General features: G+C 36.4%; 1 protein-coding gene across 2 annotated transcripts; it reads right to left on the bottom strand.

The window, feature by feature from the left end:
* Positions 1 to 16,560: 16,560 nt before the first annotated feature.
* UACA (uveal autoantigen with coiled-coil domains and ankyrin repeats) lies at positions 16,561 to 64,669 on the bottom strand. Of its 2 annotated transcripts, XM_003929679.4 has the most exons (19): positions 56,811 to 64,669; positions 54,502 to 54,635; positions 50,322 to 50,410; positions 47,365 to 47,429; positions 46,511 to 46,568; positions 43,788 to 43,858; positions 43,578 to 43,684; positions 40,915 to 41,096; positions 39,528 to 39,565; positions 36,400 to 36,468; positions 34,924 to 35,031; positions 33,923 to 33,955; positions 33,298 to 33,396; positions 30,360 to 30,396; positions 29,424 to 29,476; positions 24,640 to 27,378; positions 22,475 to 22,627; positions 20,225 to 20,290; positions 16,561 to 16,755 (listed from the first exon to the last, which is right to left on the bottom strand). In XM_003929679.4, the coding sequence occupies exons 1-19, from the start codon at positions 56,847 to 56,849 to the stop codon at positions 16,684 to 16,686; spliced, it is 4,212 nt and encodes a 1,403-aa protein (XP_003929728.1). In that variant the 5' UTR covers positions 56,850 to 64,669; the 3' UTR covers positions 16,561 to 16,683. The 2 variants fall into 2 exon arrangements, with proteins under 2 accessions (XP_003929728.1, XP_074248836.1); XM_074392735.1 differs by lacking the exons at positions 40,915 to 41,096; positions 46,511 to 46,568; positions 47,365 to 47,429; ... (1 more) ...; positions 54,502 to 54,635; positions 56,811 to 64,669.
* Between the last annotated feature and the right edge of the window lie 7,420 nt (positions 64,670 to 72,089).

Here is a 72,089-nt window from a genome sequence, read left to right as displayed (position 1 = left end):
GGGTGGTGAGTGGTTCCTTCTAACGGCAATGACCGGGTGAAAGAAAGGACAAAAGCTCCGATTCCTGAGTTCTTTGTCTAATGGGCTACACTGGCCAATAGCAGTGAGCAACCTGAGACATCACACAGCACCCCGTGGAAAGGGTGGTGTTTGTTAACCCTGAAACACTCCTGGGCTTGCTTTCCATGCCTATAGTGCTGCTGCAGGAAAGCCATCTGTGGACTCACCTCACACAGGGTTGGTATCAAAAACAATATTGCTCCTAAGAAATCTATTTTTCTGCAAAATTAAAAAAAAATTGGGGTCAGGAGCAATGGCTCACGCCTGTAATCACAACACTTTGGGAGGCTGAGGCAGGTAGATCATGAGGTCAGGAGATAGAGATCATCCTGGCCAACATGATGAAATCCCGTCTCTACCAAAAATACAAAAAACAGCCAGGCGTGGTGGCATGCACCTGAAGTCCCAGCTACTCAGGAGGCTAAGGAAGGAGAATCACTTGAACCCAGGAGACGGAGGTTGCAGTGAGCCGGGATCAAACCACTGCACTCCAGCCTGGGCAACAGAGCAAGACTCCATCACAAAAAAAGAAAAAATTGGTTGGTGGTCTTCATTCATTAGTTTTACCACGTAACCAAATCACCCTTAGGCAGCTGGCCTTATAGAAGGATGCATTAACCTATTGCAGACTCAAGTGATAGCACCAATGGAGAGTCAACAGCTTTTCAGGTTAGGGTGCTGATCTCCAGGGTACAATATATGCCTTGAACCAGCAGCCAGTAGTACATGGGGCCTGGAATCAAGCGGTGGATGTGGAAAATGTTGCTTGTCACTGTCACACCTAATGATCTATACACAACGGTTTTGCTTCCTGTCTTTACAACTCAGGGCTGTTTTGGTTTAAAGGTTTTAGTCCTGAGAAAACAATGCTTCCAACAACAGACACAACAATGGTTTCGAAAACATGGCCATTTCAAAAACATGATCATTTTAGCTCCCCATAATACAGTGATTGTAACAAAACTACTATATCATGCAGGCAGAGAGGGGTGAAGATGGAACCTCGGAGTCCCCTGGGACTTCTCCCAGTATCTTGATGTTCAGTGGTAAAAATGAAGGGAAACTCCAGCCTTTGGTACTGAATCGTAGTGTTTGCTAATTTCTTTGACGTAAAAACTCCTGGATGGGCATGGTGGCTCGTGCCTGTAATCCCAGCATTTTGGGAGGCCAAGGCAGGCAGATCACAAGGTCAGGAGTTCAAGACCAGCCTGGCCAACATGGTGAAACCCCATCTCTACTAAAGACACAAAAAATTAGCCAGGCGTGACAGTGCGTGCCTATAATCCCAACTACTTGGAAGGCTGAGGCAGGAGAATCGCTTGCACCCAGGAGACGGAGGTTGCCGTGAGCTGAGATCGCGCCATTGCACTCCAGCCTGGGTGACAGGGCAAGACTCCGTCTCAAAAAGAAAAAAAACCCTCCCACCATAGCCAATTTCAATGTATCAACATGACATTACTGAGCATGCAATTGGGATAAGATGCACTGTGGCACAGCATTGTATATTTCTAGCATACATGTACAGTAAAGACACACATCATCTCAGAAGGAAGGATATATGCTAGTAAAATAATGAGAGTGATGAGTGCAGGAGTATTTATTACATTTGTTTTTAATAAAATATATTTAATTGTAGGCTTTTATTATTTAATTTTTAATAATGGCTGTTTTTAACAAACACTCAGAACATTGTTGAAAATTTACTAATCCACTCTCACAAACCAGTACAAGATAGATCCAGCACACCACTGACAAAGCTATTCTATAGAGAAGTCATTGAGGGCTTAGATCACTTACAAATGAAGGTTAGTGCCACCATTCCTGATTAAATCATTCAGTTGGTTGAGGTTCTAGCTAAAGACAAAATGGACCTTAAATATTGAGGAGGAGAAAAACCACTAACACCAACTCTGGCCTTGGGTTCAGTTGCAAAAACTAAGGCTACCCACATTTTTTTTTCCTTCCATATATCTACTGATTGATAAGTTTTAATTAATTTCCTTTGTCTTCCCTTTCATCTTCCCCCACTCTTGGGGAAGGTAACTTTACAATTTAGTCTGTAAATCAGATCATAGAATTTTGAGAAAGAATGTGACAGAAATCAAGGAGGGCTGGACAGCCCCAGAGACCCTGGATGTGGACTTAGAGCTGGTCACATGGTCACAGTTCTTTTTTTTCTTGGAGATGGAGTTTCACTCATGTTGCCCAGGCTGGAGTGCAATGATGCGATCTCAGCATACTGCAACCTCCATCTCCCAGGTTCAAGTGATTTTCCCACCTCAGCTTCCCAAGTAGCTGCGATTACAAGTGTGCACCACCATGCCCAACAAATTTTTGTATTATTAGTAGAGATGGGGTTTCACCATGTTGGCCAGGCTGCTCTCGAACTCCTGACCTCAGGTGATCCACCTGCCTTGGTCTCCCAAAGTGCTGGGATTACAGGGGTGAGCCACTACGCCCTGCCAGAGCTGGTCAGAGTTCTTATGAGATGTTGGGTTGCCTCCTTTCAGGAGCATGGATGAATTTGGTTTATAAAATATGATGGGTAGAAGTGGGATTTTTGTTTTGTCATATTTTGGTTTTGAAGTATAAATGTAGAAAGAAGAAATATTGTTGATAAGGTAAAATTCCTCAATAATGCACCACCTCATACTGCAAACTTGAATATAACACAGCTAGTGATTGCCTCTGTCCTCTGCCAAACCACTGCTTAAATGCAGGCAGGCTTAATTTCCTATTCTCTGCAGCAGGACTGAGAAATATGGAGGAAGGGTGAAGCCAAGAGGAAATAGCAGACGGCAGGCACCCCTTGTTTGGGAAGGATGAGAGATCGTGGTAGACTCCTACATCTCTGGTATTCTCCCCAGATCAGGGCAATGAAATGGGAACCAATACGAAGCAGGAGCGTTTTCGAAGCACTGCAACTGTTCTGGAATCCATTCTCGCTGCAGAATCCAGAATCATGTTCCTGATATTTAAGCTAGGGGTTGACAGCTGCCCCAAATGGTACCAGATGGCAGCCAGGACCAGGACACAATTGAATCCTACAGTAAGACTCTCAGAACTCTCGTCCAGCTAGCTATGCTGTCTCACTCAGTTATTTCACAATAATACAACCCCTCCTTCTACAAGCTTTGGTATCGTTTTGGAACTTACTGTGGCGTTAAAGGTTTATGGTATTAGCTACCAAAAAGAAGGGCTTTCATAGATATTTGTGTTTTGTTTTCATTTTTTATCTTCCCAGAGGTTGAGCCCATTTCTATAATTAGGAAATTTCCACCTTATGAGTCTTAGTATTCCTACTTTTTGAATCTTACGAGGCTGTGCTGATAAGATGCCCAGCACCTAATTCCCCAGCCTCCTTTGCAATTCGTGTATAAGCCACATGGCCAAAGAAGAGCCCGGGTGGCAAACCCGCCCTGAATCTGGCATTCAGTGGTAACAATGGCATCTCTACCAAGCCCATTCTTACGATTTGGCTGGGAAACCGTCACACAGTCTTTTTATCTTTCCAGTGATTCCTGAGTTACCTAATATTTTTCCAATAATTACTTTTCCTCTTAAATCAGAAAACTGTTCTTGAAATTTAAACCCTTAGTTCATACTATACAAATCTATTCTAAGGGGAAGTAGCAGAACAAATATATTCCAAGGGAAAAGGATTTCAACTTTTGGACTAATGACCCAGGAAGTAAGGCCACTTGGAAAAACTATGGAATTCTTTTTGAATGAGTCTGCTTGGAATGTCATGCTGCTATTTCCTTGGTGAGTTATTTGAACTCTCTGCCTTTAACCTCCCCTTGCTTCATAGGGTTCATTCTGCAGTGACTACTACAGAGGCAGGAAGGGAGCTCTTATATCCATAGCTGTTTGATTCCCCCTGAATTTTGCCTTTCCGTTAATGCTCATAAGCACATCATATGCTATATGCTAACAGCAGCGTGAGGAGTTCAAGACATGCACGTAGACATACATCTCAACCAAACTTAGTGTCAGAAAAAAGCAACTTCGAAATTCATAATTCAGAGAAAACAAGAACATGATTGGTCCAAATGTCAAGACAAGCTGAACAATCACACCAGCAATAGAACCTCATAAAACTGTTGTACTAAGAAGCACTTTTGTAATAATCAAAGCATCTCTCTTTTCACTCAGGTCTAGGTACTGGGGTTAAGTTAGTTATCCAAGGTCACACCTAATTACGAGTATACCTAGGAGCCAAACCCAAGTCTTGTTTACATTTGTACATTTCACAAAACGTTATAAATTCTCCGTCATTAAATATGTCCTAGGTTATCTAATCTACACACACAGTTTCCAGTAAGAGGAAGAAACTTTCTGCAGAAAGACCCAACTTCCAATGAGCCCATTAATCTCTAAAAGACATGTCTTACTTGATTTACGTTAAGTTCTCCCCCCAACACATTTACTTCCTCTTCCACTCAGTTCCGTTTTAGATGGATCCTGACAAGCCTTATACTTAGGAAATTCTTCCAGGCTAGTTTTTCCACTACAGGCACTGGTATTTCCCACTGTCCGTCATCATAGCCAGCATATAATGAGTCTGGGAAGCTCTTGAATATGCCCAGAGCCAAATGTAGAAGAGAAAGGACTGACATGGGCCACCGTTCAGTGTTTTATTGTAACACAAAGCAACAGAAAGTGCTCTTTTATTCACTCAAGTCCTAAAGGTGCTGCCCTCTTGATTAAAGAGGTAGCTTAGGGGCAAACATAAACCCCAAAAGACTCATGTTTTTCTTTGTCCTTAGGAAGCTCAGAGCTGACTTTGTAGGCCAAGTTTGGTTATGGTATGAGAACTTTACACTTAGCTTTAGCTTAACCCTCAATTGCCTAATGTAATTACTTTTATCTTAATCATATGTACTTCTGTAAGTCATTGCTTATTTTTCTGAAGAACAAGGTAAATTACTTTCACCAATTTTTTTATTTTGAAATAGTCACCAAAAGTTTTCAAGATATTACAGAGAAGTTCAGTGTGCCCTTTACCCAGTTTCACTAAATGGTAACATTTTACATAAATAAAGTATCAAAACCAAGAAACTGACACTGGTACAATATGTGTATATGTAGTTCTAGGTCATGTTCTCACATATGTAGATTCCTGTAACCCTGGAACCACCCTGTAATCAAGATACAGAACCATTCCATTGTCACAAAGATCTTTCCTGCTATCTCTTTATATTGTACCCCTCCCTTCACCCCTGTGTATTAGTCCATTCTCACACCACTATAAAGAAGCCTTATGAAGGAAGGGAGGTTAAAGGCAGAGAGTTCAAATAGCTCACCAAGGAAGTAGCAGAGTGAGGTTACAAGCAGCCTCATTCAAAAAGAATTCATGGTTTTTCCAGTGGCCTTACTTCCTGGGTCATTGGTCCCAATGACCAGGACTGGGTAATTTATAAAGGAAAAAGGGCTAATTGACTCACAGTTCTGCATGGTTGGGGAAACCTCAGGAAACTTACAATCGTGGCAGAAAGAGAAGCAGGCATGTCTTACATGGCAGCAGGCAAGAGAGAGAGTGTCCAAGAGCAAGAAAAACTGCCTTATCAAACCATATCTCATGAGAACTCACTTACTATCATGAGAACAGCATGGGGAAAACCGCCCCCATAATCCAATCACTTCCCTCCTCCATGCATGGGGATTATAGTTCGAGAAGAGATTTGGGTGGGGACACACAGCCAAGCCACATCACCCGCACCCACCAATCTGTTATCCATTGCCATAATTTTGTCATTTTGAGAATGCATATAAATAAGTTCATGTAATATGTGGAGGTGAACATATTTTTGAAGTACATTTATTCTTTTCATTCATCTTCTTTTCTCTAGATCATTTTCATTCACTATTTTATTAACATATCCACTTATACAAGCAGAAGAATTGGCTGGGAAAGCCACCACTGGAAGAGATTCAGAGTGTTCTAAGACCACTGTTACTTCACTGTAAATTTGGTTTAGTAACTTGTGTCAAAAACTTTATGGATGATAGGATAGAAAATTATATCTTTATTCTCTATGGCAGATTCCATAATGGCTCCCCAAAGATATTATTCATGCCTTAATCCCTAGAACTTGTAAATGTCATCCTGCTTGGCAAAAAAGGACTTTGTTAAGTGTGATTAAATTAAGGGTTTTGAGATGGAGTGATTATCCTGGATTATCCAGGTGGACCCTCCTAAATGCAACCATGTGCTCATATAAGAGGGAGACAGAGTGGGATGTGACACCAGACAAGAGAGTAGAAGGCAACAAGGCAATGTAGCCACAAAGACAGAGGTTAAAGTAACACATGCACAAGTCAACAAATGTCAGCTACTACCAGAGGTTGAAAGAAGCAAAGAATGGGTCTTCCCCAGAGCCTCTCGAGGAAGTTCGACCCTGCTGACACTTTGATTTTGACCCAGTGAAACTGGTTTCTGACTTTGGGCCTCCAGAACTGTGAGATAATAAATTTCTTTCATTTTAGGCCACTAAATTTATAGTAATTTGTTTAAAGTGCCCATAGGAAATGAATATACTCCTCAACAACTAAGGCAATGACTTTCTGATATATTGGAAGTGTTCAGGAAATGTTTTATGAACTTCATTGAGTTCAGAACGAAAGAAAAAACTTTTTAAAAGGGAATTCTGGACGGTTTAATGGAAGGAGGATTTGGGTTGTCCCTTTAAGAATTAGGTGAATTGTAACAGGAAGAGATGGAGCTAGAGATGTGAGTAAGATGGGCAAAGCAAGGAGGCAGGAGAGCCCAGCACTATGAGGGCAATGATGCTGGGATATTGGCCCAGCTTGGCCAGACAGAAGAGGGTCCTTGCTGGGAATCAGTGAGGGAAGCACCACAGTACAAATGGCTGGCTACCTCATTTATCAGTCCATGCATGGGTTTTCACTGGCTTTCCTCCAATGCAATGAATCCTGCCAATATGGGAGACTCTCAGATGGTTCTTCTAAGACCTAAGCATAAGCAGTGGTGTTCTGTAGAAATCCCACTTCAGTGGGTCCACTTGGCTCCCCTGCCAGGAGGCCATTTGAAGCCCAGTAGGATAGAAAGAATGTGTTTGCCTCTCTGGGAAATGGCTCTGTCAATTACTGACCGACTGTTTATCATTGTCTTAGTTGCCATTCTGTAATAGTTCTAATGCATAAATTTCATTCATCAGCTTGGTGTGGCTGTGGTCATCCATACAGCAAATGGATGGACTTACCGTCTATCTCCAAAAGCTCCAACACTCATTTCACTCCCAGCCTCCAAGAAGAGAAGCATAGTCAACTCTATTTTATACAGTGTCTTGTTCTGGCTCTGTTCATGAGCGCATCAGCATATCCATTGCATAATGATAATCTCAAACTCCTGACGTCAGTGATCCACCCACCTTCGCCTCCCAAAGTGCTTGGATTACAGGCATGAGCCACTGCGCCCAGCCGATGCCCCCATTATTCTTCCTCAGAACGGTCTTCCTTGGAATGGATGCATCCAATGTATTGGAAAAGATACACCAAAGCACTAAGAGTGATTCTCTGTAGGCTTGGAGTGAATTACTTTTGCCTTTTTCCTATCTATATTTTTCTGCTATTTTCTAAATTGACTATGCTTTGGAAGTAAGGAGGAAAATTTATCAGCCCAGGTTCTTCATTGTAAGCAATAGAAATCAATCTGGCTGTGTTAAGCAGACAAGGATTTACTTAAAAAGTACTGGGTATCTATAGAGAAGGTAGAAAACCAGGCTTGGGCCTGAGCAGACAGAAACAAGCTTCCAAATTATACTCCAAAGCCTGTCTGGTGAGAAAACAGCAGTCCCACCAAGCATGAGATGCTCATCTTTTGGCCATCTCCATCTCTGCACCGGGAACCTGATTGTGCAGTAACCCCAACTGTCCTTGCCACCAGAAAGACAAATATCACACATGCCTCTGTTAACTTAGTACCTAGTCAAAGTTGAGGGCACATTTGGCAGAATGTAATGGCCTGGATCATGTACCTACACCCCAATAGCACGTGGGTCAGGGAAAAGCAATTATTTGGCATTTTCAGCCTCTCCAGTGAGCACATGTGTCTACATCTTATCAAGATTCATAAGGCAGAGAATTCCTGATGTAGAAAGGTGACTTGTACGCTGGGTGGGTCAAGAGAACAGTAAATGTCCACCACACAGCACAATTTTTAAAATGTTTTTCCCCTTAAAATTTGAATTGTTACCCTTCATTTTATTCTTTTTCCTAAGATTCTCTGCCAATTAATATATTATCGGGGGTTAAATAATGTTTTTCAAAAATTAGTTTACAATAGTTATCAGTAATTTACAGCTGGGATGAATTAGTTTAGTCACACTGCTTTTTAATTCCTGCCTCAGAAAGCTATACCGATTCCTATCTTTGAAGGAAGCATGAGAGAGGAAAGAAAACAGGAGCGCATGGTACTTAGGGCCTAGGCAAGAGGGTACAAAAATGGGGGATTTAGGGTAACCATACCCCAAGCATGTTAATGAAAAAATTATTCAGTGACGCTTGTGAAAGCACAGTAAGGTTTTATTCAGGACCATCATGCTAGGATAGGGAGCCCTGCCACAGAGTTCACAATGTGGGAGAGACTGGGATTGACTCTGAATACAGCATTAGGCAAGTGGAAATTTACAGCCAAGGAGCAGTGTTGGAGGGGTGGTCACTGAATGGGAAATTTCTACAAGACAACATCAGGAGTAAAGCTAAACCCACCCACAGGATTCTTACTGAAGACAGACCAGGGTGGTTAGACATCACCTGTGGAAGGCGGGGTATGAAGAACCGGGTCAGATGTGAAGAGTGATCAGCTCTCAAGGGTGAGGAGCTCTTGCTAAACTGATATGGTTGGGTTCTTTGCTAAAACTGGGTTGTACAAGGAAGTGCACATATGGGCCTAGGAAAAGGTTGAATATCCTAAAGTTTAGCCAGGCAAAGAATTTTTGTCATGTTCGTCGAAGGCCAGAAGGCAGTGACAGAGGTAATGAAAAATAAATAAAAGGCAGGCAAAAAACCGACCAAACAAACAAAAACAACCAGATACAAGTATCTACTTAAGAAATTTCTTTGGGCCAGGCACGGTAGCTCATGCCTGTAATCATAGCACTTTGGGAGGCCGAGGCCCCGAGGCAGGCCAATCATTTGAGGTCATGAGGTCGAGACCAGCCTGACCAACATGGTGAAACCTCGTCTCTACTGAAATGAAAAAAAATTAGCCGGGTGTAGTAATGCATACCTGTAGTCCCAGCTACTCGGGAGGCTGAGGCAGGAGAATTGCTTGAACCCGTGAAATGGAGGTTGCAGTGAGCTGAGATCGTACCACTGCATTCCAGGCTGGGCCACAGAGTAAGACTCTGTCTCAAAAAGAAAAAAAAGAAATTTGTTTGAAACATCTGTGAAAGAAAGAAATAAATTTGTTTGAAACATCTGTGGACCAAGAATAAGGTAAGGGAAAAAAAACCACGAATTTTTCCTTATGGACTCAAAATGTGGACTATTACCCTGGTTCAGTCATCTCATGGACTACAAATTATTCCAAAATAAAAATATTACAGATACCTTTCTTACCATTAAGTCCAATGGAAGCACTTTAGGAAGATGTGCCATTTTCATAGCACAGCATACGCCGAGGCACAGCATACTCCAGCTTGAGATGTACACCAATTGATGTGCTGGACCCATGGGGAACACCATGCCAATTTCAGAACCAGGAATAACTGTGCTCTGCCTGACACTGTACCTCACATATGTGATGCTTTCATCATTACCTTGGCCACTAGGAAGTTCAGAGTCAAGCTGAGGTCAGCCCCAGAAAAACAGGCTATTATAGTGTCTAATGGCATGTTTCCTGCGTAACAAGCTGCTGCCTGCTTTTCCTATCCTTTTACTATTTATCATCCCCACTCTCTTCTCCCATATTAAGAAAAAAAAAAAGTGAACCATCTTAAAATCCTTTTTATAATGAGGAAGGGCAAAAATAATAAATATGCATATTGACATTTGCTTGGAAACCTAGAATATAAATTCAAGGCACTAGCTCTTTATTCTGGTTAGACATCAAATCACAATTAAATCTTCCTCAAATTCTCTGTTGTCCTGGTAACTGCTCTCTACTTAGAGAACATGAAGGGCGAGATTGCCCAAAAGGGTCTGGAAGGAGAGCAAGAGCTTATTAAGGAATTCTTTCTGATGTTCGTAACCACACAGCAAGCTGTGCCAGAACGACAGCACGGAGCTGGAGAAAAGCCCTCCTTCAGGTTATCCCAATTGCTGTGATATATTTTTGGTTCCGCTGCCGTTAAATGGCTACGTACATTATAATAATAAGATTGGCCATGGCACAGCAAAAACATTGACAATAAATAGTATTTTGGATAATCAGATTGCAAATCCTCTTAAACACATTTGACTCTAACAGATATATTTAGACTTAGATGAACAGTGGCTGGGGATTTTAAGTGTCAATTGGTGTGAATGAATAAAGATGGTTTTAAAGGAGCTATATTGCTTGGGGATCAAGGCCAACTGGAACAATTCACTTAAAAAAAAAAAAGCCTCCACACTCAGGAGAGCAGCTCACATTTATTTGATTGAGGCAGACACACTTTAATCCTTAGGACTTGTATTGGTAGTGCTGGGATGGTTCATCTCTCTCCATTTGTACAAAGCAGAGCGACTTTTAACTGCATAAATGAGATCTTGCAACTCCTGTAAGTGAGACAATGTTTGCAGCAACAACAAAGAGGAAAAAAAAATTTTAAGTAGCAGTCATTTTTATTTTGGCTTAACAGATTTTCAGCAGGAAGACTCTGAATATGAATCGGCTTCATTTTTAAATCCTGAAGAAAATTTCTGAAGCAGCCCATAAGGTGCCACTTTAGTCAGAGGCAATTTAAAAAAGCCTAGAATAGCAAGAAAGAAAATCACCAAATTTGTTTGGACATTGTAGGGGGAAAAAAGTTACGAATTATATTAACTCCATTCTCACATCCTCCCTGAGTCATTTGCTTTTAGACTCCTATCTAAAACTCTTCCCCGGTTTTTGGAAGTAGGAATGGGGCAGGAGGCATGGTGTAAATAGTAAGAAATGCTTACATTGAGGCAGGCATCCCCAAACTACAGCCCGCGGGAGCATGCGGCCCCCTGAGGCCATTTATCCAGCCCCCCGCCGCACTTCAGGAAGGGGCACCTCTTTCATTGGTGGTCAGTGAGAGGAGCACAGTATGTGGCGGCCCTCCAACGGTCTGAGGGACAGTGAACTGGCCCCCTGTGTAAAAAGTTTGGGGACGCCTGCATTAAGGTATTGTTTAATTCCAACAATGGGATTGTGATAAGCACTTAATAAAGAGAATGGTGCAGACTTTCTTCCTATAAGCAAGTGATTCTTCTCAAGGGTCAAATTCCATTCTCTCATTGATAATTTGAACATTGCTAGAAGAAGTAAACACTAGAACTCCTCTCTGGGTCTTTGTTTTCATGGTCCTTAAGGACCACTAGAGAAGGATTTCCAAACTTAAATTCCTGACAATATATAGCAACCTTAAGGATCCTGAAAACTACTAGAAATGCAGTTTTTCAAAGTGAAATATCAACAAAGGACATATAGCTACTTGGATTTCCTGCAGGTACCACTTTTAAAGTGGCCTTCACCATATTCTTCTAGCTGGTAAGAAAGCTACTTAATGATGCATAAAACTAATTATTATAAAATAAGACTGAATCTGTATGGTAGCTGCTCACGATGTGGAAAATCACACTTTTTCATGGCCTATTTTCTTTTAAAATGTGTGCCCCTTTCCCATCCTTAATGGGTTCTGTACGTGTAAAATAAATACTCTTCACAGCAGGACCCTGGCTTGGAGGCCTTAAAACCCAATAAAAGAGTCCTGTAGTTTAATGGTCCTTAAATGCTCAACATCTTTTTCACTTAATGTAAAATCCATCTGATCTAATAGCTGTGACTGAATTATAGATATATAATTTTTTTCTATTAAATGTTAATCTTCTGACTTGGCAGAGCAATAGACGCTCTAAATTATTAAGAAGGCAATAACCTCTCTAAACTCTTTTCAGAATTCAGAATATTCCCAGGACTGCTATCTTGGAAAAAACTGCCAATTTGCTATAAAAATCAGGCCAGGCATGGTGGCTCACGCCTGTCATCCCAGCACTTTGGGAGGCTAAAGTGGGTGGATCACCTGAGGTCAGGAGTTCAAGACCAACCTGACCAACATAGTGAAACCCCATTTCTACTAAAAATACAAAAGTAGCTAGGCATGGTGGTACATGCCTGTAATCCCAGCTACTTGGGAGGCTGAGGCAGGAGAATCACTTGAAGCCAGTAGTGGGAGATTGCAGTGAGCCGAGGTCACATCACTCTAGCCTGGGAAACAAGAGTAAAAGTCCTTCTCAAAAAAAAAAAAAAAAATCAGGTCAATTAAGTACAATTTTATATCAAATATCAATTACAGTGGGCACTGTTTTTACTGATGTCTCTTCTATTATTTTACTGAATGGAATATATTATATATACATATAAATTAGACTCAATTATATATATATATATATGAACTAGAGAAGCAACCCTCACAAGTCTTGCTCTTTTTCATTTACATATGACATTTTTGTAACCTTCTCTTTTTGGTTGAATTCATTCATCATCAATGTTTGTTCATGCAGGCATAAATAATGAAAATGCTTCTAATATATAAGTGATGTCACATGCCCAATTACACTGAACACAAGTACCCTCGCTGCCTAGGGAGCCTTGCTGGAATGCCATCTCCAATACAGCGTGATCTTTAAAAAAAAAAAAAAAAAAAAAAATCTGTACATTCATTACTCACTTGAGCCCAAAGGTCAATATATTCAGTAATAATCAGAAATCATGCTAAGAATCAGGTTAATCTTTACCTGGAGAGGCTGGTCTAAATAGTCCTGCTTCAAATGGATAAGACCAAAACATGGGAAAGAACTGAATTTCCAGCAACAGTCTGAGGTCCAGTTTCCAGTTTAGCTGGGAACAACACTGAATGAAATGACAGTTGAAATGCCTATACAAATATTCATTTTGTGTTTTGTGCACAATCTACTGTATGGTGCAAATCCAGCCTTTATTCATCTAGTGCTTTTTTTCCTCCCTCTGAAATTATCCATAAAACTTAGGGGCCAGGGGTAAGATCTAGGTCAGCCACATCTTCCATGTTCATCACAGGCAATTCTCTTTCAACCCGTATTATGGTGCCAGAGGTGCTACCATTACTTTGGTACACAGAACCAACAAGAAGAAAAAAGATCACAAGGTTGTAGAATCCAGTGATGAGGAAAACAGAGAATAAGAAGTAACTGTCTTCTACCATGGTGAAGCAGATGTCAAAAGAAGCTTGTAACCACTGCTAAGGTCTGGCACTCCTGTAAGCAGGCACTGATGTCTCTAGTCACCATGAGCACCAAAAATTAATTTGAAACTCTTCCCTGTTTTACTTTGAAACAAGTCAAAGACATGAACATTCAGGTAGGTTAATAAGCACATGTGTGAGAATAGTTTTTAGGTCCTTGTCAGAGGAAAGCTGGTAACACTGGAGAAAAAGATGCTCATATTTTAAAGCTACAAGATTTTTAAAGCAGCAATGAGCCAATGCATTTATAAAGAGTAGAAAATTGTAAACTATAAAATTTGGTTAGTGTCAAGAGAAAAGATTCTAAAAAGCCATAAAAAAGACAAAGCTAAATTCATCCGGAATTCTAGAACAATGCCCATATAGTTAAGTGATTATACTCGCCATAATATCAAAATTTAAGATGTTCAATGCATGGATATTTGATTTTCTTTTAATAGACAATTATTTATAACACTGACCCTCAATCAAAAGGAATATGCTTTTCTGAGGGGAAAGTGACATGATAACAACTATGTAGAACAAGAGTAATAAAGCTTTCAACGAAGGATTGCACTCCAATAGGAATTCAGTGATTCTCTCAGGGAGTACTCAGTACATCTTAGACAGCATCACTCTTCCTTCCTCTTGCCATATGTTCAGGTCTCATAGTGTTTCTGAACACAGCATGGCAGTGACCAGCATTGTCCATTATCTATGTTCCATTTGTTTACTCATTAAAAAGCTCTAGCCTTCAGTGTTGTAAATGCAATTTCTGCCTTTGCTATCAAAGGTGAGTGAACAAGACAACAAGAATAATTGAAGGAGGCACTTGATATTTCACTCCAGAGAGCTGAATGAAAATGGGTATTCTCATTTGTATTTTGGTGCCTATCGTGTCCTACTCCCAGTTGTCCCAAAGACAGTAAATAAACCAGTTTAACTTGCAATTCTTTTACAAGGATGTTCAAAACAATATTCTAGAGAAAACTTTATTGATGGTTGAAAACAAAATAAAATACACATAAGGTTCCCTTCCCATCTCTAATGTGGAAAATAAAACACTGAACATGAATATTCAGTTTAAAACTTTGCTCTATTGTAGAGCTTTATTTTTATTTATTTATTTTTATTTTTTATTTTTAGATGGAGTCTCACTTTGTAACCCAAGCCGGGGTACAGTGGTGCAATCTTGGCTCACTACCTCTACCTTCCCAGTTCAAGCGATTCTCCTGTCTCAGCCTCCCAAGTAGCTGGGACTACAGGCAACTGCCACCATGCCTGACTAATTTTTGTAGTTTTAGCAGAGATGGCGTTTCACCATATTGTTGAACTCCTAACCTCAGTTAATCCACCCGACTTGGCCTCCCAAAGTGCTGGGATTACAGGTATGAGCCACCGTGCCCAGGTACTTTTTAAATTTATATTTTATTTTTTTCTTGAAATAGGTGGCCTAAAACTTGTGAAACAGAATCATGCTGAAGGACAACATTAAACATAATAATTAGGCTGAGCATGGTAGCTCACACCTGTAATCCCAGCACTTGGGGAGGCCAGGCGGGTGGGTCACAGGATCAGGCGTTTGGGACCAGCCTCGCCAACACAGTGAAACCCCATCTCTACTAAAAATACAAAAATTAGCTGGGCATGGTGATGGGCACCTGTAATCCCAGCTATACGAGAGGCTGAGGCAGGAGAATTGCTTCAACCCGGGAGGCAGAGGTTACGGTGAGCCAAGATTGTGCCATTGCACTCAAACCTGGACAACACGAACAAAACTCCGTCTCAAAAAAGCAAAAACAAAAACAAAATTAAAGAAACAGATACTGCTTAAGTAAACTGTATGAAGAATTAAAAATAAATCCAATTCTGACTTTCACTGTTGTTTTAACACTGAAAAAATATGATGGCTTAATTCTTTGGTATGAGAAGCCATTTTAATGGTACTTTTGCCCTATTAAACAAAAATGGGAAAAAAATCTGGTTCAGGATGTTCAAAGATTACTGCTAAGGCAAATTTTGCAATTTAAGAAAACCCAACTCCAACGATTCATTTGCTCAGTTATTTGTTAACAGTCAAATTAGTAATTTTCACTCTGAATGGTAAATAAAATGTTAATAAAAAATAACAAGACATATAAACTTTCCCTAATGAGATATAATTAATAAAAATGGTTAGTTACTTCAGAGTATTTACTATAAACATGTCCACTTATGTTATTTTATTGCTATCTATATACTCTTTCAGTTTACTGTATTACTGTACTTTTCTTTAAAACTTTAAAAATCTGTTATCTAAAACCAATTCTCTAATGGTAATTTTGCAGGAAAACTGTATTTCACATTATTAATCTCATTAGTATAACTTTCCTATAAATAAGCATGAAACATTTGGAGGATGCATATATAATGAGTGCTTGGTTACTATAGTAGCAAATGTCAAACTAATTGCTAAAGAAAGTCTAAAGGTTTTGACACTTTGAAAAATCTAGTATATCATTTATCATTATTCACTAATACTGTGGCAAGAATAGTCACCACAAGTAAAAATTAAGATACTGTTGTAGAGATTATGAGGCAATTTTATTATAAATTCCTGATATATTCCACCCCTGCCTGTTCTTCATTTAAATGTAATTTAGCACTGTAAACCATTTATGAAAATCAATTTATTTTAAAAGGCATAAAAGTTACTAGTGCAAAAAGAAAAAATATCTACACCTCCAGAAAAGGCCAAAGACACTAATGAAATTACCTCGATAAAGACATAACTTAGCCAGCCAAGTTATAATGTATTCCTTGCAACTGTAGTATGTCTCAAGTTGTGAGGTTCTAAAAGGTCTTTTGATCCAAAAGTGGCCACCAACCAAATTAATTTCTCTGAAAGAAATCTTTAAGCAATTATTTCAGTCTAACCTCCCTTCCTATGGACTCACTCAGATGGCTCTCATTTTATTAGGGACTCGAAGGTTTAAAAATATGGAGTCAATCCAGGGCAAAGTGCTATGTTGTTTGCCTGTTTGTAAAATTCACACAGAGAAAATAAGATTCGAACTGATACTGAAAAATACTAACATATTCATCTAATTTTTAAAAAACCTACCAATGGAACAAAATATATTTTATTTTAATTACACCAGCACAGTACAGCCCAGAAAGACCATGGAGTTGTACAAAGAATGTTCAGCACCAGCAAGATAAAACAGATACTGGCAGTCAGTGCAAACTGCTAGCACACAAGCCCCTGCCGCATTTGTATGATCTGGAGCAGAGCCTCCTGAACATCTTCATCCATGTGACCCTTCGGAGAAAGAAGAAAGAGAAGCAATATTTTATGACATCTTTGTTTACATAAGAATTCTAAAGACAAAGCTTTTACAGAGCATAACTAGTCATTGGTTCATCCCGTGCTAAATCCTTACCACTGTAGTGATATCTGAAGGAATTACTGGAAAAGGGAGCACAGCTCTATCATGATCAACTAATAAGTGATGCACGGCTGGCCATGGTGACTCATGCCTGCAATCCCAGCACTTTGGGAGACCGAGGCAGGTGGATCAGTTGAGGTCAGGAATTCAAGACCAGAATGGCCAACATGGCAAAACCCCCATCTCTACTAAAAATACAAAAATTAGCCATGTGTGGCGGCACACGCCTGTAATCCCAGCTACTTGGGAGGCTGAGATGGGAGAATCACTTGAACCTGGGAGGCGGATGTTGCAGTGAGCCGAGATTGTGACACTGCACTCCAGCTTGGGTGACAGGACAAGACTCTGTCTTTAAAAAAAAAAAAAAAAAAAACAGTAGTGCCCACCATTTGCTCTAACATCCATTACCAGAAAAAAAATGGACAATCCTCCCTCTTTCTCTTTTTTAATAACAGCCTTGGATGATAGAGGTAGCATAAGTTATAAATGAGCAAAGTAAACTACAAGGAAATTTGTTGTTATTGCTGCTGAGGTTCTTTTTTTTTTTTTTTTTTAAATTAGAAAACTAATTGATGGCCGAGCACAGTGGCTTACACTTGCAATCCCAGCACTTTGGGAGGCCAAGGCGGGAGGATCACTTGAGGCCAGGAGTTTAAGACTAGCTTAGACAATATACTGAGACTCCATCTCAAAAACTTAAAAAAAAAAAAATAGCTGGGTGTGGTGGCATATGCCTGTAGTCCCACCTACTTGGGAGGTTGAGGGAGGACAATCACTTGAACCCAGAAGTTGAGGCTGTGTGAGCTGACTGTGCCCAGGTTTTGAGACTGTGTGAGCTATGATTGTGCCACTGCACTCCAGCCAGGATGACAGAGCAAGACTCTGCCTCTTAAAAAAAACCTTAAAATTTAAGTAATTGATTTTAAAAATCCATATTTGTTTTTACAAAAGTAAGATCTTATTTTCTTACCTAGTGTCACAGAACTACCCAATTATTTTAAATTATTGTATAATATCCACTGTATGGGTGAATTTCATTTCTTTACCCATTCCCTTAATAATGGACATTTAAGGTATTTCCAATCTTAATGGACAGATTACTAGAGATGAAACTACTGGGTCAAAAAGCAGTCTCAATTTTTAATTCTGTTAAGTACTACAAAATTTCCCTCTATGGAGATTATAACTATCTGCACTACCATCAACAGAGTAAAAATGCCCATTTCCCACACACTCTGGCTAACCCAACCGACTATAATCTTGTGTAATACTGCCAGTCCTGCAGGTGAAAAATGGTTATGTTCTTATTCATTTGCATCTCCGCCATTACTGATGAAACCAAGTATCTTTTTACATGCATGTTAGCTATTTATATTTTTAAAAAATACTTTAAACTTAAAATGGTGGCACCAGTTGATTAAATGCAAGCCAATGTGGTGGGCTTATTATAATACTGCACCGCCCCCAACACACACACACACACACACACGCACACACACACGCACATGCACACACGCTTTTTCTTTCCTGGAATACTTGAAGAGGTTTCAGCACAATGCTTCCCATTAATATAAAAAGTTTTGCTTCCAAAATCTGTTTCTATAACAGCAGGATGTTTAAATTTCAAACATTAGCCATAGTTGACTAAACTTAGTATCTTAGTTAACTTTATGATGCCAGAAGGCAAGACTATTTCTGATGCCAACTGCTTTTGTTATGTTTCATTAGGACGCAGTAGAAAATAATTTCAAATTCCAGAAGTACATATTATGCAAAGTGGAAAGGCTTGTTAGTTTGCTATGTTTTTCATTAAGAGCAAGCTCTTCCTCTCATGGCCAATACCAGTGAGTTTCTCAGCCTGTCTAATATAGATTTTCTGTGATTTTCTACTGTTACCCCACTTAAACTTCCTATTCACTGTCCCTCAATAGTCTTCTCTTAATAATTGCAATCAACTTTAAAATTCTAGTTTATCTTTTATTTGTTCAAAAGAGAGTAGCTAAGATACCTTATTCTATCATATCATTCATTCTTTTTCATTAGTTAGTTTCCCCTCCATCTCCTATAGAAAAGCCAGGTCTACTGATTTTAAGAATTTGATTCATCGGCCGGGCGCGGTGGCTCAAGCCTGTAATCCCAGCACTTTGGGAGGCCGAGGTGAGCGGATCACCAGGTCAAGAGATCGAGACCATCCTGGTCAACATGGTGAAACCCTGTCTCTACTAAAAATACAAAAAATTAGCTAGGCATGGTGGCGCACGCCTGTAATCCTAGCTACTCAGGAGGCTGAGGCAGAAGAATTGCCTGAACCCAGGAGGCGGAGGTTGCGGTGAGCCGAGATCGCGCCATTGCACTCCAGCCTGGGTAACAAGAGCGAAACTCCGTCTCAAAAAAAAAAAAAAAAAAAAAAAAAAAAAGAATTTGATTGATCAAGTATCTTTCTTTTTGTTATTTTATCTAGTTCTCTTTTTAAAATTGATCTTTTTTTGAAGCTTTCGCTCAACATCCATCTTTCCCTTCTTTGGTTTTGTTTTTCGGTTGGTTTTTTTTTTTTTTTTTTTTTTTTTTTTTTTTTTTTTTTTTGCTTGCTGGTTTTTACAGTTTGGCCTAACACACTTCAAATCCAAATAATTCCCATGAGCTCTCTCCTGTCATTCTAAAATTTGTTTCTTTTAGTACATTTTCTTCCTGAAAAATCTATTCTGAGAATTTTGGAGATGCTACTCATGGGGTTTCTACAGGAAATTAAGAATAGTATCCTTTATATGCTAATCATTTCTTAGTATGTTTTTTTAACCATAACTTTCTCAGTACCCCCCTAAAAAAGGGAATTCATAATATTATTCCTTAATTATTCCTTGGCTTTACCAAGACAAATTAAGGCTTGGTAAATAATTATTATCAATTCTCTCTTAACAGATAACTTTTTCTTTAATTATTACAATCCTATACACAACACCCTGCTTGTCATTTTTGTGCTTTTCTAGTATTCAAAGTTGTTCCCACTCTCCTTTTAGATGACAGCCACGTGTGGATATCAAGGCACCGTCTCCAGCTAGCAACACCATTAATGCGTGCTGCCAGCACATGTTACCAAACTGTCTATAAACTGAGTGACAAGCAGATGGAGACAACACTAAATTTAAGATGTTGTGTTGCCATATAGCTTTGTAACATTCTGGAGATGCAAAAACCATGATTAAAAGAAACATAATTATTTTTAAGTAAGGATATGGGGTGCAGCTACTTTAAACATCAGTTACTTTCACATAAATTTATTTGAAAATAAAAATTTATTATCTCTAAAGCAATATTCTTTCCAAAGGAGAAGTAGTTCGTTACCTGTGCAGCACTAAGAAGGTGTGTCCGATAAATTGCAATTACTTCTTGATGCTGTCTGTCAGCATCCTAGAAATGTGAAAAGATGGGCAGATCTGAGTATCAGCGTTCACATTTCCAAAGTCTGGACAACGCTCAGGCCTCATGCTACAAAACTATTATTATTATTAAGGCACTCCTACTACTTCTGACAACAGACTACCTTGGACCTACCAGATACATAATTCCAAAACATAACAATATAAACTTCTCTAATGAATACATGGGAACATTCATAATGACAGCAATGCTACTTTCCTTAAGTAACATGAAATTATTGCTTTAGTTCACATCTAGTGCCACGAACTTCTGCAGACACTTATCACACATTTGGATTATTGCAAATGCTTCCTATCCTGTCTTACTATCTCCACACTGTATTCCTTATCATGCCTCTGAGACTAAGGTAGCTCTTTCCTCACATCACTTTTGGCTTGAAGACCTTGAGTGATACTCCTTTACATACATGAGAGAATCCAAATTCATCAGTTTGGTTCTCAATGACTTCTAGTTTGGCTTCAAACATTCACTCTCAAATACAGCAGTCCCCTCTTATGGGGAGTTTTGCGATCGGTGGTTTCACTTTCTCTATTTCAGTTTGAGATACACAGAGAGATCGCATTCACATTACTTTTATTATGACATATTGTTATCATTGTTCTATTTTATTATGTTATTGTTATTAATCTCTTACTGTGCCCAATTTATAAATTACACTTTATCACAGGTATGTAAATATGGGGAAAAAAACATAACATATATAGGGTTCAGCAGGTCCTATCCATGGTTTCAGGCATCCACTGGGGGTCTTGGAACATACCCTCAGTGGATAAGAGGGGGACTACTCTACAGGCAGGCCTTTTACTGCCCTCTGGCCACGCCACTTGTATTCCACCTCCATGTCTTTTTTTACCCTATTTTCTTTGGAGGAAGAGCCTCTACTTTCCTTTTGCCTACCAAAATAGCATCTACTTTACAAGTTCAAGCCATGTACTCCCTTCTTTAAAACTAGCTTCCACCACACCACTAATCTTTCCTTCCTGGAAACCCCTATCACTTAGAATGTGCATTCTCAATTCTATATTTGACCTCTCTCATCTTGTCATTTTACTTTTTATGGATCTATATTTTGCCTCTCTACCCACAACTCCTTGGGGACAGGAATGGCATGCTTTCTTCATCCCTGCTTAGCACAGTGTCATGAACATAAAAAACAATAAACAAGTATTTCCAGTTATTAAAGGGACACTATACCCTTTGGATAAGATCCAAATCCACAATTTGCCATCCTTCATCTGTAGGCCTACAGTGTTAAAAAATAAACACTTAAAAAAAAAAAAAAAAACTTTTCTTCTATTAAAAAAAACTCATAAACAATTCTATGAAATAGGAAAACATTGGCAACAATTTACATGTGATTGGACCATTTTACTTAGCATTTCAATGTGTATTAGTGCATTCAATTAAAAACATAGTCCCAGATACTCAGGAAGCTGAGGCAACAGGATCACTTGAGCCCAGATCAGCCAACAGTAAGACCCCACTGGAGACCAGTCTAAGCAACATAGCAAGAACTCATCTTTAAAAAATGTAAACTAACAAGTAATCAGTTATTATTCTATTTTCTGGATGAGAAAACCAATGGTTAAAGGGGATGTTCCTTGTCACTTCCTTATAAGTGGCAGGACTTAGACCAGAGCTTCCAACTTAAGCTTCTAAATCTAGGCACTTATCCTTCTATGCAAGGTATAAAACCATAGGAATGCCTCTTCATTCATAAAGATAAAAGATTCTTTTAAAACCTCCTTTAGTTTAGTGGGACCAATATTTTAGAGGGTACACTGCAGTGAGAAAGATGCTAGATTTGGAGTCAGCCAGTTTCAGAATTACACCTGAGCTGAATGACCCCAGGCATCAAGTACTGTACTCTTTGTTTCCTTAAGAATCAAATGGAGGAAATAAACCTGTTTTGTGGGATTGTGATGAAGATAAAGTTTACAGATAAGTATGTAGAATGTTTAATATCATACCTGGTATACAGTAGTCATCCAACAAGTATTATTACACTACCAGTATAGGTAACTTTTGGTATATAAAAACAATTACATTCTTGGATCTGAACACAGCTACAGTTAATTTCTAAATTAGCCTTACAAACTAACTACAGGGAACCAGCACATATTCACGCAAAGCGCCATGTGTCTGGTTACTCACAGCCAGCTGTTGCTGCAGAGATTTCACTTGGTGTTGCAGGGTGTCAATCAGCTGGCTCTGTCTCTTGGTGGGGTTCCCACTTGTGTAGGTGAGCTGGGAAAGGCCATTGAGTGCCTGTTTTAGTCTTTCCACATCATTAAGCAGTTCAGTTATCTTTAAAAAAAAAAAAAAAGTTGGGGGAGAAACATATTATTCACTTATTCATGTATAATGAACATCTCTGTACAGAAATTTCTTTTTGGAGACACAAGCTTTATCTTTATACACTAGAAAACTGAGGTATGAATATTGGCAAGATTGTTATCAACAGTGTATACAATATGTAATTTATAATTAAATTGCTTTCCAGAAATTCTTTACAAAAGCAATACCAAATTAAGAATAAATATTACATATATCCTAAGATGTGAGTATAAAGTTAGTGTTCGTACTTTTAGATAATACATAAGCATCTATGAAGGCATATGAACTATTTTCCAGGTAACTTCTGGAACACAGGAAGGGAAGGGGGATTCCCTGCAACGAAGTGTAAAAAGTAAAAGGGTGTAGCCCATGTAAGTCTAGAATTAACATGTTTCTTGTACCTTTCAAGAGTTGTATTATTTAAGACCACTTTGCTGTCGAGGGGAAAAAAAAAAAAACAAAAAACAAGGAGGCTGTTTATAGGAAGTCTCTAGAAACGTAGCTTTTCCCCCCCTACTTTAAAGTCAGACAGAGTTGACTTATATGAGTGTGGCTAATTTCCTTCACTTTTCTGAGCCTTAGATTCCACATTGGTGAAAGTTGGATAATCTTTCAGAGTTAAGAAAATCAGGTTGGGCACAGTGGCTCACAACTATGATCCCAACACTTTGGAAAGCCAAGGCAGGAGGACTGTTTAAACTCAGGAATTCAAGATCAGCCTGGGCAATATAACTCCATCCCCTTCCCCCACAAAATTTTTTTTGAAAAATAATAATAGGAAAAAAGACAATCAAATGCAATTATAAGTAAAATGCTCAATAAATGACAAGTAGTTATTAATAATTAGCGCTTATAATTATATATTACTATATATGCCATAACTACCTTCTGAACAAGCTTAGAGCACTTAAATTCCCCATCATGGGGGTGGTGTGCCAGAGGATAGTACGTACAAGTACTCTCACTGGGGAGGGCAGTCTGTGTTTGTATTTATTCAACTGTATCTCCAGGACATGACATGCAGAAGGCATTTAATCATTACATGTTAACTGATAAAAGTGCAGGCAATCTTTATATCTCATTTCCATAGTACAAACTTAATGCAATATCAGTTTCAAAAATATTGTTGAGTACCTATTCTGTAAATTATACCACGAGAATGAAAGATAAGATGGAAAGTTAAGTTATAAACCCTGTTCTTAAAAATTGGGGAAGATCTATCACATAATTCTAACAAGGTAATATAAATGTTTTAGATGGATGGCAAAGCCACAACCAAACATGCATCTTGGAGGAGGAACTATTTAATATAGGCTAGATTGGACAGTGAGGGCTTTAGGAAGAAGGATAACATGTTAAAGAATGTATAGGATTCAACTCAGTAAAAGGAGGAAAAGGACATTCCGGGTGAGGGAACTAGTCTGTAGAAAGATATGAGCAACTAAACATAAAATAAATTGGAGGGCTAAGTTTACTACGATGGGTGAGTGCCAAGATGAACTCTGGATGCTCCCCAGAGTGCTTGGTTTCTTGCAGCCCAGAAAGAGAGCTTCCCCACCATTCCCTTCCCCATCTTTCACATGCCACAAACCCACTGGCTTTTGACTCTCCATCTATGAGCCTTAAGTCTCCCCATTGTTCCTCAATTCTTGGCTAGAACAGCTAAAGAAACAAGGAAAAATGCTTTTGATTTTTGTTTATATTACTTCACTTTTTTTTCGATTCAGAATTTTTGCACACAAGTTGCCAAACTGGAAAGGGTATGTGTAATTTGTTTTTGTTTTTGTTTTTTAACCTTTTCATACCTTTTATGGGCTTCATAATTTAACTGGGAAAGTGTAGCACAGCCCAGTCACTTTGTTAATACCTGTGTATACTTCCCTGTGCGACTCTGTGGTAGAGTCCTATTCTCCTTCAACTCTGCTAGTGCTGCTCTGGGGTTTCCAACACATTAGCCATGAGACAGACTACTTTGTACCTACCTTATTATCTTTTGCTTCTATTTGTTTAGCAGATTCTTGTATTCTTCTTTGTAACTCTGTGATTGTTGTTAAGGACTTATCACATCGTTCCTTCTGATCCTTGATTTCTTGCTCAATGCTGAAATGTAGTAATTCCTTCTCATCTTTTGCAGATATTTCCTTCTTTTTGGCATGCAAAACTTCCTCACATACTTCCTCATACTTTCTGTTCAGATTGGCCAATTTTTCATTTAAGCTGGAAATCTGCGTCTCCAAATCGCTTTTTGTTGCTTTGTATTTAGACAAATCAACTACCTCTCTAGTCTCTAACTTTTTTAATGCTTGTTTAGTATTCTGAACCTCAGACTGAAGTTTGGAGACTTCTTCCATTTTGTTTTGGCTTTCTTCTTCCTTTTCTCTCAAGCTAGCTTTTATGATTCCAACTTCTTTCTCAAATGCTTCTTTAATCTGCAAATGCTCTGCCAGGGGCACAGAAGAGTTCTTTTGATTCTCCAACAACTGGTGCAGTTTGGTCACTGTCTGCTGCTCTTTCTCATAACACCTTTGTATGTTCTTCAGTTCTTCCTTTAGATTCTCAATTGTGCCATTAAGAGATTTTTTCAGAGCCTCAACCTGTTCCAATGGAACATGTTGTTTTTGCAAAAGATTTTGCACTGCAAGTATCTCAGAAGCCTGTTTGGCATTTTCTTCTGCTAGCTTCTCTTTCACATTCTTTACTTCTGTGTATTTCTGTGACAAGTCTTTTAACTGTTTGTTTAGCTCTTCTGTTTTTCGGCTTAATGCTCTTTCCATTTCATGAGACTTCTCAATGAGAACCGTCTTATCCCTCAAATCTTTCTGAAGGGTAAAAATCTCCATCTTTAACTTGTCATTCTCTTGCTTGTTTTTCTTGGCTTCTTCTTCACTGACACTATACTTCTGTGTCTGCTCTGATAACTGGTCTTTTAGTTCTTTCTCTATTGCTTTAAATTTTCTCTCACACTCCTCAAAGCTGACAATTGGGGCATATTTTACCTTAATGCATTCTTGTATTGTGTCGAGCTCCTTCTTCTGGGCTTTAATTTCGGCATGCAGTGTCACAATCTCTTCTTGGCCTTTTCTGTACTTGGCCAGGATTTCAGCATTACTATCCTGCACCTTTCTCATGCTCTGATTTAGGGAGCTCATCTTTGCCTCATGCTCTGCCAGGCTGATGTACTCAGCTTTTATTTGGTTCTGAGTGTTTTCCAGGTTTCTTTTTAATATTTCATTCTTATCTTTTAGTTTTATAAATTCCTGATTTATATCTTCATATTTTTTCTTCATATCTAATATTTCTCTGTTAGTTTTATCTAATGTGTTATTCAGTGTTGTTTTAATTTCTTCATGGGTTTTAACTGGCACATACTGATTATTCATCATCTTCTTCAAGTTAGTGTTTTCAGACGTGAGAGCATGTATTTTCTCCTGGTCTTCACCACATTTTTTCTTCAGTTCAGACAGCTGTTTCTTAACTTCAACAATATTGGATTTCAGAGCTGTTACCTCTCTTTCATGTTTCTCAGGAGGTACAAACACAGTTTCTAGGCGGCTCACATTCTTACTTAAGCTGTCATTTTCCAGTAGCAATTTCTCCATTTCCAATTTCTTTTCTGTATATTTTTGTGTTACATCTAAAAGCTTTCTATTAAGATCATCAATAATTGCATTATGTGACTTTTTCATATCTTCACTTAGTTTTAAAGGAACATAATGATTTTTCATTTCAAGTGTTAAGTTATGTGCTTGCTCCTTAAGGAGCTTATTATCCAGATAAACTTTTTCAATTTCCTTTTGTAGTGTCTGATTTTTCAATGTTAACTCAGTGATCTTTTTCCCAAGTTCCCCTGATTTCTGCTCTAATCTGCTCTTAACCTGTTCATGTTCCTCCAGTTTGACATGCTGAGCAAGCTTAGCCTTAACATTCTCAAGTTCTCTCTTTAACTGTCTAATTTCACTAAGTGATTTTTCATGTTCTCTTTCCATTTCTACTAATTTTTTTGCTTTCTCATTCACTTCATTTGATAATGAGCTCTTCATGTTTTCAAATTTTTCAGCTGGAATGGAAAGGGCCAACTTTGCTAACAATTCTTTTGCCTGGTCTTCCATCTCTATGACCTTTCTTCCTTTCTTCTCTCGCTCCACTTCACACATACTGAGTTCCTTCTGCAATCGCTTATTTTCTTCTATCAGCTTGCCTTCATCCCTCTTAAACTCTTCTACTATCATCTCATTTTGTTTGATTTGGTTTCTTAATTTCCCCACTTCTGCTGAAGCACCTTCATATTTTGCTTTCATGTCTTTCAACTGATCCTTCAGTTCCTCGGTTAGTCTGTGATTCCCTGTAGCTGCTTCACTTGTCAAGTGTTCTTTAAGGGCAAGAAAATGGGTCTGCATTTGTTTAACTTTACCTTCTGATTCATACATCCTCTTCTGTACATCTTTTAATGCATCTTCTAATTGCTTTATCTGTTCATCTGAATCCTCCTTGACCCTTTCGCATTCTAATGCTAACGCTTTGCATTCTGCCACTTTGTGTGCCAGTTCGTTTTGGAGCTTCAGTCGGTCTTGTTTTGCTGACTCACAGAAAGTTCGCATTGTGTCTAACTCTTTCTTTAAAATTTCATTTTCAGAGTATGAAGTTGGACTGGATAAAGATAGCTCCAGAGGTCTTAACATAGATCTGCTTTGCATATGGGCTGGTATACCTGGGGAAGTACACTAAAAAGAAAAAAAAAAAAGACATCAATCACAAAAGCCTAAATGAGACATTTACTATACTTTTTCACCAAACTTATAGAAAGTTTGCAGATCACCAGGAGTCAAAGGGTTTTCAGATTAGGTAGTAAGATGGAAAAATATCAAATGTTGATTTCCATGGTAAGAAAAACAGTTCTGGACATGATTTCCTTAATGTAGTCACAACATATTGAGAGTTCTGTTCACTTAAGTCTGTTCCAGGCAGAACAAAGGAAAAACGACCATGGTCACTGGGTGCTATTTTTTCTTTCTTTCCCCATTTATAACACCTACCCACATATGAAAACCATCAACTTTATCAAAACATATTTATTATTTCTGCTTTATGGCACATAATGTGCTTAGAACTTCAAATCTGCCATTGTATCCTTCAATAAAAACAAGTACTGTAATTTTAAATTTGCAGATAATTTCATAGAATTATAGATTAAGTTCTAATAAGATTTTTGACTTCTGCGTACCTTCGCTGTTAATTCCAACAGAATATTCTTTAAATTATAAAAATACTACCAAAATAAACCCAGTTAGTTATTAAAGTTCTCAAGAGAATGACTGGTCACAGCCAGAACCAGAAGAGTCTCCCAATAGACAGAAAACACCTGGAGCTGGTGACCGGCAGGTTTCCGATAAGATCTCAGGAGCTGGATGAGCTGGCTCAAGCATGTGCACTAAGAGGTAAAATGGTGGATGTATGACCTTCTTCTGGGTGCATTTGACTGGTCAAGGAAAATAGTCCCTAGAGAGCATGTGCACAACCTTAGCAAAGGCACTATACATGTGGCCCCTCCTAAGTGCTGGCAGGCCACTATGCATGTAGATAACCTGCCCCAAGAGAAGAATCAAGGGAGGAGAAATGCAAACCCCCAGGCCAAGCCAGTGTATAAAAATCCCAAGCTAAGGGCTAAACAGGGCACTGGGATCTCTCAAGCCACCCACTTGGCCTTCTTTCAAGTGTACTTTGCTTCTTTTTGTTCCTGCTCTAACACTTTTTAATAAACTCACTCCTGCCCTAAAACTTCCCTTGGTCTCTCCCTCTGCCTTAAACCTACTTCTGCCCTTCAGCCAAATCCTTGCCTCTTAGGAGGCGAGGACATAGCTTGCTGCAGACCCCTACAGATTCACTGTTGGTTAAATCTGAACTGCCTTTCCCCTGGATTAAGAGGGAAAAAAAACTGACAACATGGAATAATTTCCCAGCCTCCATCTCCTTCTAAATTATCTTTCAACTTATTAATTATCTTTAAACTAAGACTACTATAATTTATGAAGAATTACATAGCTTCACAACTTCCACACTTGTTTTACCATAATCAAATATTTATCTAATCTTTTTAATTACTGGTCAAGCTGATAACCACTCTCCTAATTTAGAATCTTAGATTTTTCCATCTTAAAGAGATCTGAGGTATCTAGGCTAACTCACTCTGCCTACAAATGAAGATATGCAGGAAATGCGTTTAAAAGCCCAGATATTTACCAGTTCTGCAGTCCACAGAAAGTGCTAGATAGGCAAACCCCGTATCTAATGAAATGTGAAGTGAGGAGCAGAAAAGCAGGTAAGAAAATCAGACTACACTCTACCTCCTGGAAGTTTTCTGTATTTCGAGGTATATTTCCAAAATATAATATATTTAGTTGTAAGGGAAAATATATTTCAAATCCAAAACAAATAACTTTTGAATTATTCATATCTATCTTCCCTTTTATATGGGTAAATATGAGGAGTTAACTGATCACTGTTAATGAGCAGAAGCTTAGTATCAAATGCAATGAAACTGTAATTCAAATATCTTACTATAACCACTATCATCAAAAACACCCTAGAGGGCACCAGAAACAGCAGTATCTGTTTTTATTAAACTCAAGAAAGCAGAGCCAATTTTTTTTGATAATGAAAACCTCACTTTATGAATATATGCTTAATATATACAATGCTCCTTTTTCCTGTTTCTATAAAGGCACAGAAATTTTCTTTAAATGTTTTTTAAAATAAAGACACTTATTACCTGTGAGTCTGCCATATACATCTGACCCTGTTTAAGAAGCATATCTTCTTTTCCTAAATAAATGCAAATAAATGACATTTTAACTTAAATATCCATACAAAAGTAGGCTAAGCATCAATTTGATGTTATTTCCTTTATTATTCAAATAAAAGAGAAGCAGAAGGTACAACATAAAAGAATCCTCATTCTAAAATACCCATCTTCCCTGTTATTATTTCTATAAACATAAGAGAATTACCTACAGTCTACTGAACAATAGCTACTAAGTTTTTTTTTCTTACTTTTTTCTATGCTCTGTCTCAGCAGAATCACTAAGTAAGATTTTGGAAACATCTAAGACCGTTAAACTAACTAGGCTACATTATAATAAAACATGTATGTTATAATCAATCAAAACAAAAATGATATTCTTTTAAATTTATAGCATAAATATTACTGTTGTACAAGAGGATAGTTTAATGGTCACTAGGAAATAAACAAAAATAGATTTTCTAGAGAAACTGTTTAACATTGCAGAATAAAAAGACTGTGTATAGTCTAAAAATAATTCCTAATTGTTTATTGAACATGCAATTTTTAAATGGCTACCTGGATTGAGACTGATTTCTTCAAATTAGAAAACTATGTTTATGTTCTCTCTATAAAAAATGAACCCCAAATATCATAAGACGAATGTCTATGTCTGCTAAAAAACAAGGCAAATTTGATAATTCATACAATATACAATTTTAAAATACAGGTATCTAAGGAGAATCAGAGCTTCAGTAATTATCAGAATATATATTAGAGGTTACAGTAGTCATCTTAACATCTTCCTAGTTCCATGTGTTGAAGTTTAACAGCAGGAATATCTTTTACAGTTAAACAAATATGAATAAACATTCTTCTTTGCTTGAACTAGGTGAACTATAATGATAAATCCATACTCATACTTACGGTTACTGAAATGACTTCCTGATCCTAAATGATCACTCTGAAATCAGAAGCATAAATTAAAACATTTTAGGGGGAATGCTGCCTCGTTTTGTTAAATTCTGTATCTGTTTTAGCTCTAAATGATGCAGTCATTAAAACCACATTTTTGACATTCCTTGTTTCTCCTGAGCATTACTCTACTCAAACCCACAAAAGACACAGCACTAGCGACACTTAGAGAGATCAGTTGGGAATAAAGTACTTCACTAAGTATTTTAATAAAAGCAGCCAAATGTTTTAAGAAAAAACTTTATTACTCAAAAGAAAAAAAAATAAGCCCTAAATGAACTGAAACAGCTTTCAAAAACTACTGTTTGCTACTGCTTTACCTCAAAAGGAAGGAAGTGGCCACATTCACATCAATAACTCATTTTACTTTACCACTGTAGGAAGTGGAAACACTACCTCATTGACAATGAAATATCAACATAACTCCTTCTTTCAGAGTTTATAAAATACCAAGTACTTTGAAAGTAAAAGGAGAAAGAGAGCAGGAAATAAAACTGACACAGAGAGACCTACACATAGTGATAAATCCATCAATCCATTAGTTAGGAAATAACAGAAAAACTCCAGATACAATGAATCAAAATATACTGGGTTACTCCTTTTCCTAAGTAAGTCAAATACAAAGAATCTAATATATAAATTAAAATATTACACTTCAAGAGTAAGAATAGGCCAGGCGCAGTGGCTCACACCTATAATCCCAACACTTTGGAAGGCTGAGAAGGGCAGACCACTTGAGCCCAGGAGTTCAACACCAGCCTAGGCAACATGGCGAGACCCTGTCTCTACAAAAAATACAAAAACAAGCTGGACGTGGTAGTTCACGCCTGTAATTCCAGCACTTTGGGAGGCTGAGGCAGATGGATCACCTGAAGTCAGGAGTTCAAGACAAGCCTGGCCAACATAGTGAAACCCCATCTCTATTAAAAACACAAAAAAATTAGCTGGGCATGGTGGCAGGGAGTACAGGAGTGAGACACTGCACCCCGCCTACATCTTACACATAAGACATGCAGTAAGTCTAGCTCCTAAAAGAAGTATGTACATAAATAGTACCCAAATTATAGGTGTCAAACTTTGATGAATACTTAAAAGGCCTCGTATATACTCCTAAATTTGCTCATTCAAGTAATTCTAAATGTAATTAAAACTAGCAATGTAGTTGAAAGCACAAAGGAGCCAGATGCTTGGGTTCAAGTCCTAACTCTGCCACTTAATATTTGTGAAATCCTCATGGGTAAACCTCTCTGTACCTCAGCCTCCTTACCTATGAAGTCAGGTAACAATAAAACTTGTCACAGAGAGTTAATTTGTTTTATGATGTATGTCAAGAACGCAAAGTACATGGTCAGTGCTATGAAAATATTAGCAATCACCAAAATTAACCTAAAGAAGAGTCTTCAAATGTGAAAAAGATAGAAGCCACTATTGCTACATCATTCTTTGGGTTATAAAAGCATGTTGCTGAATAATCTTGAAAATTCAGTCACATAAATATGTACATATATTAAATGTGTACAATACAATGAATTTTTGCACATACATACCTTTTGTAATTATACACAACCCAGATTAAGATATAAAACATTTCCAGGACTACAGAAGTTTCTTCACATGCAACCTTACTCAGTAACCGACCCCTCACCAAAGGGTGGCCTCTATTCTAATATCTAATATCACAGATTAGTTTTATCTGCTTTTGAACTTCATAAAAATAGAATTGTGCAGTATGTACTCTGTGTGTCTGATTTCTTCCATGCAACATATGTCTGTGAGACCCATACAACATGTCTTATTTGATTTTTCATAATGCACACATAGTTTTTTATTTACAAAGAAAAATATTATTTTTGCTATGGCCTGAATGTCTGCCAAAATGTGTTGAAACTTAATTCCCACTGTGCTGATATTAACAGGTGGGGCCTTTTGCAAAGGGCTTAAGTCATGAGGTCTTCACTTAGGCCCCTTTTTTTTTTTTTTTTGAGACAGAGTTTCGCTCTTGTTGCCCAGGCTGGAGTGCAATGGCACGATCTCGGCTCACCGCAACCTCCGCCTCCTGGGTTCAGGCAATTCTCCTGTCTCAGCCTCCTGAGTAGCTGGGATTACAGGCACACGCCACCATGCCCAGCTAATTTTTTGTATTTTTAGTAGAGACGGGGTTTCACCATGTTGACCAGGATGGTCTCGATTTCCTGACCTCGTGATCCACCCGACTCGGCCTCCCAAAGTGCTGGGATTACAGGCTTGAGCCACCGCGCCCGGCCACTTAGGCCCCTTTTTGCCTTTCGCCTTCTGCCAGGTGAGAATGCAGCAAGAAGGCCCTCATCAGACACGAATGCCAGAGCCTTCATCTTGGACTTTCCAGCCTCCAGAACTGTGAGAAATAAATTTGTTCTTCATAAATTTTCTGTATTCTGTTAGAGCAGCACAAATGGACTAAGACACTTTTTTAGTGTACTTTGGGGCTGTATTCACCAATAAAGATAAAAGATTCATGCTGAATCAGCCGCCTTCGGTGATGCCCAGTGACAAATCCTTTCTGAGATAATCCTGGACGTATCATTATTCATTATTATACTCATTGCAAATTTACAGGTGAATATACGATGTTTCAAAAAGGTAAGGATGGACAATGAAGAGAAACTGGAATGAAACTCAATGTCAATTACATACTAGTCAATTTAAATGATCTCACTTAACCTTTCTAACTATGTGGAAAAAGAGACAATCACCCCAATTTTACCAAAGAGGCAACAAGTTCAAAGACTTTAAATAAGCAGCCCAAGGTCATACTATAAATAAGAGATTTAGAAATCAAATTCAAGTCTGATGCCAAGCCCCTTACCATTACCCATTGTGAATTATAGGAAATAATTTAACCTTTCTATACCTCAAAATATTTAAATCTATTTTTCAGAGCCTCAATGGTTCTTAAGCTTTCTTCATGTTGCTTTTCTTTAGCTGCCAAAAGGGACTTCAGTTTTTCTCTCTGAAATGAACAGAGTAAATAGAGTAAAATCACCCTGTGGTTGAAACTGGGTTAAAAATGTGTTTTAGAAAACATGAATTGGAATTACATTGAGGACTGGAGTTAATGAATTCTCCAACCTGGTGAATTTTAACTACTAGTAGAGTTGATAATTTCTACAAATATATCAATGAAACACAAAATATCTATAAACAAAATCATGAAAAAGTCAAACCTCTGGTGTTTGTTTTCAATCTTAATGTTTTCAGACATTTTCTTTATATTTAGAATTTTACATTATTTTCAAGACAAGTTTCATAGAAGGTAAGATTTTCAGAGGCAATAACAACAAAATGCCTACAATAATCTATACCACTATATTCAAAACATCCTTTTTTAGTCATGTATAGATTTTCAATTTCCCTTTAAATAATAAACTACAAATAGAATCCTGGTCTCTATCTCAATTCGGGACTTAAACCTTTACTACTAATCATCTTCAATTCATAAAACATTTTTATAGCTTTAAAATAAAATGTCATCCTACCTCACTTTCCAGATCATCAGCAACCATAACTTCCTAAATTTAAAAAGAACACAAAATATTTTAATTCTTAAAAGCTTATTTTAAAAGGCATAAACTTGGCAAAGATCTTTTAAATAAAAGACTGGCTCGTGTCTTTAAGATTGGGGCCAAGGATATGAGAAGAAAATTATGTACTACCAATTCTATTGTATGAGTTGTCATTCATTCTTCTCGCTATCCAGGTTCAGAAGCACTTTTGATTCTCTTGAGAACCTATCAGCCACCAAGTTCTACTTGTTCTTCCTCCTCATATCTCCTCTCTACTCTTTCCTCTCCAATCCCATGGCCCTAACTATAGTTCAGCCTTTTGCTTTTGCATAGGTTCAATTTTAGGAAAATCTAACACAGATAGCAAGATATTAAAGTGATACAGAAAATTAGAATCACAAGGACACAGCTGTAAAAATCACGCATTTACTTCTTACTTCTGAAATGTAAGTATCACATAAGATTTCACCTGTGATGTCCTGTATCTAATAAAATGTATATTTAAAGAGTGAACTGATACACTAGATTTCATATATATTCTACTTTCCCTCTAAAAAGAATGATTTATAAATATTTCTTATATTTCCAATTTTTTATACAACAAGGAATATATTACAGGTCACTGCTTCTGTGATTTTGCTCATCACAATGTTCTCTGGCATGCCCTCTGATTCCCTCTTACTTCCTTCAAAATTCAACAGAAGTATCATCTCCCACAGGAAGTGCCCCCTCAGACGCAGCTGCCCGCAATGATCTCTCTTCACTTCCCTGAACATTCTTTATACTGCCCTTACTTGTGCTACTTTAAATTTTAAATTTTAAATTTCATGTAAAAAGCCTTGTCCTCAGTAAGATTTAACTCCTCTGAAGTGCAATAACCTAATTTTACCTTCTTTAACACAGTCATTAACAATTTGCTATTGATGATGCAGTAAGACCGTTTTTTGATTTTTTTATTATGCAGATTTATTTACCTCATTCAGTTGTAACTGTAAACCATTGACTTTATCCAAAAGTATTCTTTGTTCTTGCTGCATTTTTCTCAATCTCTCTTTCAAATCTTCATTTTCAATCTCCAACCCCTTAAATAATAAAAACAAAGTGCCACGCCAATCTTAAAAGAGCAAATTCTTATAGAAGACATTTTTAAAAGCAGTTAACTATCACATACAGGTACATACATACGTAAAACACTATGTACAAAGATACAATAATTTCAATGATATTCCAATGATTTAAAATCTACAGATCAAAAATAGAAAGTTACTATCCTATGATAGCTAATAAATATGAGTATAGACTACAAGAGGGAAAATCATCATCATTCCAATAAAGAAAAGCACTTAGATATAGTAAAGAGCAAAAGAATATGCCATTTTAACTTTTGCTTAAGGCCTCCCAAGTTTATGAGACTCTTTTAATGTTTTTGACGAACTAATCATCATTTTCAGTGCTCTGGTAAAAGATAAAGTCTCCAATTTAAGGACATAGTTCATTTTCTTACACTGCATAGTAAACTAAGAAAACCCAAATAAAATGCTTTTGCTTTATTATATTTAAAATAGCTATTCAATTTATCATTTAATGGTGTTTCAGTCATAAAATAAACTAATTATGGGTTCTTCCTCTAAAATAATCTGCATATTTTTTGAAAACTTTGACTAATATAAAGGTAAAAAGTACTATGTAGTTAAATAAAATTATTTTTCTTAATCAAAATAGAAAATACTTTAAGAAAAAAATTCAAATTTAATTGACATTAATCATTTTTATTGATATAATTTTCCTAAATAAACACAAATGTATGGTTTATATCACAAAACAGACACATTTAAAATCAAATAGTTATATAAAGTTGCTTCTTCTAATATATATCAAAACAATACTTCCTACACCATACTTCATGTTATATAATTTAATTTTATAATACTAGACCCAAACATTGACAACAAAAGTCAATTCTTTAAGAAGAGATTAGGCATCAGCTGGGTGCAGTGGCTCAAGTCTGTAATCCCAGCACTCTGGGAGGCTGAGGCGGGCGGATGAGGAGGTTAGGAGTTTGAGATCAGCTTTGCCAACACAGTAAAAACCCGTCTCTACTAATAATGCAAAAACTAGCCGAGTGTGGTGGCACATGCCTATGGTCCCAGCTACTCGGGAGGGTGAGACGGGAGAATCATGTGGTCCCAGGAGGTGGAGGTTGCAGTGAGCCAAGACCACACCATTGCACTCCAGCCTGGGGGACAGAGTGAGACTCTCTCAAAAAAAAAAAAAAAAAAAAAAGAGAGAGATTAGGGGGAAAAAAAAGAGAACCACAAACAATTTTAACAAGCTTCCCTTTTTTGTCCCACTCATTTCACCCACTCTCTTGCTTCCTCTCTTCTCTCTCAATCCCACTACAAATACTGGAATTCTTTTTAAAGGAAGATACCGTATTTTTTTCTTTTTACCTGAATATTTTGATGCTCCCTCTGATATGACTTCACATTTACTTCATCTTGCATGTGTGTCAAATTTCGCTTTGGTAAAACATAAGGAAACACAGGAAAACAAGTGTGAGAATACAGAAAAATGTATTTTCCTCAACTGGCAATATACCCAATTAGTGATTTTCAGTTTATCCAACATTAAATTTTGCTGCACAAAACACAAGGTGGCAGTATTTCTATTTAAAACCCCAAAATGGAAAGCACCTTTAAGGCTATGTTTTAAACAAATCAAGTATAATTTACTTAAAAATACTAAATAATAACAAATTTTAAAATATTTATTAGTAAGGATTTATTTTAACTAAAGTCACAAAATTTTAAAAAGGAGAATTTGTAATAAACTCCTAACAAAAGTTGGGCTATAAAGCACTGCATTGCAAACTATTCCTAAAATTCCTAAAAGAATTTTAAAAACAAAGGAGGCAGAAGGGGAAGTCTATTAATTTTGAAAGACAATACAGAAATTATTTACTTCTCTGAGCACCGCCTAAATAAAATATCAAGAGGTATGGTAAGGAAGAGATAGTCTTCTGATCCAAGCTACATAAAAAGGTCTCTAAACAACTTGGTTGGGTATATGTTCTGTTTTTGTAACTTACTGCTTTGTAACTTTATTCCAGCTTAGAGATTTGCTTTAACAAAAACACAACATGATTATTAAACGAGAACAAATAACCCCCCTTTAAAAAAAAAACCACAAATGATCTTTAAATATCTACAATAACTAATGCAGAAAGCTATTTCTTTCTTCCTTTCTGATTACTAAAAAAAAAAACCTATTACTTCAATTCTTCAAGCTAATTTTTTCATGTTTTATATTATTTGTTTAGTTTTGCTTGATCACGTTTTTAAACTATCATTCGAGTGAGTCTGGACCTAGAACTAGAGGAACAAGTCCCATTTAAAAAATATTCTATATCCACAGTTTGGCCTTATGTTTGTAGCCTCATTCCTTCTACCAAAGGGCTGCTCTTCAAGTGGAATCTGATCTCACAGCTCACCTGATCATACCACTTTCATTCCCAGCCTTCACTTCAGAATCCTCACCTACTGCCTCCACTATATTCCAGCTCAGACATACTGTCTCAACCCCCATCCTTAATTAAAGATCCACCTTCCTGACAAGTCTCGTTATGAGCACACTACAAGAACCTCTCTTGCACCTCTGGCTCCACTTAGCAGTGATCTGATCACATGCACCACTCATTGGGGTACACACATATCCTGCCTTCTGCCATCTGGTGGTTATTTGTGGATACATATCCAAAGTCTTTAACATACAAAGCCCTTCTTAATCTAGTAGTACTTTGTTACTTAAGCAGTCTCTTCTGCTCCCTCCACGATAGGCACATCGCTCCTGTCACACTTGTCTGCTGCTGCCCCATGGACATGTCTAACCTGCTCCCTCATCAGGGGCTGGGCACCTGCCCTTCCCTTGGCCTGTGAGGCTTCTCCCACAGACCTCCACCCACTCCTTCTTCATCCCTTAATTGTCTTTTGTTTTTCTTCATAGCATCTGCTATGATACTAAATATTCCTTTGCTTATTTTTCATCTCTCACTAAGCTGGGAGTTCCCTAAGGACAGAGACTTTGTACACTACAGTATCCCCAGCCCCTAGAATGGTAGTTGCCATGTTGTAAGTGTTCAACAGCTATCTGTGGAACACAAACAATTGAGTCTTACATTTGCAACTATACTTGATAAAAGAGATTACATGTGCCTTAGTATAAGAAATCCTATTTTCCACATATTTTTAACAACTTTATTCAATAAATGCTGGAAACGCAGTAATTAGAAGCAGTGTCATTCTGTTCCTAGTAGAATATTAACTCCTTGTATTCACTTCAATATTTCCTAAGGCACTGAGCACAGCACTGTTCCCATATTAATATTCAATAATTCTTTTTAAATATCTATATATTTCAGAAATCATTTTTCTCTGGTTCTGTGTGAGACAGCTAGTACAGACATAGTAGTGTACATTTTTTTCACTCTACTTACACTTAGGTTATATGAGGCACAGAGGAGAAGGTTGGAAGAGATGCTCCAGATGGAAAAGTATCAACAGACATGACCCATGCATGAACATATTAATTCAGATGGATTGAAAAGCAAAACAAGCTTTAATGTAACTTTCGTGATAGGTGCACAAACCACCATGGCACATGTATATCTATGTAACAAACCTGCACATTCAGCACATGTATCCCAGAACTTAAAGTAACAAAAAATTTTAATGTAACTTTCAGATTCAGGTGAGAGGTAGAAAAATGACACAGGATGATCAGAATTGCTCAAAGTACCTGATTACTTTCTCTTCAGGGTTTGCAAGTGCTTAGGTTCCTCTCACTAGAGAAAAGCCTGGAAGGGAACAGCCAGCAGGAGAGGAAAGCTGCCTACACTAGCTTTAGAGCCATAGTGCTGTAAACCAACCCCACTTAACACAAATAGATTAGTAGAAAGCATAAGACATTTCACAAAATGGGACATCAAAACAGGGTTAAATAGTACTTTAATAATAAAAATAGTGCAAAGCATGAATTATTTCATGTGTTGTTATTTTGTAAAGTCCTTAATTAAACACACAGAGAAAAAAAGACTGAAGAAATAAAAATGCTAACAGTGGCATTGAAATCACAATATATAATCCGTTTAAAACTCTATTTTCTTCATTTTTATTACACTGAAAGAATTTTCCCATAAGAGTAAATATTTTGCTCTGTTATTAAGAGAAACTAGGGGGAAACTGTCTATGATTTACCAAGCTAAAGTTCATCATTTAACAAGTTATAGTGTCTCATACTTGAAAGAGTTGAATGCTCATGGCCCCATCTGGAGGCTATTTCTTTCCCACTGGGTACCTTCATTGAAATTGAGATCTACTGTGTCTCAAGCTAAGTGGCAATATCTTAATAGGACCTCATGATCTAAATACCCAGAATCTACAAGGGCTTGATTAACTGAGAAGAGGGATAGAATACATTTAAACTCAGAAGAGCTATACATAATAATTAACTAGTTTCTCTAAGCCCTTTACTTAAACTGTACAATACATACAATTTTTAAAAATTAAAAATTAAGATATACCTGTTGCAAAGATGGGACTTTCTTCCAAAGTTCTCTCCCTAAGATTTAAAGAGAGAAAAAGAGAAACAACAAAATGGTAGGTCAACTGGGGGTAGATGTGCATTCCCTAACTACAATTGAGTCAATATTAAAGAAATAAACTTGAAAGTTTCTTCTAGAGCTTACAACTTTTTTGTTTTATTTCCAAAACGTATGCTTAAAACAATAATGAAATCTCATTTTTGCCTACCAAATTAGCAAGTTTTTTATAACAACATTCAAGTAGGTAACATTAAAAACTAAGGAGGGGAGGCAGGTAAAAAACGGAAAATTTATTTAGGCTGGGTATGGTGGCTTACACCTGTAATCCCGGCACTTTGGGAGGCTGAGGCAGGAGGATCACTTGAGGCTAGGAGTTCAAGACCAGCCTGGGCAACATGGCAAGACCCCATCTCTACAAAAAAAATATAAAAAAATAGCTGGGCATGGTGGTGCATGCCTGCAGTCCCAACTACTCAAGAGGCTGAGGCAGGAAGAAAGCTTGAGCCCAGGAGTTTAAGGCAATAGTGAGCTATGATGGCACTACTGTACTCTAGCCTGGGCAACAAAGACAGACCCCATCTCTAAAAAAGAAAAGGAGGGGGAGGAATTTAAAAAGCTCCTAAATTGAAAGGCAATTTGTCAACATAGATCAAAAGCTTAATGAAATGTGCATGTCCTGAAATTCAGTGATTCAATTTCTAGGAACTGACACTAAAGGGTAATAAAAATATACTAAAATATTTATGCGTAAGGACAGTCACAACCTTTGCATACTAATGAATAATTATAAATAGCTTAAACACTACATGTAGAAAATTTCATTTATTAAATGAAACTTAAATAAATGGAATCTTATACACCAATAAAAATCATACTACAGAAAAAATATTTATGAGGAAAAGGCCTTCAAGATACGTTACATAAAAAAGTAAGCTGCAACTCAGATTTACAGGTGCATTCAATTTTATGGGAAACGACTAGAAGATTTCTCAAAATGTTAAGAGAGGTTCCTTAGTGGCAATGAGTGACTAACTTTATTCATTGTGCTTTTCTGTATTTTCCTGTTTTGAAAAAACATAAAAATCATGGCATAGGCATTTGATAAATATTAGCTGAATATTTTATATACACGTTTAAACAATGATTCTTTCTTTAAAACTTTGTAAGTATAAAAGTTAGGAGCTTTACCCCTCTTCATCAAAAAAAATAAATCAATAAATTTCCATGTTATAGAGGGAGATGAACCAACACTGTTTATCAGTAAGTAACGCTTTGCTTCTTATAAACTGTAGTTCTGCTACCTAAGTCTTTAGAAAGTGGCTCTTGGTTAACGTGGACTTTTCTAGTCACAGAAAACTGCTGATACCTTTGTTGGTATTTTCCGATGCAGTCTTCAACAAGGTTAGAATGTCCAGATTGTCACCAATTCTTGCATAGTAAGAACTATCATGGCCAAGGGCATCCAGCAAGCTTATATCAGCACCATTTTTAATTAAGACTTCTACTGCATCTCTGCAACCATACTCGCAACCTAGCATGAGGGCAGTTCTAAATGGAAAAATGGAAAAATGAAGAGCAAAAGACTGAGAAAAATCCAAGGAAATATTGCAGACATATTCTGCCAGAGGCTCCCTTCTTAAAGAATAGACACTACTTTAAGAAGTCATGCCTGTTACAGATATAGATTTTACTTTAAAGTTCATTGCATTTATAAAAACATCTGCTTTCTGTCTTAATTTGCAAAGCTAAAATATTCTATCTCCTTATATATTTTAATTACTTCTACTACCAAACAAACCTCATTTATTCCACTTCTTCAATGTCCTATAGGTAAATAATCACCACAAAAAATTGTCCACAACTAATACTGTCACCCATGTGCTCAAAACCCAACTGTTCCAGTCTCTTCATGAACTGAACCACATCATGCAAACCTATGAATCCCTTCTCCTCCAAGAGTAGTATCAGATTCCATTCCTGATGTTCCTACTTAGAAGAACCTTGATTCTTCTACCTGAAGACCTTCACATCTTCAGACTACAACTAACCCCATGCAACATGAATCACCGCTTTATTCTGCTGCAATAGAACCAATGGCACTCAAACATCTCACAGTACCTCAGCAAATACTAATCACACAACAAAATAATTAAATTGTCATGAAAATCTAGAAGGACCCGAGAAATTATGTTGTCTAATCCTCTATTTTTTTAGGGTTGAGCTAATCAACCCATAATGAAATGAAATTGCATATCCTATATCTAACTCAGTCTTCAACTGTGAACATTGGATTTCTTAAGGAAACTGACTCTTGCCTTTTCTCCACTACGTATTCTGTGTTTCTCATATTCCTGCCTTGTTCCCCAACTCTCTTACAGTTGCTGATAAAAAATTCTGTACAAAACAAGCATTAACAAAGTTTTTGTTACTTAAAAAATGCAAAATATAAAACAAGAAAAAAAGAAGCCTTGAATATAAAGTATTAGAAACTGGGGTTATAAATTATGTTTAAAACTATCTGCTTTTTAGTCTATACAATATACACTTCCCTGCCTCATTGGCTTTTTGTGAACTCCCAATGAAAAAACATAGATAAAGTGCTTTAAAAAATATAAGAGCTATAAAAAATACAAAACATTATATGTAGATCAACCAGAATATCCCTCTCTGACCCTAAAATTTAATTTTATTATTATTTTCTCTCTCTCTCTTTTTTTTTTTTTTGAGACAGAATCTCACTCTGTTGCCCAGGTTAGACTGCAGTGGCACAACCTCAGCTCACTGCAACCTCTGCTTCCTGGGTTCCAGCAATTCTCCTGCCTCAGCCTCTTGAGTAGCTGGGATTACAGGTGCGCACCACCACACCTGGCTAATTTTTATATTTTTGGTAGAGATGTGGTTGTGTCATGTTGGCCAGGCTGGTCTTGAACTCCTGACTTCAAGTGATCCGCCCACCTTAGGCTCCCAAAGTGCCAGGATCACAGGCATAAGCCACCGCGCCTGGCCATAAAATTTAATTTTAATATCCAATTTTCTTCATCATGCTTGGAATCTGATTATAGTATCCATAAAAACAAAGTAATATTAAAAAGCCACTCTCTTAATCACATGATTTAACTGCTTAAAAATTTCCTCCTTTGAGATGTGTAAACAATTACAGCTATACAATCTGACAAAGACTAATTTTTATACTTTTATAATTTTAATGAACTACAAACAATAGAATACATGCTTGGAAGAATAAAACTAAGCCAAAAGAAACCAACAATTTTACTAGTAATTAACTACAAAAATCCCAGAAATTTTAGTTTAATTTATTGCAATACTTGAATTAAAAGGAGGGGGTGTATTTCAGATACTTTGTGACCATAAACATCAGTATTGTAATACAGCAAGCACTACGATATATTAGACCTACAGACAGAGATACAGAGAATTCTGGGTAGAAATTATTACAGCATATCAACTAAAATAATATCAACTACAGAAGCAAAAATAAACCAAGGAACCTTGCATTACAGAAATGGACAGGTTCAGAGAAGATGGCACTGTACCCTGGCAGAGTAAGAAGAAAAAAACACCTTGAGAAAATCTATACTGAAACATGTTAAGTTCCAGAACACCCAAGAAAAAAGATTCACTAATGAAGAAGTAACCATAGATGTAATTTTTAAATTCTTCTCCCATGTATCTTATTTGCACCCATTTCATTAAAGAGTTTTTTAAGCTTAAAACACTTGAGATATAATTCCTCTTTCCTTCAGTTCTTTGACCCAAATATAGAGCCTAATCACTGCTTTTTTTCCCACATTTACCCTGTCATTTTCTCTATTTCCCTCTCCTTCTTTCTTCAGCAGACTCTGAAGAAAACTGAGAAGTAGATGTTAATTCCAAGTAAAAGCAAGCCAAGGAAGGGGAGAACCCAGGGGAAAGAAGGGCCAAGCGGGAGAACAGAGCTGCGACTTTGACTTGGCCTTTCCACCCCTGTGTATCCAGCTGGTATCTGGGGAGCCATGATAAAAGAATTACCTGTTTTGTTTGTCTCTGGAATTAACATCCGCTCCTCTATCTATCAGCAGTTGACATATTGTTGGCCTACACATCTGAGTAGCCAGAACAAGTGGTGTCCGCCCATCCTAAGCAACAGGAAAAATAAAACAGCATTAAGACAACAGATCTCCCAAAATGTAAAAGTTAGAATACATGAGTTGAAATGAGAATAAACATAAACTAACTTACTACATCTTTGGCATTCACGGAGGCCCCATGGTCACAAAGCAGCTGTATGCTAGAAGGACAATCTGCCATTGCTTTAAGGAACAAAGGAAAATGATAAATGGTGAACATCTGTTGGTAAGACACATGGTGTTGTTCTAGGTAAATAAGTTCTTCAGTTCCTAAACTACCAAGCTTCACATCCTTCACTCTTACTTTAGCATTAAAAACATCAATTTTTCATCTGAAAATGGATTAGACAAGATCATATTATAAATTGTCTATAATTTATTAGGACCAAGGAATAATGTCAACCTTGCAGAAGACAAGAATACAGTACTATTCTAAGGATAAGCACAGATAATAAAAATCAAAGTTAAATTTTGTACTTACAGTATATTTTTAAACATGGCTATAACTGACTTGATCCTTGAAGTGTTGGCTCAGTTTTTTTAAAGATCATATCCATTTTTTTATAGAACAGTCACAGTAAGTAAAGTATGAATCATATAATTCATATTTCTCATAAAAGCAGAGATTGCAATGTCCAACTTTAATTATGCAAAGTAAGGTCTTTTGCTAATAATTATAAAATCACATTATGCTTCTTTGACTAATACTATGGTTTATATTAGGAAAAATTATTGTTAAATTCATAAAATAGGATTATGTTTACAATCCCCATGAATTTTTTAAGTCTTATGAGTTGACATAAATTATAAGCACAAAAAGTACTGATGAAGTAAGCATTCTTTTTTTTCTTGGTGAAACAATAGAATTAAACAAAACATAAGAAAATTAAGGAAATTTTCACTTCTCACCTCTAATCCAGCAAATCTTTTACATAAAATGTACAATCAGCCTTAAGAAAAAGATAAACTGAACCTGAACACATTAATTCAGGAACTGTAAAATTAGTAACCCTTTTGGTCCAATTATAAATGAGAATTTTAAAATGTAAACCATAATAAATTTGAGAGTTTACAAATTACGAGACCATAAAGAGCCACTTCAGAGCCAAAAAGAGAAAACTGCCTATCACCTAGAAATCCTAGAATTTGAGCTTGGTGAAGTAAATGAGGTGGTTTATATGTCATATCCTCTCCTTTAGGAGTGTGTGGGAAGTAGGAGCTTTGGAGATACTTGGAAGGCCAGAGGGTTGAATTATAGTAGAAAATGAAATATTTTAGCAAAATTTGTTCTCTTCTTCTCTTACTATACAGTAGGTGGAATATGACTAGTCACCTAGTGAGTATATATATTTCTGAGCCTCCCCTGCAGATAAATACAGCCAACTGATTTTGCTCCTATAGTAGAATATGAATGGAGAATAATCTACTACTTCTAAGTCTGACCTCTAGATTTTGGGGATGTATTCCTCTATGCTCTCTCCCTCTCCTTCCTATTAGCTAGAACACAGCTATGACCACAACTCTGCTTCAACCTTGTAGTTAAGGAAGATACCCAGAGGTAAGTGGAGAAACAAGATAGAAAGAATACAGTTTAAAAATGACACTGAGTCACCTGTCAACATATATCACTCAACAATTTTTTAATAAGCAGCTGATATTGGAGTTCTTTTGTTATAGCCACTTAGTCTCCATCCTAGCTAATGCATCTAATTAACCAATACTAAGTTTTCAACTGGTCAAGTTGTACCAGTTTTAACAGCAGAGAGAATAAAATATACAGTTAACTCACAGGGGTCATTGTGAGGCTCAAATGATAATGAAAAAATGCTTTGCAAATACAGTAATACCATTCTATATTTAAAAAAAAGAAATGCATTGTCTGAGAAATTATCATAAAAGCACATAAAACTTAAAAAGCAAAAATTTTTTAAATTAAGGTATAAAAATTTGAAGGAAATTTGAAGTATGGTATGTCTTTAATGCAAATCACCTTAAACTACTGCGTATATTCCATATACATGAAAAGGTAGACTTTTTTTCCTTTGACCTTAGAGTTAAATGTAGGAATACCAGACTTAGCAAGAGGTAAGGATATCTTACATTCTAAAACTACCTAAATATATCACTTTTTTCAAAGTACATTCTTTAAGACACCTTAAGAATAATGCAAATAAATTCAGACACACAAATATAATAAAATCTCTAAAAATTATCAGCATAAATCTCTTTTAAGATACAGCACATTCACAGTGATATGAAATTCAGCACTGACATCTCTAAAAGAAAACAACTACCACTACTATTAATTAAGAAATTATTATGTGCCAGGCACTACTTATGATTTGATTATACTTATTAATACTACATATTGCAGTAGCAATATTAACTTCATTTTACAAATGAGAAAAAAGAGGTTTAAACATAGTTTAAGGAAAGTCTTCTTCCCATTTCTCCAATTCCCAAAGATAAGAAACACACAAACACATACACACACACAGTTTCTCTCTCTCCCTCTCTCTTTCTCTCTCTCTCTCTCTCTCTCTCTCACTCACACACACACACATACACACACACATACACAGCTTGGAGCTCCTTGTGAGTAAGATTATAGTTTATCTATCTTTGTATCTTTAGTACCTAGCAAACTGGCCTGTAAATATTGACTAAATCTTTTTAAGCCGTATAACCTAATAAATTTCAAATTTGTGCATACAGCTTTTTAATATTCTTTTTCTCCATGAATTATACAAATATCTATGTGTTAAAACCCTGAAATTAATTCTAATGACTAGATATCTTAACAAATATTTGTATTCAAGGGAGACGTCTGCTTACCTGCATCATGAAGTGCAGTTCTTCCCTGCAAGTCTGCATGTTCAGTGGGACAATTGTACTGTTAAAATATAGAAAACTTAGTAACCTAGGAAAGTTTCATTTTAAAATTAGATATTCAGACTCAGATGAACAGCTGTTATTTAATCTTAAAACATTCCACTTATCAAAGAAGCTAAAGACTATCAGACAATCCATTAAATATTTTGACATGGAACAAATACAGTAACATTATATAACTAAATTAACAATATTTCACCAAACAGGAAACATATGGTACATTATAATGAATGGCATGAAATACAGGAAAATATGTATTGTTTGGGGTTTTTTTTCTCCAAGAATTAAAACTTGAGCTACTGAATCAGAAAAGCAAGTGAGCTTTGCCATGAAACTTCATGACAAATATGTTTATAAAAGTGTATGACTAAAATCTTTGATGGAAACTTTAATTTAGCCAACTAGTTAGAATTTTGTGGTTACCTGATTAAAAATGTAACAATATTATGTAGTGTAAATTATCTATGTTTGTATAGAAATATACAGATCCTATGTTGTATGACTTTATCTTACATGATAGTCTAGACAACAGAAAATTCCAACCTTCAGCTAATGTCAACAGGAAGGTCAAGCCTTTGTTATTTATTTTTAATACCCGAGTTATGCAATTCGCTTCCCTCAGAGTTTCTGTTCTTTATTGTCCACATTCCTTCACAAATGATGGAAAAAAATATGTAAGCTCATACTCAAAGTTAGTTTAATATCCTCTTTGATCTCGAATTCCAAAAACACATTAAAAACTCATCTATGATTTGTAGTCAAAATAATAAAGCTAAAGTATTAACCACTTCCACTACCTGTAGAAGTTTTTGCAGACACAACGCATGTCCATACTTAGCAGCCAGGTGAAGAGCATTTCTCCCTATAAAATAAATAATTTAAAATACATATGAAAGATTATCTTCTTCATATGTTAATTGAGGATTTTTAAAGAAATATAATTAGTTTCTTCCAAAACTAATTGACAAGATATTTAATCTGTAAATATATTTTAAGTTTCCAAAGATGTTTCATCTAGTTAGATATTTTAATAAGAGATAATATACATACCAAAACAATGAAGGTAGAAAGAAAAATTAATTATACAAATCTGTAACAAGCAGGAGCTTTGTTGTATTCACCACTATATGCCCAGCATGTAGAATAGTACCTAAAACACAGTAGGTAATTATATACTGGCACAGAGAAAAGGGAAGGGAGAGAAAGACAATGAGGAAAAAAGAGAGAGAAAGAAATACTGAGATTTCATGTAACATTTCCAAATAGGCAGTGTGGACACTGAAAACTGAGAAAGTTAAAAGTGTAAGTCATAGAAAGGGTATTCCTTAACTGATTTTCATGCTTCAGCTAAAATTCAGTTTATTATGATATTGTATCTCTGAAAACCAGACAACTTGTTCAAATATAATGTGTATAAAATGTGCATTTTAAAGGAAATCCCAAAAGGGGTAGACGTTACCAGATAATCTGAAAGGTTAATTCTGAATACTAGAAAAGGTAACTTTTAGAGAACTAACTTCCTACCTCCAAACACTATTTTTCCTAGTTATATTTCTTTATACAAACACCTCTTGGATGGTGAAAGATATAAGGATTTCACCAGACTATTCCAACTTCTAACATTTAATGCTCTTAATTTCCCTCTAATCTCACAAACTGCTTTTCAGTTTATTTTTTAGAGACAAGGTTTCACTCTGTCGTGCAGGCTAGAGTGCAGCCTAACAGCTCAATGCAGCCTCAAATGCCTGGGCTCAAGCGATCCTCACAGCTCAGCCTCCAGGGCAGCTAAGACTATAGGCTCGTGCCACCATCCACAGCTCACTTTTATTTTGTGTAGAGACAGGGTCTCACTGTATTGCCCAGGCAGGTCTTGAATCCCTGGCCTCAAGGAATCCTGCTGCTTTGGCCTCCCAAAGTGCTAGGATTACAGGCATGAGACACCACACCTGGCCACAAACTTATAAAAATTTAATTTGGGGACAGGACACAGTGGCTCACATCTGTAATCCCAGCACTTTGAGAGGCCTAGGCAGGTGGATTGCTTGATCCTGGGAGTTTGAGACCAGCCCGGGCAACACAGTGAAACCCCATCTCTACAAAACATACAAAAATTAGTCAGGTGTGGTGGAGCATGCCTATAGTCCCAGTTACTCAGGAGGCTGAGGTCAGAGGATCACTTGAGCATAGGAGGTCAAGGCTACGGTAGTCATGATCATGCCACCACACTCTGCCTAAGTGACAGAGCTAAACCCTGTCAGAAAAAAACAAAACCAAAAACACCATAATTTGATTTTATAAGTAGACCTTTTTGCTAGAAAAGTAATTTATGTTTTATTCATCTTGGATGGTTAAGTAAATTGGCTTTCAACTCTCTGGTCACTTCCGTGTAGCTGACTAACCAGGCTGCAAAACAAAATATACTGAGTCCAGGTCTTTAAGGTCTTTCAAGAGGTAGATACAATATATTCAATCACACCCAAACATCCTCTAATCACAAGTAAATCAGATGTGATCATTTCAAATTTCAATTTGCTCCTGTTCAGAGACAAGTGTCCTACAAACATTCCACATTGTGAAAAGTGGCTAAAATAACTTATGTATATGTAAAGTAAGAGCATGAAGTGGAGATGGTAGGGTTAGGCACAGTGGCAACAGTACCCGGTGTTCAACAAAATGCTACAGAAACCGAGTCACAGAAAAATGTCAGGTCAGGGCTAAGAAAATACCAAATCCAGCCACTTGAGATATGGCAGCAAAAAATCAAGGAAACTTTAGGTCTAAAGCTCATTAACATAAATTTGCCCATTCATGGAATCACAGGATAAAAATTTATAAAAACAAAAACTTTTCAGTTTTGGGTCAACTCCTATATTTAACAGAAAAACAAAGTAGAACTACAAAGAAGTAAGCTGTCAACAGTCCCAGAGAAGTGAGAATGTTTATACTGATAGAAAACTAGCACTCTCATGAAACAAGAGATAGCTATATTCAAATACTCAAAGGTCTACCTTTGATGTACAAACTTCTGTTGAAAGATTTTAAAGGACAAATGTATGAAAAAGTGTAAGCAGAAAACTAAGTGAGAAAAATATTTTGATTCTCTATTAAAAAATGATTTTTTAATAAATATAGCTAGGTACAGAATGACTTCCTTATGAGTCATAAAGGTTAAGAATACAGATTCTGACTGCAAATTAGCTACTGAAGGGCCTTGGGTCAAGTTACTTAACAGCTCAGGGCCTCAGAATCTCACTGGGTTGATGTGGGGATAAAATGAGTAGGTAAAGTGCTTAGAAGAATAGCTATTAAATGTTATACACATGTCAGCTATTCTTGTTATTACTGTCGTCATTGATGATAATGTTGTTATGAGGCAGTTGGTTCTCCACCACAAGAAACGGCCAACCAAATGCCAAATGACCTCACAATAGAAATGACTCATGAATATAAACTAAATGGCCCCTAATGGTTCTCCAAAATCTGAGATTTTAGGATCCTGTAACATTACTAGGACCTGCACTAGAATTCAGGTCTCCAACTGCTCGTCAGTAAAGCAATCCTTTCTCCTAAATTCCCTATACTTGACCAACCACTCCCACAATATCTCAGAAGTAAACTCTTTTTCAAGTATTTAAAAACAGAAAATTGAGGACATCTCTTTTTAAATCACATTTAGGGCTGGGTAAAAATATTAGCAGTGGACAATGTTTGTATTTGGTTTATGTTTTGCAATTAACTACAGAAGCAAACTTACCTGCAGTGTCGCTGGTTGTAATATCAACTCCATGTATAAGGATGGCATTCAAACACTCAAGACTCCCCTTTGAGGCCACAACATGGAAGCTAAACAAAAACAAAATATTTGTTATGCTAAGGAAACTACCAAAGGTCACTTTAAATGTTACATTAATGTCACTTCCTTTATTTCACACACACACACACACACACACACACACACACACACACATTTTAAATATTAGAACACCTATAAATTTAATTAAAATAAAGAAATCTATCCCATTTAATAAGGGGTCGATGCTTACTAAAAATACCTGTTTAGAACCAATGAACTATGGTAATGTGCAAAAGCCTTAGTAAGAGTAAGTTTATACTATAATATCATTAACTCTAAAGTTTATCATTTTAATAGCAAAAGTACTGGTGCTTCGAGCTTAATAAATGCACTGAAAAATTTCTATCAGATTCTTTTTTTAGTTTCAAATAGTTTCATTATTTATTTAGTTTAACAGAATGCCGAGGCCAAAGAGAGATCCAAACACTTACCTCTTCTCTTTAGAATTATCAAACTAAACCTGACTTAGAAAAGCTTTCAAAACAAGCTAAACTACCCATAAAATCACGAAAGAACCAGAGCCTTCTTCCCAAACAGTGCCAAGTAATTACCAACTATCACTAATTCTTCCTTTTGTTCAAAGGCCTGGGGACATGAACAGGAAAAATTGAATAAGTTTTCTAATAAGGCAAGTTAAAGTTAAAAACCTAATTTTAAGCCATCAAGTATTCAAAATTCTAATTAACAATATTTCATTATTTATTTGATCATCGAATATTTTATTAAAAAACAAACATTTACAGAGATATTTTGTGTGTAAGGAGAACTGACATTCTGTGAACCTATGAACTATGCTGAGTTAAAAAAAAAAAAAAAAAACAGAACTGCCACTGACATTGAATAGCACTCTACCAAATCCAAACTGGTAAACACAATAGTTGTTGTCAAAGGATGTTGAACTCAGGTGGAAAGAGAACTGAGGCCTTAAACAAGTGCAATAACCATTCTGAAGATGCCAGGAAACGAAGGATGTGAAAGAGCTCAGGAGGTGCCAGGATACAGACACAATCTTGTAGCACACTCTCAGCAGAGGTCTTCCCTGTCCACATCATAAAAATTTCCCCATTCACCCAAACCTCAGTACTCCTAGTTCCCCCAATCTCTGCCTTTATTATTCTATACAGGACTTAATATTTTGTAACACAATAGACAAATTCATTACTAACTCTGTATAGTCTATCAACTATAAACTCAATGAAAGCAGGGATTTTTCTCTGGTTTTGCTTCCTATTACATCCCCAGAAACAATAACAGTGCCAGGCAAATGGCAAATCCTCAAATATTTGAATAACTGCATGCTTGGAGACAAAATCTCAAGATAGCTTGCAAATTCACTTCCAGATATTACAAGACTCAGTCTTGCGATGCCATTAGTATTATAATGGATATAAATGCAAATAGACCAAGTACCACCAAGTAAAGCAGGCTTGTGTACAATCCGAATTAGAAAAATGTTTCTGGTAAAAGAAATATAGTGTTCTTAAGAGTCAGGTAAGTTCTCCTTCTACTACAATAATTAAATTGGTATAAGGCTGAGTATCTCCGTCTTATAATCTCTCTGCCACACTGAAACTGGGAATTATATTATGCAATGTACCATTAGAACCTTTTGAAGAATGCTAATTTCCTTTAAGCAAAGGTAGTCTCCCAACAATCTTATCGATATATCATTGTTTTGCTGTTTGCTTGTTTTCATTTCTTAGCTCACAAAATTTGGAAGACCTCTTTCTTCAAAAGAGATCAACATAATGATGATGTACAAAAGGGCAGAAATCACAACAAATCTACAGTGCATTATTAATGCTGATGTGCTATAAATAGATGTGTTTTGGAAAGAAGCTATATCAATCATTAAAACATATACAAAGAATTGCATAGGAAATTTGAAAAATTGCTTTATAAAAAATACTGTTTTGCAATTTAAAAAGCAACTCTACGTTTTCTTTTTTAAAAAACAAGACATGGACTTCTGCTTCCGTAACAGGAGATATATGTAACTTGGACAAACGTTACTACTGGGACAACTAGAAAAACTGCACAAAATATGAGACTTAGGCTTAACGGTGTCAGTGAGCTAACAAAACAGCAAAAAATTACTGGGCCAGGATGCAGGGTAAGACGAAGGCCCAGAGAATTGAGCTTAGTATTTGAGGCCACTTTTTCCCTGGGAACACTTGCTGATTCCAGATCCACAGGAGGCTGAACAGCACCGTGACAGCCCTGAGGAAATGGGGAGACACAAATTGGAGTCCACTGCTCTCCAAGTAGCAACAGAATCTTTGGTGAATCTTCCTCATCTTAGACTGGCCCTCGAAGGACTGTACCTCAGGAGAGAGGTGAACAGGAAGAAAGCAGATCCTTGCAGTAAATATGGCTAGGCTTCTATTTCATTTTTGAAATCTAATTGACCTCAAGAAGCACATATTCTTTTGTCTTAAATTTATAAATGAATTTCAAAATTAAAAATAATCATTTGAAACAAATTGTTTTTATAACTGCAAATTATAAAGAAAATACATTTGTAACATGTCCCATACTTGACTAAATACAATATGCTTTAATTAAGAATACAGTGTGTGAGTAAAAAAAGAGAAATACTTTATGAATCCAAGAAAGAATTCCAGTCTCTACAATGAAAACCTCAAGACTAACACTCCTCAAATATTTCATAAAGTTCATAGTTCATCAAATTACACCATTATATCTATTTAATGTCACTCAAAATTGAACCTTATATCAAAAATTCCAAAAAAAAGTCAGGCCACCATTCACTCAAAACATTCAAAGTAAGAAGGGCAGAATTGATTTCAGTGATGTAGGTTTCACTGAAAAGTTTTATCCCAAAGATTCCCTTCACCTTTTAACATATTAACATTTGGGAAAAAAGAAACATGAAGAACAATGTCACTTTTGGATATTAAGTTTTCACAATTTACACTATGAGCCCTATAAATTAGCTTAAAATTCAGTAAAAATAGGGGCAAGTTTCAAAATAACCAGTGTTTCCATAGCTGTCAAAATGCTACTTGATAAAAGTGAAATATTATGAACTTGAAACTTTTCAAACTTCATTGCTCTTAAAAACTACGTAATTTATAGTCCTGTTTTGTTCTCTTTACTGTATTTAATATCTAAGCATTCCAAGGTAGTGACCCACATCACACATTAACTATTCACTTCCTAATATTCATTTCTATATTTAGTATCTGGTTTCCAGTTATAATATTCTGAATAAACTCATGCAAGTACAAGACTGAGAAGAATTTTAAGAAATGAGACTTTTCACCTCTAACTTTGGAAGAGTTCCCAGATAAGGTTTTAAATGCTCTAAGTATAGAGAGTCATAACAGACGTTAGATCTTACCTTTAACCCAACTGCTCCCCACCCACAACAAGAAGAGAAATAATGAAGATTTGAGACAGGGAAGGGGAGAAGACAGGCATATGGTTCATAAGCAAATATACAACCAACTGTTCTCAGTAACACAAAACAAAAGGGCGGGATTATTACCTGTATCTCCCTAAACCACACTAGTTATTCTGCCTCCTTTCTGCTCTAAGCATTCTCATTTAAACAAATTATCCAAGTATAAAAATGGATTGGGGGTTGGGAGAAAAGATAGTATGATTTACAGAACTCTTCAAAAACAGAAAGCTTGGGTTCATATTCCAGCTCTGTGACTTTACCTGAAATGAGACCAAATTATTTAACCTCCATAAACTTTTCCCCACTTCTTTTATCAGGCTGCTTCAAAGAGCAAATATGATAAGGAATATAAAAAAGCTTATAATGAAAATGCACCAAATAACCTCAGGCTGTGGTTTGTCACAGGGCTTAAACGATTCTAAACCACTGGATAGTATTCTGGTGTTCTTTCTCTAGACTGGAAACTTTTAAATTGAGAACAATTATTAGTTTGTTTAAAAGATTTTATAGTGCAGGTTTTGGCAGAATTTCTTAGTAATAATTTCTTAATTCTTAATAAGAATTTTTTAATTGATAACCACAATTCACAAGTTTCATTTGTATCCCAAGACTATCCAAATTCCGTTCAGACATGCTTTTATCAATAATACTTACACAGATCTGCCTTCCACATCTAGTTTGCCTGGATTGACCCCCTTTTTAGCAAGGATTGAGGACACTTTTTCTACATCCCCCCTTTCTGCTGCTTTCATCAATCGGTCATCATATTTATTCCAATCTGTTGCATGCTACAAAAAGGAAAAAAAAAGTAAATATGGCATACTACATTAGTTAAGGTTTTCTAAAGAAGGAAAGAGAAGGGAAAGTAGTACTGCATAATGCATCACTTATTTTCCAATTGCATTCCAAATTTCCTTCTCCCTTCTGTGCTAACTTCATTAGGAGAGCAGAGTTATAAAATCTTCCCAAAACACATGATATACAAGAAACATTTAAAATTATACTTTTGAGGGAAAGCATGTTTCTTTTGTTCTTTGCCCAGTTCTCTTTGCCTTTGGGGCAAAAAAAGAAATTAATAACTACTGAACACCTACCCTGTACCAGGCACTAAAGTCCCAATCAACCCTAGTAAACTAAAATTATCATCTCCATTCAGCAGATAAGAAAAGCCAAGGCCCCAGGAACAGTAAATGTCTTAAGTGTTCAAGCCCAGCCATGACTTCAGTAGTTCTAAAATCAGTGTGCTTGTCCCACAACCTTTCGGATTTCAAATCACACTTTCAGATTTGGCTCTGGTTACACATTTCCTAGGACTCTTAGATGCAGTGGAATTCTATATACATTTTAAGAAACTACTCCCCCCAACCCCCATACACATTTATTTAAAAAGTACTGTTGGAAATATATTTATGGAGGCAAATTATATATTCACACACACACATTCTAAAGAGAAAGCAATTATGTTTATATATTAGAATCAAATGAAACTTTTACATAGAAAAAACTAAAAATGACAGACTCTAAAGTATTAACTGCTTAAAATCTGAAAATATTAAGTTTGCAGGTTACTTTCATTTTCTCCATTTACATTCCACATGTATTATTTTGTAAAAAAAATAGATTTTTAACTTTAATAAAAATTCTGTGTATGTGTATTTAGAAGATTAAAGGTGGGGTTTTTAAGGAGGGTGTCTCATGTAACATATATTTTAATCGTATCAAGGTTATATTTAACTTTGATCAGAGAAAATACATTCAAGGCATTCTGAAGTCAAAAACTAAGATCCTTTCTCAAGCAGAAATGTTGGAACACAAAACTAAAATACATCTTACTTAAACAGGTGATATTTTAGCCTTTTAAAATATACCGATTTACTAGTAAATTCTGTGGTAAATCCAGTATTATTTCTAGAACAACAAAAAAAGATATGATATTTTTCACTTAACTTACAAAATAAATCATATGGCCACAAATACCCTAACAAATCTCTGAGAAAGAACCTCAATCACCTGAATATCCTCTAAATGTTTGATCAATATGATAATTTTATATTTACTATTCCCTATAAAGTTAAAAAAAATCACCATCACCAATTTTCTTGTTAAACAAGCAATGTAAAATTAAATACTTGATGTAGAAAATGAATATGAAAACTGAATATGAAAAAAGACAAATACATTAAAATTTTAACTCACTCCTGAAATTTAATATTTTAATGGAACCTGCTTCAAGTACCCATACGGATTTTAGAATTGTCTCTAAATTAGTTAAATTTGGTGATGAACCCACTTCCTCCAAACTTCCAAGTTTAAAGTGCCAACTAGAAGTATAAAATAACTCTACCTATGGGCTCCAAGTCTAAACTACATTTTACACATCACCTTTCTTAAGCTTTAAAACAAAAACAAAACAGTTTACTGACTCTAATTTTGGGAATAGTAATAGATATAAGCTTACAAGACACTGTGTTTTCAAATGCCTAAAAAATTAAATCATGTTTAACACACAAATGCTTGCTCTAGATTGATTAGTCTAGCCTTACAATTAAAACAATCTCAAGTTTATTTCCAAGTAATCTTACTGGTGGAGAAAAGAGCTATTTAAATCACCAAAAAGTTGTAAAAATCCAAATGTAAGGCTTTCTTTAAAGATAATTAAATGTGATTAAAGTCTCACATTAGCATATGATTTTCAGTTCTACACCAAGCACCATTTTCAGCTCTGGTTCACTGTCACATAACAGTAACACTACAATTATTAAGATTTTATCATATGCTTTTTAAACCCAGAGAAAGAAAGAACTTTTGTTTTCTATTACTAACCCCAATCTACTAATCAACTAAATCAGGAAGAAAATAATAAAAAAAGCCAAATTAATAAAACAGTAGTGCACTTTCAAAGAACACAGTTCTGAAAGCTTAACCAATAATCTTTCGTTAAACTAGACTACCGGGATACCTACTCTGTTCTTAGGAGCACAAGAAAACCAACAGTTCATCATAGACAGGATTTAGTTTCTTGTTGCTAACGGCAAACTACTTTGCATTAAGTTACAAATCTCTGTAGCTAACAAAGAAAACCCTCAAACAAACTCCTAACAAGTGACTCAGTCCCTCACATGCTGTGCTACACTTAGCTTGGATCTCTTAACGATATTTTCTTCTTCTTCAGGATCCTTCTCCGCCTTCATAACGCTCGAATATTATCTTCCTTGCAACGCAGCACTTGACTAAGAGCAGCCCCAAGTCAGGCACAGTAACTCTGTCTATTTCTTATGCTTTAGAAGCTAGCTATCTTTCAAAGTTGTCCCTTTCTGGGACCCCTCTGGAAAACTTGAACAGCACTCTGCATCCTGCTGCCTCAACACTGCAACACAGACGCTGCAGTGCATGATAAAACTGTCCACATCCGAATCGTCCAGTAAACAGTCTGGAGGCTGTCTCCTATTGGTTGAGTTTTATTTTAGATTCCATAGGACTTGACAGCTGAATGATAGAAAGGAGCAGCTAAGAATATATTGTAAATGCATGCTTTTCCTCTGAGTAATAAATTTCAGGTCTACTGGGAAAAATGACTCAAACATATTGTAAAATATGCTTATGATATCAAAACAAATTGTGTGACATAATGACAACATTTTAAGAGACAAATTTGGTTATTCCACAAAACAAAATGTAAAACCAATTTCAGTCTTAGGATCATCTAATATGAAGTTATAACAACCTTGACAAACAGAATATAAAATTCTATTTTAAGCAAACGTGTCACACTTTAAGGAAACACACACAGTAACACTTTCAAATTTTCTCCATTTTATTTTGTACCCCTATCAGTCTCATTCTGCATACAACCAGGTTTCAGCTTACAACTGCTGCCAGTCTGTCTCCTAGCATGTTAAATGAGAACAGCCAGAGGCACTGCCAAACATTAAATAGAATACATCATGATGAATACTTTTCAACAAATTTTAAATTTAACTCATTACTTTTCATTTCCAAGTTTAGCGCCCTGCCTAATATGACAAGTAAATATTTTATTGGTGGAAAGTCAAATTACCTGGATTCACTGGATTAAAAAAAAAAACTGATTAAACACTAAAAGAGGCAAATACACATCAGACAATCAGCTAGACTATTAAAAAAAATCTCCATTTGGGGACAAAGCAGATAAATTCTCTGTATTGTCTATGATCACATACTAGTATCAACATTTCTTATATTACCAAGACCAGTGCAAGCTCAGGGTTTTTGTTGTTTTTATTTTATTTTATTGTTTTTTTTACCATGTTCTCATTATCACAATAGCATGAGAATAATTTACACTTCCTCCAAAAAGACACATTTGGGAAAATTGTTTCATGGGAATGCAAAACATTCTAACACAAGTATTTATAGAAAGGAGGTAGCTGCTATATTATAGCTCATGCTGCCCATTAAAAATTCTACCACGAACTTCCACAAGAAATGCATTTCCTACTATTTAATTTAAAACATTAGGCCCATATTCTAATTATAAAATATATAAGGGTCATAGACCACATCTTGTTTCTGACGCAATGATTTTTCCCCCCAAATCACAAGATACCACAATGGATTCCTTTGGCTAAACCCAGAGACTCCACCCAGTCTATTTCACCTTTCTTCAGAGGAAATCTGTGATGGAACTCAGGCCCTGTCCTTTGAGTAACAAAGCAAGCACATTCTTTCTAGAAATAGGACAGCAAAGGCAAAGGAGGGGGGAAACCAGCAACAAATAACTAAAGCCATATAATGAGCTGCCCATCCTCAGGAGATAGGATTTGTGTGTCCTAGTGTTATGGACGTCCTGAGCTGCCTGCCACCTCCCTAGCCTCTGTGGCTTAATCTCCCATGCCTGCTCTCACAGCATCCTTCATAGCTATTTCCCAAGAGCCCTAAGCAAATTCCCACCCCGTTCCTGTCCCCTGTGCCTATAAAGTTCTTCCTCCCCTACTTTCAGGTTCTTCTCCAATGTCACTTCCTCAGAGAGGGCTTCTCAGACCTCGGTATCTAAACAGCCCCTGTTTCAGTCTATCCCACCACTCTTTATCCTTGTGCCCTGTTTTATTTACCTGCAAGGAGCTCATTAGTATTTGCCACTATATCAGATGTTTACCTGTTCATTAGCTTACTGTCTGTCTCTCCAGCTCCATTCTAATTTGACTATATCTAAGGTCTCTTCTGTGTCTGGTTTGAAACTATAAAAGGAATTTTTCAGTAAGCAATTTGGTAGTCACTAGATTCTTACCCACCTTAAGGACCAGAATCCATATCTGCTTCATGAATCCTTTCCTCTTTGACTAAATTGTTAAATAGGCTAAATCTGTAACACCCATTTACCAGCAACATTGTTTCCCAGTAAACTATCCACATTCAGACAACAAATATCTATTGACCTGAGATGATGGCAGTTAGCCCATGAGTGTGGCTCAGTTGATTGCAACTGAGCAAAGGATTCCACTGCTCATTGTCAATAAAAGATTCTTCTTCACACTTACCACTGCACATCCCACACCTTGAGCTTTTCCTTACCAGTCTATAAATCCCACTGGACTCTTCAAAAAGCACTTTAGTTTTTAAAACACTTGTTCTTCAGAATTTTGCCTGACTCAAAAGTCAGGCAAACCTGGGTTCAGAGTCCAGCTTTGCTACCTACCAGTGGCATCATTTATTTACACTTCCTAGGCATCAGTGCCCTCAACTACAAAGCAAAGATAACAATAGAGAAACTATTTGTGTAAAATCAAATAGCTAATAGATGTGAATGATCTCAGTACCAGGCACGGCAGATGTTTATGCCTCAAAATTGTAGGCACTGGTGATAGTCACAAGGGGTCCTGCTCCAGGTCAGAGTTACTGTTAAAAGAAAAACTTCAGCTAAATTAAATTTAAAGGAGTTTAAATGAACAATGAACAATTCAGAAATCAGGCAGCCCCCAGAATCACAGGAGATTCAGTGAGACTCCAGGGATGCCTCGTGGTCAGAACAAATTTATAGATTAAAAAGGGAAATGATGTATAAAAATCGGAAGTGAGGTACAGAAACAGCTGCATTGGTTACAGGTTGGCATTTGCGTTATTTGAATACAGTTTGAACACTCAGCAGTGTATGAGTGGTTGAAGTATGTGGCTGCTGGGATTGGCCAAGACTCAGCTATTGCTATGGACACATACTCCTAAATTAGGTTTTCAATCTTGTCTACCTATTAAGTTAGGTTACGGTTCATGCACAAGAACTCAAATATACAAGTACAGAGTCCTTCTCAGGCCATATTTAGTTTGCTTTAGCATTACTAATCAGAAAAACACTTTAAAAAATTAACAAATAAGTAAAAAAAAAAAATGTTCGAGCATTTATTCTGCCTTTCCTACATCAACTGTACCTCAGGATAACCAAATAGTTGATATAGGTAAGTTTATCTTTATAAAAGGATTACAGCTAATAAAAAAAAGGACTAATAGCATGTCACCATTTTGAAATCCAGCTCAATAAATCTAGGCAATGATCCTCAGTGGCTGCTAACGTTACAAGAAGATAATCAGATCTTAAGCACCTTCTGATGCTTAAGATCTGGTTATCCTATCACCATGTAAGAAGTAGTTTAAGAAAACATTTAAAAACAAAAATCCAACCAAACCTCTAGAACTAACAATTTACAAGCAATACAGGGGACAGAAACTATAATAAACTATATCACAAAGATTGCATCACAGGATGTAATCAGAAAGACATATTATAGAGTAAACCATGGTTTCTTAAACAAAATATGGCAAAATTAAAAAGACAGAATTTAACCTATAGATTAAAAGTGACTTCAGAAACCTATGAAGCAATCATAAGTCACAGAACTTATGTACCCTAATTAAACAAACTATATCTATAAAAATAAAATAACTAAGAAAATAAGACTACTGATGGGATATTAAATGGCATTAAAGAGTTGTAAACTGAGGTTTCTGATGTGATAATGTTATAATTATTTCTTAAAATCCCCATGTTTAAAAAATATATATTAAAATATTTTTAGATCAAATGAATCAAGTGATAAGATGCCTGGTATTTGCTTCAAAAACAATCAAAACAACCAAGGGTCAAACCTAATCCAATAGCACATTTAAAAGATTATACACCATGATCAAGTGTATAATCTTTATTCTTGGAATGCAAGGACATTTCAAGATATGAAACTCAATGTAATATACCACCTTAACAGAATAAAGACCAAAAATCACAATGATCATGTAAGTTGATACAGAAAAAGCATTTGACAAGATTCAACATCCTTTCATGATAAAAATACCCAAAAATCTGGGACTAGAAGGAAACTGCTTCAATATAATAAAGACCATATAGGAAAAGCCCACTGCTAACATTATACGTGACTGTGGAAAACTGAAAGCTTTTCCTCTAAAAGCAGGGAAAAGACAAAGATGCTGTTCTCACCATTTCTATTTAGCATAGTATTGGAAGGCCTACTCCGAGCAATTAGGCAGGAAAAAGAAATAAAAGACATCCAAACCAGAAAGGAAGCTGAATCATCTCTGTTCTCAAATGACATGATCTTATTTTTTTTTAAAAAAAAAAGACTCTAAAGATTACACATACACACATACTCACCCACACAAATGAAACAAAAAACCTGTTAGAATAAATTCAGCAAAGGTTTGGGAGAGAAAAATCAGCACACAAAAATCTGTTGCATTTCTATACAATAACAATGAACAATCCAAAAACAAAATTAAGAAAATGATTCCATTTACAATAGTATCAAAAAGAATTAATTCTTAGGAATAAGCCTAGTCAATTAGGTTAAAAAAAAAAAATTGTACACTGAAAATGATCATACATTTTTGAAGTTAAAGAAGTGACAAATAAATCTGAAGATATCCCAGGTTCACAGATTTGGAAAATTTAATACTGTTAAGATGTCAATACCACCCAAGGCAATCCAGAGATCAGTGCAATCCCTATCAAAATCCCAATGGCATTTTTTGCAGAAATAGAAAAAATAAATCTTAAAATTTATACGGAATCTCAAGGGACCTCAAATAGGCAAGCAGTCTTGAAAAGGAAGAAGGAAGTTGCAGGCCTTACACTTCCTGATTTCGAAGCATATTACAAAGCTATAGGAATCAAAACAGTGTCACAGTGGCATAAAGACAGACATATAAACCAATGCAATAAAGTCAAGAGCCCACAGATAAAACCCTCACACAATAGTGAAATGATCTTAAACAAGGTGCCAAGAGCACTCAATGGAGAAAGAATAGTCTCTTCAACAGTGTTGGGAAAACTGGATATCCACATGCAAAAGAAAAAAGTTGAACCTTTATCTTATACCAGAGGCAAAAAAAAATGACTCAAAATTGATTGAAGACCTAAACATAAGACCCCAAACTATAAAACTCCTAGAAGAAAACTTCATAAATTGGATTTGGCAATGATTTCCTGGATGTGACACCAAAAGCTCAGCTACAAAAGCAAAAATAGACCAATAGACCAATGAAACTATATCAGACTTCTGTACAGCAAGGGAAACAATCAGCAGAATAAAAAGACAACCTAGAGAATGCACAGAAATATTTTCAAATCACATATCAAATAAGGGGCTTATATATAAATTACATTTTTAAATTACCATGACTCAACAACAACAAAGATTTAAAAATGGTCCAAGGACTTGAATAGAGATTTCTACAAAGATAATACACAAATAACCAATAAACATATAAAAAGATGTCCAATGTCACTAATCATTAGAGAAAAGCAAATCAAAACCACAGTGAGATATAACCTCACACTCATTAGGCATGCTGACATCCCCAAAAAAAGTGAATAAGAACAAGTGTTAGCAAAAATGTGTAGAAATTAGAACCCTTGTGCACTGTTGGGATTGTAAAATAGTGCAACTACGATGGAACGCATATGGTGATTCCTCAAAAAAATTATAAATAGAACTACCATATGATCCAGCCATCCTACTTTTGGGTATATATCCAAACGAGTTGAAAGCGGGGTCTTATAGAGATATTTGCACATCCATATTCATAGTAGCATTATTCACAATAGCCAAGAGATGGAAATAATCTGAATGTCCATTGATGGTTAAATAGATAAACAAAATGTGGCATATACATACAATGGAATATTATTTAGCCTTTAAAAGGATGGAAATCCTGTCACATGCTACCACATAGATGAACCTTGAAAACATTATGCTAAAAGAACTTAGCCAGTCAAAAAAAGACAAATACTGTATGATTTACTGACATGAGGTTCCTAAAGCAGTCGAATTTACAGAAACAAAACAGAATGGTGGATATCAGGGCTGTGGCAGGGACAGAGATGGGGAGCTATTGCTTATTGGGTATAGAGTTTCAATTTTGCAAGATGAAAAAGTTCTAAAGATTGGTTGCGTAACAATATAAATATGCTTAACATCTGAATTTAAAATGGTAAAGATAAATTGTTATGTGTTTCCAGTACAATTAAAAATAATAACAAAAACATAAACGCAATCTCTTACAATATCATTTTTTTTTTTTTTTGAGACAGAGTCTTGTTTTGTCACCCAGGCTGGAGTGCAATGGCACAATCTTGGCTCACTTCAACCTTCACCTTCCAGGTTCAAGCCATTCCCGAGTAGCTGGGGTTACAGGCGCACAACACCTATGTTTGGCTAATTTGATGGTATTTTTAGTAGAGACAGGGTTTCGCCAGGTTAGCCAGGCTAGTCTTGAACTGCTGACCTCAAGTGATCTGCCCACTTCGGCCTCCCAAAGTGCTGGGATTACAGGCGTGAGCCACTGTGCCCATCTGGCCTATTGCATGATTAATATGAATATTAATTTTTCAAAATCAATCAGGGATTTGGGAGTATAGATAAAACAAGATTGGCCACAGGTTAATAACTGTTAAAGCTGAGTTGTAAGTTCATGGGAATTCATTATAGTAAACTATTCTCTCAACTTCTGTATATTTCACTGTTAATACATAGTCCAATAAATTGGCTGATGTGTACTTTTTTTTTTTTTTTTTTTTTTTTGAGACGGAGTTTCGCTCTTGTTACCCAGGCTGGAGTGCAATGGCGTGATCTCGGCTCACCGCAACCTCGGCTTCCTGGGTTCACGCAATTCTCCTGCCTCAGCCTCCTGAGTAGCTGGGATTACAGGCGTGCGCCACTATGCCCAGCTAATTTTTTGTATGTTTAGTAGAGATGGGGTTTCACCATGTTGACCAGGATAGTCTTGATCTCTTGACCTCGTGATCCACCTGCCTCGGCCTCCCAAAGTGCTGGGATTACAGGCTTGAGCCACAACGCCCAGCCCGATGTGTACATTTTTAAACTGCATTAGATCATTATCAGCAATGCCTTTCACTGAGTCATTAATGTGGCAGGAAAAGCAGCACACCCTTTCCACTCCAATCCCTTAACAAAAGATGCTCTCGGCTTCAAAATAGAGTATTAACATTTCAATATATCTTGGTGAGTCCACAGTCATATTCTTATAAGGTAAGCCCCATAATATCAAATGAAAGCCTTCTAAAAGAAGTAGTAAATTTTTTGAGGGGCATTAATGTTTACCATATTTTATAAAAAGTAAATTTCTACAGTCAGTTACTATGTTGGTTTAAAAAGGAGACATTCATCTGATTCAGAATGTAGCAAGCTAAAGTATCTATGGTAAAAGGCAAAATAAAGTTGTTTCTAATAACAAATATTTTAACACAAATCAGTTATTTCTCTAGGTAGATCTAACTGGACAACTTTAAACTCTAAATCAACATAAAAGAAATCACTTAGAAGTTTTGACACTGACTCTCATATTAATATCAATTATAAATTCATAACTTTCCAGAAATGATATATAAAAATTTTAATTTGAAAAGTAATATATGTTTAATATAGAAAGTTTAGAATGTATTTAAGTTTATAAATGAAAAAGAGACAACCCACAATTCTACCATGCATGCAGAAATAACCATTATTAAAAATGTTACATCTAGACTTTTTTCTATTAAAAAAATCTAAACAAGATTTCTTTAAGCCCCTGAGTCCAATATTGAATATTAATTTATTCAACATTTAAGACAGAAAGTCTCCTGATAAGAAACGTATAGATGCAAATAAATAAGCAGACAGTAACATACATGCAAATCCATACGAAATGCCTTATACTGTTTAATAGGTAGACTCAACGGATCATAGCTAAAATGATTAGGTAACTAGTTTTAGCCTAAAGGTAATTTATATGGAATGATGGCAAAATCTTTATAGAAAACTGCTTAAAGCCAAGAGGAGTCATCCTGAACAAATGTGTCTAATTCACAGATCTTAATAATTTTGGTGTCATGGATCCCTTTAAAAATCTAATGAGGCAGAGCGCGGTGGCTCTCAAGTATAATCCCAGAACTTTGGGATCATTTGAGCTCAGGAATTGAGACATTTTATATATATATATATATATATATATATATATATATATATATATATATAATATGTGTGTGTGTATCTCCATATACCGTCTTCGTGATTCTTGTTTTAAAAGCACCTACATGTCCCAAATATGAAGGGACATGCTCTTCCTCCTGAATTCTGATCCTATTCCAAGTTTCACTAATACAGCAAAGACACCAGAATCCAGCTGGTTGCCTGCAGACAGAAATCCAGATACTAATCTTGACACCTTCCTTTCCTTTGTCCCCATCACCAAATCCTGCTGATTTTACCTCCCCATCTTACTGAAATCTACCTGCTCATCTCCATGTCCATTGAAATTACGCTATTCCAAGTTAGCACCATCCCTCGCCAGGATGGCTGCATTTTTCTCCTAAATGGTTTGTTCCTGTTCATTCTAGCCCCTTTCCTTGTGTTCTCCACACTGCAGTCAGTAATTTTTCTAAAACGGAAATCTAATCATACTACCACTACCACCACCAGCACTTCCCTATATCCTATCCCACCTCAGTTAAAATTATTTCAGTAGCTTTCTATTGCTTGTAGGATAAATACAAAGTTATTTGATGGAGTCTAAAAATCCCTGCACAGTGCTGCCCTCACTTGCCTTCTCATATCATTTGGAAAGTTAACTCTGTTTCTCATTTTATACATCAGAAATGGAGTCACTAGATTAGAGGATCTGGTCTGCTATAAGGCAACTGTAATTAGTTGCAGAAGATTAAAGAATCCTGTTGTTTTTACTTTTTGCCCAGTGCTCTTTCTACCAATTAAGCTATTTCTATTTCTCTAATCATCTGAAAAAATTCTTCAAGGCAAAAATGAAGGTATCTTTTTAAAATTTCAACATAATAAACTGAGACGTCCTTTATAGCAAAAAGGATGAAAACTTCCATATTTGCATATGCAAACTTTTATGAAGTGCCTACTACTGTCAGGCATGGAAGGCAGCCCAACTGTCTCTTCTCATGGAACTTGATGTTCCTATGAAGAAACATCATTCAAAAAAAAAAAATCTTCATTTTTTTATGAAGAAAGACAGAAAGTAAGCAACTAAAGAAAACAAACTATCAAGTAAGAATAGGGAAGGAGATGTTACGAAAATGCTGAGAGTTGACTGTTCGGTTGGGTAACTGGAAAAGGCTGTTGTAAGAACCGGATCTTGACGGTGATAGCTGAATGACAGGGAATTTATATCCCAGACAGTGGGAACAACTAGGGAAAGGAGCTTGACATGTCTGAAAGAAGGTCAATGTAGCTGGTGCACAACGAGTAAGACCAATCCCAGAATGAGATAAGAAGGCAGGCACCACCAGATCTATAACATGGGGTTCCTCGGTTTTATCATAAACATTTTTCAGAAGGGACTTCTTTAAGGATTAAGGCAACTGTATCTTCATGAAGTTCTTTTGGTCGCTTTGGAATCAAGTCTACAAAAATAATTCGTCCTGACATACTATATTTTTTCACTTCCAACAATTTATATTGAGCAATATTACCAGTTGAATCTTAACGTGCTTGAAATGTTTACAAGATTAATCAATTATTTCAATAGATATCTTACATACCTCACCCACTTCAGACCCAGAAATCTAAATAAACTTTGCAATGAACAATGCTAAAAAAAAAAATCTAGTACAAAAATAGCACTCCCCGAAACAGAGTTTCATAAACAGTCACTATCCTCCAGATAAGGTTCCAGGAAAAGAAAGTCTTCTCCAGTGGGAATATATATATATATCCCAAATTAAACTAAATATCATTGATGTTTAGGCAAACTCCCCCAAAACATCGAATTAACAAAGTACAACAACCTTCTATAGTACCCTGTAAGTACCAACATTCCCCATTACACAAGCTCTATCACAATTCAAAACAACAGAGCAAAGCTTACAAAGCATAAACATTCCTTGAAGATTAGGCTGCACAATTAAGAACTGTTCTACCGTTCATTGGATTGATGATGGTTAGAAGTATTTCCCCCACTCCATTTAGTCCAAAGGTGATTTATTCCTCCCACTTATATAACAGTAAGTTAGAGCTTATGTAATAGAAAAGAAAAAAAAAATGTTAAAATATACCAGGAGAACAAAAGCTGTACAGCCAGCTTCTTTCTCCCTGACCCATGACTCTCTTCTCTTTATTATTTCCCTTATCCTTGGTTAATTATGCTTCATTTGCTTCTGTTATCCTTCCACTGTATGATTTGAAAGTATGTAGTTTGGCCTCAATGGAACAAACAGAGGAAAGGGAAAATTATATCCTATCAATCATTTTCCTGACCAAGGCCAAGAACAGGCTTAATCTCACTTTGCTGGATTCTTATACATAAAAATATAAAGGACAAAAAAGATGCTGATGATTTAAATAATAAATCTAACCTCCTCAGCATTTAAGGTGGCTATGAAATATGGGGAAAAAAATTTAGAGAACTGGAGTCAGAAAGATTCAGAAAGCACTGTTTTGCCAAGATTTCCTAACCACCCAGTTTGATTCTATTCTAGTCTGTTATGTAAATACCAGACTGTCTACCCCTCCCTAATGCAGGTATTTGTTCCTTTATTAGAACTGTCTAGGCACTTAAAAGAGTTTATTTAAAATACAGACAAAATATGCCTTCTCCAAGTTTAACAGTTATCATTTGTACGTAATATTACTTATTTTACCCTTCCTCAAGAGAAGATGGATTAAATTACTAAGTAAATATAAACATAGATCTCAAACAGAACAAATTATAATAAATATCATACAAGAACGGAGTTCTCGACCGGGCATGGTGGCTCATGCCTGTAATCCTAGCACTTTGGGAGGCCGAGGTGGGTGGATCGCCTGAGGTTAGAAGTTCAAGACCAGCCTGGCCATCATGGTGAAACCCCAAATTTAAAAAAAAAAAGAAAAAAGAAAAAAAAAATGGAGCTCTCAGGCTGGTTAAGATTTTGTTTAATAGTCCCTTAAAAATGCTAAGCAACTGGTTATCTGAAAAAAATAAATTTTGTTTCCTTGATATTTTTTGAAAAGTGTATTCAAATTAGAGTTCTTAAAAAGCCTAAATGTCATAAGTAAAAATTTTTAAATATAAAGCTAAAAACCAAGGAGGGTCATTGTGCCTTCTATTCCTATACATACCAATGACCCTAGTAATATGGTGAGTTTTAACAGATATTTTTGCCAATGTTTGATATATATCTCAAAAAAGGACTTTTAGAAAGCATTCTATGTTTATTCCCAACAAAGTAAAAGGCAAAATAGATACACTTATTAAAGGGCCTCTGATGGAGTTGATCACAAAGAAAACCAACAAAAGGTATTTTTGTACCTTTGGCTTTTTCTTGGCTTTGCAAAGAAATATTAATTAAACAAAAATATGTTCACTACAACTCAAAAGATTCTTCAAGTACTAAACTGAAAACAACAAACATTATACTATTAGCCAATATTTTTAGAATCTCAAATGGGAATTATCAGGTTATATATATAAAAGCAGAGGGTTACAGGAAAGCATATGTTTTTGTAAACACATTAGAAGTTGGCTGCTCTTCCTTTTATTTATTAAATAATACTTCTGCACAAATGCATAACTTCCCCCAAACATAGCAATTTCACACAGGATCTCCTTCCAGTGAGTCTTAATACATGTCTCCCATAATAAAAAGACATGGCCAAATTAATAATGAGAAAGAATGTTTGTTCTCACATTTATGTCTATAATAAAAACATAGCATTATAAATAATGATTCTATTTCAAAATTGTTTAGGAAAACATCTAAGTGTTGTATGCACAAAATTATTAAACTTGAAGAAGAACCCTTCAAGTTAAGTCAGACCATTATTTCCACTTTTCAAATGGGGAATAAAGAAGCTAACTAATTTACAGCAGTGGCTGATACAGCCATTATCCATTCCTTTCACTGCTATAAGCCCATCCCTTTGCAATGTGATTGTGCCACTCCTCACATCAAGAAATGGCATTTATTTCCTCATCCGTTGAATCCAGCCTGGACTTGTAACTTAATTTGACAAATAGAATGTGGCAGAAGTGACTTTGCAGGACTTCTAAGCCTAGGCCTCAAGAGATCTTGCTGCTTCCGCTCTACTCTGGGAATGTTGCCAGCATGCTGTGAACAAGCTAGCCCCCTTGAGGATAGGAGAGAGGGACAGAAAAAGAGCTCAGCCACCCAGCCACCCAGCCATGCCAGCGAGCATCATGTGCCAGACATTATCAGTGCTGCCATTTTAGACCATCCAGTCCTCCTGCAGCCACCAGACGTCTCCAGCTACATGAATGACCCCAGACAGACCAGCAGAAGAACCATGTAGCATAGTCCAGCACAAATTGCTAACCTACAGAGTCATCAGCAAATAAAACAGTTATTATAAGCCACTAAATTTAAACCTAGGACTGTCTGAATCCAGATCCTAGACCCTCAGTCCACTAACTAAAGCTGCAATTACTCTTTGGTTTAGAAATACAAACATCTTACATCTTGTAGTCTAATTCAATTTTATAGATATAAGAGGCAGTCACATTGAGAAATAATAGTTTATAGTTTTTTTATTCATTATCTAAAAATAGGAATGAGTTGGGAACAGAAACACGTCTTTTTACCCTCCTAAAAGGAAAATAGATATTAATAGTATCAAGCTGATAAAATTTTATAGAAAGAGTACTTTTTCCTCTTTTCCAAAGATACACAAGTATTCATTTTAAAACCTAACAGCATTTATTTATGTTTTATCGAAAAAAGCTGAACTCAGCATTTGATCTAAAAGACAGTATGAATGGCCATGCAATAAAAAGAAATTAATTTTTATTAATAAAATTTGTGGCTTCAAACAATGGAACACTGCTACTGTAATGTCTAATCAGTATACATTCATACTTGAATGGAAACACTAAACTAGGCATGGACCACAACAGAGCAAGAACCATATGAGCCTTCTCTATGTGTATCCTTTAGGGTTTGACAAACTTTTTCAGCAAAAATTACATAGTAAGCATTTCTGACTTTGCAGGCTGTGTGTGGCTTCTGTTGTAACTATTCAACTCTGCCACTGTAAACTAAAACAGCCACAGGCAACATGTAATGAATAAGCATGGCTGTTTTCCACTAAAGCTTTATTTGTAAAAATGGGCAGTAGGCCATAGTTTGTCAACCCTTGTTTTAAGTACTCTATGATCTTTGGCCAAGAGACACCTAGTTTATTGGCTCTCATCAAGCTAATCTGTATACTGCCTTCTCATAAGACCTACCAGAAAGTACTCACTATACTCACATTTTACTATCTGCAAAATTGCACAATGTAGATGTGATGGTTAAATTTTGTGTCAATTTGGTTCTGCTATGGTGCCCAGCTGTTTGGTCAGATACAAGCCTAGATGTAACCGTGAAGGTATTTTGTAGATGTGATTTACATCTGTAATCAGTTGACCTGAAGTAAAGCAGATTAACCTCTATAAGGTAGGTAAGCCTCAATTCCTTGAAGGACTTAAGAGCAAAAACAGGATTCTCAGAGAAGCAATTCTACCTCAAGACTGTAATATACAAATCCTGCCTGACCTCCCTGCCTGCACTAAAAATTTCAGATTTGCCAGTACCATAATCACATCAGCCAATTCCTTAAAATAAATTTTGTTTTATACATATACATATATCCTACTAGTTTTATTTCTGTGGATAACCCTGATTGACATGCTAAAGTAGTATGTCCTTACATTTAAAAAGGGATATTCTGAAAGTCATCGTAGACTGAATTACTATTTGAAATGATTTATTCTCCTGCTTCCTTACAAGGTGGGAGAGAGAGACAGAGGGAGAGGAAAGGAGGGAGAGAGAGATAGAGGGAGAGGAAAAAAGGGAGGTAGGGATGGAGGGGGAAGGAAAGGGAGCGGGTGGGGGGGAGGGGGAGAGAGAGTGTGAGAGTGTGTGTGTGTTTGTGTGTGTGTGTGTGTGTGTGTGTGTGTGTGTGTGTGTGTCTGTGTTAGGAATTGACATCCCTAGGTTATTGCTTTGGGGATCTGCCATGTGATGTTTGGCAAACAAAATGTGAATGGGAGAGGTATACCGCATGTTACCAAAAGCTTTAAGCCGTGATCTGAGTTGGGCCAGCCTTGTTGCTTTAGTGCTTTGTGAAGAGACTGGTATGCATCATACAAGGACTGCCTTCAGCCTTGGTTACCAAATGAGAAAAAGTCTGGAGCACAGCCATGGGTCAGCGCAGAACTGAAGTTGAATCACAGTCTATAATGTAAAATTAGTGGGAAATGTAAGTTTGTTATCTTGAGAAGCCACTTAAATTTGGAGGTAATTACTATAACAAGGCTGAACACTGCAAAATTTGGTACCAAAAGTGAGGTGCTACCTTAACAACAGCTACCACCAAAAATAATTTTAAAATATGTGATATATAGCCTCTGAAACCAGGTGACAGACAGCAAGAAAACTGTTATTGAAGAATGGAAAAATAGCAAACCACATAAGGCGATGGTAAATAAAACTGTCACATAAAAAGTTGAATAATTTGGCAAAAAGATGATAAAACCTGTACTTTGTCATTAAGTAGATTTAATAAAGTATCGTAAGATTAGCTCATTAAAGGAAAAAGAAATCTCTCAGTCATAGGAAGGAGGAAGGAAGGAAGGAAAAAAGGAAAGAAGGAAGGAAGGAAGGAAGGAAGAAGGGAATGATGGAGGAAGGGAGGGAGGGAAAGTGCTTGGACTACAGGCATGAGCCACCATGCCCCACCCATTCTTCCCCTTTCTTAACA

The sequence above is a fragment of the Saimiri boliviensis genome, chromosome 2 (genome assembly GCF_048565385.1).
Source record: "Saimiri boliviensis isolate mSaiBol1 chromosome 2, mSaiBol1.pri, whole genome shotgun sequence".
Classification (NCBI taxonomy): domain Eukaryota; kingdom Metazoa; phylum Chordata; class Mammalia; order Primates; family Cebidae; genus Saimiri; species Saimiri boliviensis.
Note: the sequence above shows the minus strand (reverse complement) of the source record. Positions and strands in the feature narration are given on the sequence as shown.

Coding starts and splice junctions, on each gene's coding strand:
- UACA (XM_003929679.4), bottom strand. CDS start 56,849: ATGATGAACTGTTGGTTTTCTTGTGCTCCTAAGAACAGA. Junction 22,628..24,639: donor TAGAAGCAAAAGATAATAAG/GTAGGTACAAAG, acceptor TTTTTTTTAAAG/ATAACTGAACTGCTTAATGA. Junction 16,756..20,224: donor ACCTTCTTAGTGCTGCACAG/GTAACGAACTAC, acceptor CTTTCTCCGAAG/GGTCACATGGATGAAGATGT.